The sequence below is a fragment of the Amblyomma maculatum genome, chromosome 3 (genome assembly GCF_055883805.1).
Source record: "Amblyomma maculatum isolate TAMU_Amacu chromosome 3, ASM5588380v1, whole genome shotgun sequence".
Lineage (NCBI taxonomy): Eukaryota > Metazoa > Arthropoda > Arachnida > Ixodida > Ixodidae > Amblyomma > Amblyomma maculatum.
The window spans coordinates 148,649,535-148,721,408 of NC_139346.1; the positions used below are offsets into that span (position 1 = coordinate 148,649,535).

Sequence of the window (71,874 nt, forward strand, 5' to 3'; positions counted from 1 at the left end):
CTCGTCCGCCCATCTAACGTTCTACTTTCCTTTCCTTGGAATCCAATTTGTACCCTAAGTGACGATCCTTTATCCTCTCTTTAGTATAAGCCCTGCCCATGCCCATTTCTTCTTCTTTTCGACTAGAATGTCATTAACTCAAGTTATTTTTTTTACCCACTAAGCGTGCATCGTATCTCTCAACGCTAAGCATTGCGTAGCATTCTTTTTGCCCTCAACTTACGTAAAACCTACTTCGTTAGCCGCCACATTTCTGCATCACAGGTAAGGTACAACAGTTATATTCTTTCCTGCTCAGGGAGAGAGGCAAGCTGCTAGTCATAACCGGCGAGTACTTAGCAAATGCGCACAATCCTAATCTTTTTCTTCTAGTTATTATCTTATCATGGTCAGGATTCGCGGTCACTACCACACAAACTAGACATATTCGCCTAACATTCCTAGTGCTATTGTAAGCTGCTGTTCTATCCCCAGAAAACAACCCAAAATTTTCCAAATTCAGGTGTTATTCGGCGGTCACTTAAATGAATCTAGGAACCACAAAGCTCTTTCATACAGCGAGCAACGTTTGCAGTAGCGAAAGCTGAAGGTTGAGAAGTAGGCGCGAGCCAAAATAAGCTTTCAGATCGGTCCCTGTAATATTGTAAAAGATGAAATGGGTATCAATATGATATTTTTTTTCGGCGCAAGGCATGTTTATTTTCTACCGAACACCGTTTACACTGATATTTTAGATTTCTGCAACTACTTGACTACTTCCTTTATTTCTATTTCGAAGTGGTTCCAAAACTTATTCCAGAAATTTTCTTTCTTGCTTGTTCAATCAGACAGCGAGTGCGAGAGGCAGCATTTACACACTACGTTTATAAGATGAATTTGTTAATTTCGAAAGAAAGAAAGAAAGAAAGAAAGAAAGAAAGAAAGAAAGAAAGAAAGAAAGAAAGAAAGAAAGAAAGAAAGAAAGAAAGAAAGAAAGAAAGAAAGAAAGAAAGAAAGAAAGAAAGAAAGAAAGAAAGAAAGAAAGAAAGAAAGAAAGAAAGAAAGAAAACACGGTGCCCAACTGCCTCGTTCGCTACTGAAGTGGCGCCGAGTTAAATTGCCAAACTGTAACTAGAAATCAGTGCGCAACGAAGTAGAAAGCCGGAATCAATAAGTGTCAAGTAAAAGAAAATTTTACAATGCACAAAAGCAGGTTGCCTTGAACAACAAACTTTCGAAGCATTTGGCAGTGCACTTCGATCGATGCATGCGCGTTCCCCTCGACTGCAAAGAAATGGACAGAAGGAGCGGGGAACGACTTGCGCTCACGTGGTAATCAGAAATGCATGGCGGGCTGTAGCTGACAGTGATTGGCAGATTAATGCGTGCTGTAGCTGCCTCATATTTTTGAAATGAATTTTTGTAAAACTATCGATGAGAGCAATTTAAGCACATTGGGGGGAAGCGATTGCGCACGGGGCTCTGCTCGCCAACGTAGCCAGATGGAGCCTAATTGGGGGAAGCCAGGTCAAGAGATGTGACTTGAAACAGTCAAAACAAGAGCGTTAAATACTCCTCGAGCTATTGCTGAATTTCGCGGAACACAGTCGAAAAGAAAAAAGTGAATAATATTTGCCCCTCTGCGAAGGTGCAATGGTCAGGGAGAGCGAGTGCTGAACCCAAGAAGGTGGGGTGGAATCGCTGCCGCGGCGGCTCTTTCTCGATCCAGACAAAAAGCAACGCATCCGTGTGCTCGATGATGTCAGCACACGTTAGAGAACCGCAGGTGGTGGAATTTTCGGAGCCATCCACTAAGGCCTGTATCGTTGCCTAAGTCGCTTTAGGACGGTAACCATAAACCAATCTGAACCTAACATTCAACATTACATTTTTCTAGTCACTTTTTAAAGCATTACCTACCTTGGAAATAGCGTATTAGTAGAATTCATCGTAGTGGTCTGGTGAGCAGAGAATTACAGCCGGTAAAAATGGGCAGTGTCAAGCCGCTTTAATAATTTTAGGCATGAAAAGAGAAAAAACAAAATACATATATTTAGTGGCTGTCATAAATGCACAATGCGGAAATATAGTGCAGAAGTTTTACCGAGGACTGGCTCATCATGGGACAAAACCAAAAACATACATGTCAATAATGATTGCAAAAATGTTAAAACAAGAAAAGCAACACAAATGCAAATTGCGACCCCAATACCGATGAATGCTTGGTCTAGAGGCTCACGTACCTTTTAGGCTGATTAGATTTTGAAATTTTCATAGAGTCGTAATAAGGCCGTCAAAACATGAAAAAACGAGGCGTGTGTCAAATGAGTCCAATCAACGGCAGACATCTGCCCTCAAACAATTGAACATTACTGTGTTGGCAGAAGCAATAACTCTCAGCTCACTTCAGAACCTATAAGGTCCCCTCAAGTTGGGGCTCTAAAACTGAAATTAGGTTTCGTACAAGGTTAACCAAGTCGCACCTCGCTTCAGAAAATAATAGCGGTTAGGCTGCGTGCGGGAACCTTTGAGCGTGAAGAAATAAACACTGCAAAGCGTTTCGGCTGTATTCTAATTCTTCTGGTTGTGGCAAGGTTAGGGTGGGATATTTAATTGGATTTCGGAGCGCGTACGTACTCTCAACACGCCGGCGTAGCAGCGGAGACGAGCGGAATACCAAGGCCATAAAAATTCTTGCCGCTTTCCCCTTTCAGCAGAATTTTTCCTGCAGCCGCTTCCACTAGCACTGAAGTATCGGCCGTCGTTTTATATAAAAAGGTCCTCGTACCAAGCTCAGTCAGCAGTCGGCTCAGCAGCAGCTCACAGTCACCATGGTAAGCAACGGAAGAGTTATATTTGTTACCAAAAATATTGAGAGGTAATAATGATATTATTGATGCTAGAAGCAGCGGCCTTTCTATAAAAGATCACTTCGAATATGTTTCAGCCTTCGTCCGCATTGATAGCTGCAGAAACGCATTATATACTTCAGTGCTCTAGACGAAATATTGTACTATGCCTTCCTCATCAGCAACAAACACCAGATATAAAAAGAAATACTGCCATCTTTATATATTGGTACAAATGATATAATGCAAATACAAGTTTTTAAGAGCCACAGGTCACCTAGTAATCATTTTGGTGCCACTGAGTGAATATAATTTTAGCATCTTACAAGCGGTGCTATGATTAGGACTGTATTATTACTAATAGCTGCGTAGCATGAGAGGTGTTCTGTCTTGCGGCGTTTCTGTTTGATTTTCATGTATTTTTCCTGATTTACCTAGTGCTTTTTTGCAGTCTAATTATTTCTCCATTGATTGTTTATTCACTGTGTGGGCGTGACTTTCTCTGCTGTGAAATGCCGTCATATGCAGGGACAGCCGCCCCGTCAAGTTTCTCTTCGAAGCAACTTTTTAGCGGCTGCTCGTTTCCTTTCCTTGTAGTAAAGGAAAAAATAAAGTATTATTATTGTTATTATTATTATTATATTATATGTTAACAAGTGATAAAATCCCCGTAATTCTACTCACAGATCCGTGCTTGCATCGTCTTGGCTCTTGCCACCAGCGCTCTCGCTGGCTACACCGGCTACGGCCTTGGCTACGGCCTCGGCTACGGAGGATACGGTTACGGCCTGGGCTACACTGGCTTCGCCCCATCAGTGGCCACCGTTGCCCACGCCCCAGCTGTCGCCACTGTTGCCCACGCTGCCCCAGCCGTCGCCACCTACCACGCTGCCCCAGCTGTCACCACCGTCGCCCACGCTGCTCCAGCTGTTGCTAGCTACGCTTACGCTCCAGCTGTGACTCGCGTTGCCGCTTACCACGCCGCCCCAGCTGTCGCTACCTATGCTGCTGCTCCAGTTGTTGCCGCTGCTCCAGCCGTGACCAAGGTTGCCACCTCTTACGCTGCTGCTCCAGCCTTCACCACTGTGGCCCACGCTGCTCCAGCCGTCGCCACCTACGCTGCTCCAGCGGTTGCCACCGTCGCCCACGCAGCTCCAGTCGCCGCATACGCTGCTGCTCCAGTCGCCACCTACGCCGCTGCCCCAGTCGCCACCTACGCCGCTGCCCCAGCTGTCACCACCACCACCGTCCACCACGCCCCAGCTGTTGCCACCGTTGCCCACGCTGCCCCAGCTGTCGCTGCCTACCACGCCACCCCGGTCTACGGTTATGGTGTCGGCACCCTCGGCTATGGTGCTGGCCACTACGGTTTCGGCCACGGTCTCCTCGGCTATGGCCTGAACTACGGCTACGGCCTTGGCAGCCCCTTCCACTACGACGCTCTTCTCCGCAAGAAGAAGTGTGAGTATATCCCTAATTTCGTGTATTTAAAACAGTGTACGCAATATTTCGGTGCCTGCAGTGGGCTAGAAACTCTGTGTGGTACACAGATAGAATTTTTCATTACAGTGGAAGATTTATCCTTTACAATCGGAGGGAGCGTGTGTACTCTTTTTATAGGCCCATTGAACGCAAAATTGATATCTTATATTTATGAATGTTTTTTATATTCTGAATAGTCTGATTTCAGCTTAATATGATTACAGATTGCGGCTTATCTCTTGGTCTGAATTTAGTGTTCATTATTCATACATTCTTGAAATAATTTGCATTAGCACTGTGCTTGAAATCGCCGTTTTGATCTCCTCTTCAGAGATGTTTCATCTGCAAGTCACTGGAATAAGAAGAAACCAAGTCACGGCTGCCAATTCCTTTCGTGTGTTAGCGCCCTGCCCTACGCTGAAGGAGAAATAAATACACTGTCTAAAAAAATACACTGACCCTTTGCCCAAAATTTCTTCGATTATATATGTATTGCACATCCATTTTCAAAGTTAATTTTCACGCAACTGTTATTAAACTTCTTCCTTTCCTTGTAGTGGTCTTCTCACCACTTTCAGGAACGCTTGTTATCGGGTACAACTATAGGTCGGTGAATCTGTCAGTCTGGAGTGCGGTTGTCCCAGTTATTATTCTCTCGTTTACACTTGCAATAGGTGCAAAGCCATGAAGGAAATTGAATACTTGCAGAATAAACTATTCTTCTTATTCTTAAAAATCAAATTTTCTTTCATGAACAATGAAAATTTCAGGCAGAGAGAAGATTTGCCAGAATAGGTCTGGATGTTGCTGAGGTCTTGGAACATTTTTCTAAATTATGCTTCATAGCGGTTAGACGCGACGAAGATAAACATGGGATTGTCTACCTACACGACAAGTGCGAAAATCACAACACAGAATGGAATATATTTCAAGGAGAAAGGAAAGACATGTGTGGTTTTTGCTAGCAATTTGAGCTCCTTGTGTCGTCTGCTTCGAATTCATACGCAAGCGTACTCGCAATGTTAGTGATACCACAGTTGTTGTGAAAACAAATTCGGCAGAATATCTAAATAAATTCAGAAAACATCTTTAGCAAAGAGTTGTTTAAAGATTTCATAATGTCGGGAATGAAATCGCCGGAATTAAGTTCATGTAAAGATGATGTGTGAAAGTAAATGTACGCGTTGCAACATCTCTTAGTCGATGAAAACGTGTGCAAAATGTTAATTCTAGGAGCGGTGGGTGCATCTGCGCATCATTCCAAGTATATTACCGGTGATATCCAACTTAGATCGTCGAATTATCAGTTGCCATGAAAGTTCTTATGCAGGAACATCTAAAAATAAGATCGATATACTTAATGCATCATTTACATGCTGCTTTGATGGTCGCTTAATATATAGAAGGCATTTTCTCCTGAAACAGACACATCTGCGCCGTTGATGTATGCGTGGGTCATCAAATTTGAAACATTTGAAAAGTGCGTAGCTGGACTGTTTTTGCAGTCCAGCAACGGCCGAGGTTTGCACGTGTAAGCGTGGCCTCTAATTTAATATATTCTCCTCTTCCAGAAGCTAGTGATGTCAGTTCCCAAACAAAACTTGTCTTCAAGAAATATACTGTCCTAAATTATTTCACAATTCGAGCCTCAGCGAGAGCATATTTTAACCAAAGTTCAGCGGAATGGAAGCGCATCACAAAGGTTAAATAAAATGAATTTAAACGGTAAGAGCGTATGTTTTCTAATGCAGTTCAGTAGCACGGCAGGTATTAGAGAAAGCACTGGGTCGCCTTGTACTCACCGTTTTTTCTTAGATGCTTTTAAGGCGAAAGTCTTTAATGGCTGATATTGTCGTCCGTTCGCGAGAAGTTTAACACTTCTTCGCGAAATACCGCGGAATATCGCAAGATTGGGGCGTTATGGCCTGGGGACGTTATTAGTCTTGTCAACCATGAGGAAGATAGTGAAAGTAAAAAAACAATTGTTGTGGTATAACTCTGGTTAACCCTAGTTGAATTGCGATAGCAACGACGGAAGCTTTTTTTGTCGCTACATTACTCGCCTATCACGCCCTATCCGTATAAGGTGCTACATAATTGGGGACACTAAGCTCATCCTTTACAGTATGACGTCAGAGCGTAAGCTACCAGTCCAGATAAAAATGAGAAGGGTTCAATGCGTCTGAACCGAATGTGGAGCGGAAGCATTAGCTGCCGGTGACCGAGCGTTCTTCTTTTTCTCCTTCTTTTTCTTCTTCATTTTCTTCCTCTTTTGCTTGTTTTTTCTCCCTCTTTTTCTTTTCCTTCTTCTTTTCCCTCTTCTTTTTCTTCTTTTCTTTCCTCTTCTCCTTCTTCTTCTCTTTCTTCTTCTTCTTCTCTTCCTTCATCTTCTCTTTCTTCTTCTCCGTCTTCTTCTATTCTTCTTTTACTTCTTCGCGGCTTTTCAAGGTCAAACATGGCCCTTCCCGGGATGAGGCGACGGGCTGAAACCTGGCGCAGTATCGCTATCGCAATAATAAACCTTGTCCCCCCCCCCCCTTCGGAAATCGAACCAGCTCCTTAGTGCTTTAACAAGCTACGCTATACACCGGACTTTTTTTTTTTCAGACGCGGTAATTTCTACACGCTGTTATGTACAGAAAGGGCTACGTACACAGACTATTTACAAAGCACTCAGAAACAGAAAACACAACTAAAAGGCAGTCAACAAATAAAGTGTCACCAGCGGAAACCAGTCAGGTTGGAAGTCATTTTCTTGATTTTGGCCTTCAGTTTCAGTATCATTTTGCCAAAATGGATTCTAGGTGGAACAACATGTTCAGTGTTGTGATAAAATATGCGTGTCTTCCACAAGCTATGAAGTTGAATAAGGAAAACATGTCATATAGTTCTTAATGAGATTGTGTAACAGCAAGAAACAGCCACACTGTATAAATTAGAACAAAGACTTCGTTTAGAGTTCTTTACAGCACGTCCCAAAAGCGAATTGCATCTTTTCAATTAATAAAACAGTGCTGAATTGTTTCAGGCACATCAAATAGACGGTAGTTTACAAAAGATGCAAAATATTGTTCGTATGGTGCCATGTGTTAACAGGTTGACCTTCGATGTGTGATTTAAAGGAAAACTTTTTCATGCAAGAAGAAATCGGCATTTTTCTTTGGCACACTAAGAAAATTAAGACCAAAGTATAAAGAACGATACAATGGCGGCGGAAAAAGCATTGTTATCAATTCCTTATATAAGCTCTTGCGCGAAACGAAATAAAAGTACTCATTCGAAAACCTACTGTCAAAAATCGCACCGAAGCACGAACTTCCTGCATAAATCCTAGTAAATGTGGCCGGTCAGTAAACTATGAAGAAACCACTAACATTGAAAACAAAATCATGAAATTATTGCAGGAATATTTTATTAATCGGATGTAAACAATCACAAAAAAAGGAAAAACGGGCAACTAACTGCCTCACATGCAGGTGCACTAAGCCGAGCCCGCCTGCACAAACAGGTCTGAATAGGTTATTACGTCGAATCGGTTCGAAATTTGATGGCCAAATAGACTTCGCAAATATTCAGTGAATACGCTGATAAGGGTACCCCAAGCTTCTCTACTTGTAATATTTTGTCCTATCCCTGAAGATTGTGGGCACTCCCAAATTATGTGATCGAGGGCCCCTCTCGCCCCACAGTGTTTGCATATATCATTGTCTCAAAGGTCTGGTAGCGTGTGAAACGCCCAGACCGGGTTCATGAACGTATTAGTTTGTAGCCGCCTCCACGCGACAGTTTCTCTATTATTCAGACTAACATCTGGCGGGGGTACCAGTCTACGTCCCTATTTATAATGGTCAATTTTGCAGACGCTCGTCCTATGTCCAGTGTTCAGGGGGGCTAGACGGCTACCCGGAAGTAGAGAGCTCTGGCTAGCTGGTGAACCGCCTCGTTGCCAGGGACGGCAGCGTGAGCGAGTTTCCAAATTAACTGAATTTTCCTATTCAGCGTTCTTTGGGCGAGGATTTTGGCTGCTTCCGGCGATGCCCTCCACTTTCCTAAATTTTGGATGGCAGTGGCTGAGCTACAGATCCAGTAGCAGACCCGAGAATTTTCTTTTCCTTCTTCCTATAGCCACAACAACAACCTCGAACGCCGCACCACAAAGCAAACAGAAGGAGACCCAGATGTCTAAGAGGGATTTGTACAGCAGGCATCGGCGGCGTTTCAAATTGATTTAAAGGATAGAAAGGCGCAGTATCTGTCACAATTCTCCGCGGACACATGTACCGCACCGTAAAGGAAAGGAGGAAGGTGGAAGTGAACGAAGAGAGGGAGATGGAGGTGCTGTAGTGCAGGGCTACGATCCACCGAGCTATAATGTGTCTCATCTCATCGCACTTCACTGGTCCAAAGCGCCCTCTAGAATTTTTTATTCGGTTCTGTTAGGTTTAGGGTGCACTGATCGGGAGCTCAAAGTTTTCAGTGCCGAATTCTCAGCTAGCCCGCCAATCGCAAGGCGATTCAAGTTCGATACAAATTCACCAGAAACACTTTGCACAATTTCATTGCGCGGACAGCCTTTCTTAAACATTTCAACTTTTATAACGCAAAAGATTTATTCTCCTTAATTAATCGAAAATCTTTCAAAGGAAAATTCCAGTAAGCTTACTTCTTACCAATGAGCATACATAAGTGTAAAATTCACTAAACTGTTTCCTCAATAATATGTTTTTTTTCTTTGTTAAAGGAATTTGCACTCGGAGTAGGGTTGTTGTCCACATTATTCCAACTGATCAGACATACCACATAATGAAAATTCTCCAACTACACGTAAAGGGCCCATGAAAGCTATTTTCTAGAAGTATAAAACGCACACTAGCAATAGGTATCCCATCAATCCTATCGGCAACGCAAGAATATTTACGCTAGAATCATCAGCACTAAAGATAAGGACGATTAAAAATGATTTTCGTCTTCTCCTCCCTCTCCTCCCCCTCAGCTCAACCAACGCGGGCGCGCAGGGAAAAAAAAAAACAAGCCGCGATGGCGCCTCACCACACCCCATTCTGCTCGCCTAACTTGGGAGCGTGCGATGAGCTGGCGCGCGCATTAAAATAATCATCACGGGCGAGCTTTTCTTGTTCAGTCCGGAAGAAAAGTTTTACAGAGTATAAGTTGAATTTTGGATATCCAAAGTGATGCCGAAAAATAAAGCAGCCAGTCAAAAGTTTCAGCTACGCCTGGAAATAACCGAACCTTTGCTAATTCGGTCGTTTCTTAGAGGTCACCAAAATGAGCCCAGCAACCGCACAGCTGTTCGTGTCATACAGCGAGCAATTTCGTCAGTAGCGAAAGCTTGTGGTTGAGATGTAGCGCGAGTCAAAATAAGCTTTCCGATCAGCCCCTGTAATTTCAATCTTTATTCTACGTCAGGTGCTCTTGTTTTACACCGATCACTGTTTGCACTCATATTTTGTCTTCTGTAACTGCTTTCCTGATTTGTGTTTGCAGCGGTTCCAACAACTTGTTTCAGGTTCCTTCTTTTTTGTTTGTTCATTCAAAAATCGAATGCGGGGGGCAGCATTTACACACCGCCTTTATACTATCGATTCATTAGTCTGTTCAGGATTTTATTTCTCTTTTTTGAACTGGAACTGGAAGCCTCACTGATGCAAAAAATTCGCCATTCGCTGTCCTCTATAGCATCGCCGATTACCTGTCTCGGAGATTCCCGTTTGTTGGCCTCGGAGCGTAACGCCACGCCTCTGGAAAGACAGAGGCGAACGGCTGCTGTGCGGCTCAACGGATGTGCAGGAACGTAGGAACGTGTGCAGAATGGTATCAAGGCGCCGACGAGGATCCCCTATGCGGTGGCATTGACACGCGCAATAGAATTAAACGCAGAACTAGTTTTTTTATCCTTGCTTTCTCAAGGGGTCTCCTTACACTTAAGCAGTCGACTCGCCCTACACAGCTGTAGTTTAAAGCATCACGGTACTGTGCCTATGAGTGCATCGTTTTGACCATGCATACTCAGTGCACTAGGCAGGCATCACTCAACACAGTAGGCCGTCATTTATACTATAAGCAAAATATTGGCTGACAAAGCAGAATGTTTTTAAAGCTTCCCCTTGAAAGGTATGAGGCTCCAGCGGTAACGGCTCTGAGTTGCTTGCTCGCCGTGCATATCATCGTTCAAGTCCATTCCGTTTGCTACTCGCTTGGCTACTAATCTTTTATTTGTGCTTCTAATGCCGCACCTACTCATCATCACACCAGCAGTGCTATACACGTTACAGAATCTAGGTAACCGATTATAATTACTCCTTCTAAATTTTAACTGAATACCTTGGCCAATTACTGCCCCTTATAAGATTACTATTATATTACGATTTAAGAAATTTTATTTCCATAATACAAAACTTGCTCTAGCATAATCAACTAGTGCGGCATGCACGAAATTTTAAAGCGTTGTTAATATTCAACAGTTGTGTTCTAAAGTTGTCGTTGATTAGGAATGCTGCGCCGTGAAGGCATCAGCTGCTACCTTGAACACACTTTCATTAGAGTTTTACTAAAATAATGTTATATTTACCAATCATAGACAGGCCACCTACCTCTTACGTCGAACTGCTACTAAATCAATAAAGATATATAGAGCACCTTATAACGCAGAAAGATAGGCTAACTTGAATAATGATTTTAATAACCAAAGATAGGATTCACTGATTTTGGTATTGTATTTAGAGCATTGAATAACGGATTGTTAGTTTCATTGCCTTGGACCTGCTTTAGGTAGTTAAGAAGTTTGCTATAGTCACAATAGTTAAGATTCAATTACTGATTTGTTTTTCTAAATGTTTCAGTAAAAGAAAATGCCGAATCCTAAATAACGACCGGTACTTCTGATCAAGAAGCTGTTACTGATGAATACAATCTTTGATCGTTGAGATACCGTCACTTTCTTTCCTGATGGTTTCTCAGGCACACGATGAACCGCATGTTGATAATGCTTCAGATTTATTATGAGCCATGTAAATATACAATGGCTATGTCAGTGACTTGCGCCTATATTTCAAAGGTTTCGTTTATCACTGCATCGAACGCCCTGCTTCGTAATTCTGCTGAAAGCTTTTCAAGCTATAGCCCGAGGATACCAAGAGAGAAATTGCGCATAGAACAAAAATTAAAAATATAAAAAAAAGATTAAGATTAGAAAACTATTCCCACGAATCATTGATGGAAATTTTGACAACTGTAGTAGCAGGTTGCCCAAGACAGGAATAAGCTTTTGTGTTCAGCTCTCCTTCATTAAAACATCTTAAAATTCTCGAGCCACATGACCTCAGATAGGGAGCAAGTCAGCCTAATAAAGAGTTGATTTCAGTGCGATTACGCCAGTCTTCTCTTTGCTGCCTACGGCTTTGTCACCACCACGTGGCACTATGATACATTTAAAGAAAAATACGGTGATACGATGAGCTTGCGTGATGATGCTTTGGTCTGCACTGTGTTTTCTTGCTTTTTGTAAGTGCACAGTATTTGCGTAGGATACAGACTTTTTTTCATTACTATTCCACGTATTTTCCCTAAATACCAGATGCTGTGATTTCCGATGGAGGTGTTTTCAATGTATTGTTGAAGCTGGAAACATTTTTTTAACCAGATCACATTCCCAGTGCTTTTATGAAGGGTTATACAGAGGGATGTTCCAAGTAGTTGTGCAACTTGTTTAACAATTAATTAAGCGAAGGCTCATTGCCGGATGACAGGGGAAATAACATCTCATAATACTGACCCCTACAGCGCGCAAAGATTTAGCACACATTACTTATAGCAGCTCACTAGATTTTAGAGAAAAAAAAAAAAAACAAGACAAATTTCTAACCAATTGAGAGCACTACTCTAGTCGAGGATTTTCCACCGCCACCCAGCCAGTACAAATTATACGGTTTACTCAGGCAATCAATGAAGGAAAGTAGACTGACGCTATATTTATGGACTTCAAAAAAATGTCGCATAACAAGGTTCGTCATAAACTAGGAAATTAAATAAAGTATGGCATATTACTCGCATAGAATACAGATTACTTAAAGAACTCACTGCTCTCCGGCGCTCACTGCTCTATTAGGAAGGCGAGATTGAATCCAGGCAACGGCGGCAGCTTTTTGATGGATGTGAAAGCAAGGTACCCGTGTACTGCTGTACGATATCAGTGCACGTTAAAGAGCTCCGGTGGTCTAAATTTCTGGAGCCCTCGGCTTCCCTCAAGCCTGAGTCTCTTTGAGATGTTAGGCCTAACAGACCAAATCAAACCAGTCTGCTCACAAGCTGAATATGACAACGACTTGTAGGAAGTATATGCGCAACACGTTCACAATAAACATTGCTGAAGGTTCAGCGCTACCATTGTCGTCTCGTCCTTTTCTTGTCTCTTTTGCGCTGCCATTATTTTAAAACTGGGAGAATCTTACTCATGACGCAGCAAGAAAAACTTCACTAGAAATGTTTAGAAAACAACTTATTTTCTTACACCTTTTCCACCGCTACATATCTATGTTTTGCTTGAACATTCGCAATTGTGTTCTATACATTTAATATATTCCTTTCATGTACTTCTGTAACGTGTGAGCACCCTGTTAAGGTCTTGTAGTAGAGCGCGGTATCAATATATTAATAAATAGAGTACGAACACTTAATGGCACCCGCTAATATTTGGCCATAACTTCATGCCAATGTTGGCCGCTCAAATGCTTAACAAATCAATGAGGCTGTCTTTTAGCGTTTTTGCTTTCAAAACCAGAGTTGTAACTTTTATTTATTTTTTTCTGTTCACGCGAATAAATTTTCTGTCACAGACACACTAGATACATTAGTACAAATTGGCGTGGACTCTTTGATTTTGCGAGAGTCAACCTCATCCCTCTGCAGTGGGCAATGAAAATCCTTTATTCAGATGAAGACCCCCCGAAACAGCCTTCATAAATGTTTTGAACAGGAGGTAAATAATATTTGGGAAGAACCGCTAATGATTTGTGTTCTAAACAAAGTGTCACACACAAATGATTTGTGTTTTAAACAAAGAACTGTGTTCAGATAATCATTTCGAATATTATGTCACCAATGGCAGAGCAGAGTTAAACAAAAAGGCTAGACTAGGGACGCTCCATCCGATATTAGTGAAACACCTTCCAGATGGGGAAATAATTCGATGCTTACAGGTTTGGTCAGGGTGGGTGGATCGACCTCCCGCTTTTAGTAGATGACTTGAAAGTTGACTTTAGTGCATCTATAAATTAAATCGGGGCTTAATATTGATTTATGTGGTCTTAAATACAATGTGGTATATAGTGATTCTTTTTTAATGAGCATAGATAGCGACAAACAAAAACCTATTTTCAAACGATTGTTCTCAGACAACCAATTTGAGATTTGGTCTAACTACTCTACATTGGTTAACATTTTAAGCCTGGATGGACAGCTTCGGGAGGTCCATGGTCAACGATAATTGTTTGAAGGATTTTGTGCCGTAGGGCAGGGGCAGTTGGCAGAGAATACAGAGGCGGCACGGACATGTTGAGCACACTAAGCAATTTTTATGTTTACTGGACATACCTATGCTTGTTCTGAACTCTTTTTCTATCTCGAGAGCGATACAGGCGCTCTTTTGTCTGACACATGGGGAACAGGACAGGGTCGGGGTATGGAAAAAAAATCAGAAATCTGTCAATATATTAACGCTGTTAACGCAGGCAAGCTTGAGAGCGCATGTCCTTAGCTTGTCGGCTCATTGTTTTGCTTTTTGTTTAGAAGCTGATGAAGACGACGACATCGAATGCACGCCTCGGGAGAGAGGCAGTAGAACACAGTGGGAGCGGAGCGGATTCGAACCCAAGAATTTCACGTGGGTAGCCATACGGAACCTCTTATTTTTGAAAACAGCAAGCCACCCTACGTTGTTCTGAATGCGTGACCCAAGGTACTGTTCTAAATACGTCTTTTCGTCACCGTCGCAAGAAAGCTCTGACACCCGCCATTTCCTCTTCGTCTCGTCGTCGGCTATGCCTCCGGCGTCGTTCACTGTGCACTTCATGCTCCAGAATTTCCAACCGTATTACAATTCCTCTATTCACTATTATTAACCACTGTTCCCAGCTTGTAATAACTGAAAATGACAATACTTCACTTATTCTACAACTGGCTTCATTACGCAAGATGCAACCCGTAAAGAGCAAACAGCAGCGATTTGGCACATGCATTCACGCAGAACTGGCTATTGATAACAAATGCTTAGACAGCCCTCAACGCTTCCTCGGCCTATGCCAAAGCCCCACTAAATTTGAACGTGTATAACAAGAACAGCTGAGCATCTTTTTTTTTTTCATTTATATGCAACCGGGTGTAACTTCGAGTTTTTTTTATCTTTTTTTCTCCTCCCAACTATTGCATGTGTGTAAAAACTGAATGTTCTTTCATGTGCTCTACTCTTTCGCTGTCCTGGCGTTGCATTTGCCTCTGCGATAGCACGCCGGTGCTGTTTGGTTTTCTTTTTCTACAAAGGATTACGTTTTTTTCCGTCAGCAGAGAACTCTTCGAATTACACTCATCGTATCTCTTTTTTTTTGTGTGTGTGAATGCAATACTACGCCATATCTAAGATCTCGTCACTGTGTGCCGTGTCCGCGTACGTGTACGTATCTGTGATCCCCTGGCAGGAGCTGCCAACTTGATTCTCTCGTTTCACATGGGACAGTTATGTCAGAATCAGGCTGCCAGGACCGTGGCATTCACGTTACCCTATCGGTTACCAAGAAACGTTCATAAGGCTTGGTTAAAGCGGGGCTTTATATGTGGGCAGAGGAACAAGAAGAAGAACGCTCGGTCACCCACAGTTCGCTCCATATTCGGTTCAGCAGCATTGAACCCTTCTAGTTTGCTTTCTCTCACTCTACCACATTCTGTGATGGAAAATAATGACAGTAGTCTCTTCTGCTGACACTACAGATGACCTCACATCGCGCGATGCGTGGGCCGGGATGTTGCTGTATAGAAAAAAAAGGTCTTGGAAAATCGCCCATGGCAAATCCTACAAGAGGAGAGGTTCGTAGCTGCAAGGGAGTCGTTGGTGTGTGGCAGTCGCTAGTTCATCGGATCCTTCCTTACCCTGGATGCTGCAACGGCTGGGAACCCCCTGTGCGTGGACGACGCGACGTTTGGTGGTATCTGCGGGCATGTACATGTTACAGCAGACAGATTTAGCAAGCACAGGTGGTTCAGGGCGGCAAACGAATCACTGAGAATAGCACATCTAAGCGTTGACAGAGCAAGTGTGGCCAGTAGGTTCAGACCCAGCGTAGGCCCAACACTCTACTGTGGTACATGAGCCGAGGAAATTTGAAGTGTATGCTTTCAGTGCAGATAACTGAAGGGGATGGTAGCTATCGCTGACAGCGAGAAGCGTTAGCTGGCTGCAGGGCCGTCACTTTAGCATCAGCAGGTGACGGCTCCGGCTAGCTACAGCACAGCACAGTGCTGAGTGCATTGTTCGGAAGCCTGTTCGACGATACGTGACCATATGGCCAAGTTGGCAGCAGCTGCCAATCTCTGTTAGCTCCCGCAAAATGGGAAGGTGAGATAGGAAGTAAACATGGGATCTTTGAATCCACAGTCAGCTAGACATGCTGCGCCCCAAGAGTACGCAGCCAATATTTTGAGGCTTTGCCAAAGGGGAGCGATATATTTACGTGCAGTGGTCTTGCATCGAATGTGGTAGCTTATGAACGCTTGATTGGTAAACAAGGCGCAATTTAGGGTTTAGTTTTCAGACCAGTCAAAAGCGCATATGTGCGAAAGATAAGCAAGGTATCAGGAATAAAAGAGCCATTAACGCCTGTTATTGCCAAGGAGGTAGAGGTTTAACATCCTGCAAATTCTCTACTCCCCTATTGTGCCCCGTAAAGCACTCTTTGTTGACCAGATGAACTGGACTGTCAACTAGATCCCGATGGAATGTGATGATCTCAGCAAAGAAGCGCACAACCACACTATTCACAAGTGGTTCATGGCGAGGGCTTAAAGCTATGTTAAGCGCGCCACGAATGCTTTGTGTTTCACCTATAAGTGTGTACCTTGCATTGCTGAGGCTTTTCTCCGGCCTTCATCGTGTGGCGATGAATAAAACAAATCTTTTATATCCACAGAAAAAGCGGTTAGAGCGTTGTTGTCGCATGACCTAAGGTAATCTATTAATACAGCAGAGTCCCTCGTCGCAAACGGGTCGTCCACGTCAAGCCTTTTAAGATTCAATTGCAAGAAGTCAGCAACGCACTTCTGCCACGTACCCGATTCGGACACGATCACGCGAAAAGGGCATTCCACGTTATGAGTCTTAGCTGAGAAAAACATTTGAAGAGAGTCATAATCGCTGCTCTCAATCTTCTTAACGACGCTCAACAGGTTGAGCTGTTCGCACAGCTTCTTGGCACGCGACTTTACTCTTTTCAAAGAAACATTTGAGGGTAGAGGGTTTTCTCCGGCCACTGTTCGTAAGTCATCAGGCCGATAAATCATCATCATCATCATCATCAGCCTGATTATACCCACTGCAGGGCGAAGGAATCTCCCATATTTCTCCACTTAACCCGGTTCTGTGCTAGCTGCACCCACTTGACCCCTGCGAACTTCTTAATCTCATCCGCCCACCTAACTTTCTGCCGCCTCCTGCTACGCTTTCCTTCCCTTGGAATCCAGTTTGTTACCCTCAGCGACCATCGGTTATCCTCTCTTCGCACTACATGTCCTGCCCATGTCCATTTCTTCTTCTTAATTTCCACTAGAATGTCGTTAACTTGGGTTATTTCTCTGACTCACTCTGCACGCTTTCTATCTCTTAATGTTACCCTTACCATTTTTCGTTCCATAGCCCTCTGGGTTGTCCTCAACTTAAGTAGAACTCTCTTGGTTAGCCTCCACGTTTCAGCCCCATAGGTGAGTACAGGCAAGATGCAGCTGTTGTATACTTTCCTCTTGAGCGATACCGGTAAGCTGCTAGTCATAATCTGCGAGTGCTTGCCAAATGCGCTCCATCCCAATCTTATTCTTCTTGTTATTTCCTTTTCATGGTCCGGATCAGCTTACTACCTGTCCTAAGTAGATATATTCGCCTACTACTTCCAGTATTTCGCTACCTAATGTAAACTCCTGTTCCTTCCCGAGGCTGTTGAACATTACCTTAGTCTTCTGCATATTGATTTTCAAGCCTACCTTTCTACTTTTCCTGTCTAGGTCATCAATCATTATTTGCAGTTCATCTCCCGAGTTGCTTAGCATCATCAGCAATGTCATCAGCAAATCGCAGATTACTGAGGTATTCTCCATCTACCCTTATCCCTAACTGCTCCCATTCCAAGTCTCTGAATACTTCCTCTAAACAAGCTGTGAATAGTACTGGGGAGATTGTGTCTCCTTTGCACTCAGATATAAATATCTGAGTGCAAAGTACTGGATCAAAGGGCAATTGTGTTTCTTCATGTTCTAGGCTGCGGCTTGCAGATTCAAATCTCTGTCAAGCCGGATGCATGCTAATATATATCGAATTAGCTAAGATACCTAAGACTAATTCTTAATTGTTAGAGACATACTTGTTGCAGCTTTTCATGCTTTGTATCAAGAGGTTGATCCTTGCAAGCTTTAAATTCAGTTCGGTAAAGAATTGCGGCGATTCTGTTTATCAATGACCGAAGCATGCGCTTGTTGTTACCAGCCTCTCTCCGTTCTTCAGCTCTTTCTAAACGCATGCTACTCAGAACAAAGATTTCCTTTTAAAAGCCTTCCAGTGTCTTTACCTCTATCACTGCGATCATCACTATGTGAAAGATCACTCCGTGTAGATACTAATCGGTAGGTTCCTGAAGAAATATATTGATATTGGGCACAAATAGGTCAAGGAATGTTGCATAAGCGCAATGCCTTTTGCTCATATTACAATATCTGATTCAACGGTATTGCAACCACATACATGACATTGACCAACCTCTCCACTGAATCGCACTAAAAGATCCCTCGTCGTGAAAGTAGCCACAACAAAATGACCAAAATGAAACATTCAAGATAGTCAAAAGCAGACCGCAACAGAAATATATCTTTCAATAGTGAGGAGCTATAAAAGAATGAGCGAAAATTCAAGAAAAAGAAAAGAAGCGACCGCCCACCACGAGGAAAATCAGATCCATACTTCAACTGTAATTCTACAAGTGGGTAAAATAAGTACATCAGCACAAATTCAATCTCTACACTAATTGCGAAAGAGAGCTTGTTCGAGATGCTCTCTTGCATACCAGAGGATTTAAGTAAAATTGAGATACACCTCTCTCTGACATGCGCCAGTATCAACCTAAGGACAAGGTATCCCATTACAGTTCTGAGCGCGTACGGCGTCTCAGCGTGCGACCGTAGTAGCGGAGACGCACAGAATATAAATATCCTCGAAATGAATACTAAATTTTAATTCTAGTTTGCTGCAGCCATTTACTTGCGCAGAGTGGGATGGGCACCTTTTCGTATAAAAGGGCCTGCAAACCGGGATATGTCAGCAGTCGGCTCAACAGCAGCTTGCAGTCAATATGGTAAGCACCTGATAATTTTACCCATGATCAAGAAAAGTCCGAAATCAATTCGAACAGACGACTAAAGCAGAGATCTCTAGACCTTCAAAAAATTATGTACTTGTGGGATGGCGCTGAAGAGCATATTGTGCTTTATTCATCCAAACTACTGGTTGAATATGTACGTTTCTTCTTCGCTTCCGATGATAGAGAGATGAAGACTAAGACCTTGTGATACTCTTATTCTATCACGCTACAAATCGACTTAGCTCGTAGCCGCGGCAGTTTGCATTAGTTAAAGTAAGCAATAATGTAGCATTTTATGCGTAAACCTCAGTGAAAAAAAGTACCCTAAAAACCACAGTCTTGTTCAGGAATTTAAAAAAAAAAAAAACTCCGGATATACTCACATAGCCATTTTAGTAAAAGCACGAGCTCTCATTCTGTTGCTTCATATCACGAGCCTGGCTAAAGCACTGGCCATGGCAGCTTCGGTTACTGCAGTGGTTTTAAAGCGATGTCTAAACCTTATTTAAATCAGAGTCCCAATCATTGACAGCAATAACCAGTGATAACTTTTCTTTATTCAGATCTGTGGCTCACATATTATTGCCTTGTCCGTGAATGCAAAAACAAGCATACGTGGAAGGCCAAAATACAATTTTCTTAATAATTGTTAATTTCAGAGAAGAATAAAAGAACAGCTGCTTCTTATCTAAAGAGGCCCGAAGCTGCGTGTAGTGTGGGGCAATGTATAATTCAGTTAGGGCAAAACACTTAACTTCATAAAAACGTATTGGCTGCGCAAATATCATTGCTTTCAAGCAAAAGGCTTGCAGGAAACCGTAAAATCAAATCAATGTCTCTTTTTTTAGATCCGTGCTTGCGTCCTTTTGGCTCTTGCCACCAGCGCTATCGCTGGCTACACCGGCCTCGGCTACGGCGGCCTCGGCTACGGCCTTGGTTACGGTGGTCTAGGCTATGGTCTCGGCTACGGCAGATACGGCTACGGCCTTGGCTACACTGGTTTCGCCCCATCTGTGGCCACCGTCGCCCAAGCCCCAGCTGTCGCCACTGTTGCCCACGCTGCCCCAGCCGTCACCACCGTCGCCCACGCTGCTCCAGCGGTCGCTAGCTACGCTTACGCCCCAGCTGTGACCCGCGTTGCCGCTTACCACGCCGCCCCAGCTGTTGCTACCTACGCTGCTGCTCCAGTTGTTGCCGCTGCTCCAGCCGTGACCAAGGTTGCCACCACCTACGCTGCTGCTCCAGCAGTCACCACTGTTGCCCACGCAGCCCCAGCTGTCGCCAGCTACGCCGTCGCCCCAGCTGTGACCCGTGTTGCTGCCTACCACGCTGCTCCAGCTGTCGCCACCTACGCTGCTGCCCCAGCTGTTGCCACCGTTGCTCACGCTGCTCCAATCACCACCTACGCCGCTGCCCCAGCTGTTGCCACCGTTGCTCACGCTGCTCCAGTCGCCGCCTACACCACTGCCGTCCACCACGCCCCAGCTGTGGCTACCGTAGCCCACGCTGCCCCAGCCATCGCTTCCTACCACGCTGCCCCAGTCTACGGCTACGGTGTTGGCACCCTCGGCTACGGCGTCGGTCACTACGGTTACGGCCATGGCCTTCTTGGATACGGCCTGAACTACGGTTACGGTCTCGGTAGCCCCTTCCAGTATGGTGCCCTTCTCCGCAAGAGGAAGTGTAAGTATATCCCGAATTGGTGCCAAATGTATTTAGGTGCTTTTCCACAAACTAATACATCAAAAGCTTTTGCTTAATATGAAAGTCGCACATTCGCATGACCAAGCTCTAGATGAATGCCGTAAATCTAAGAACGTAGCCATAGCTGGGTAGGTTGACCCCATGCCTTTCTCGGTTTCTTTAAAGATACATGAAACCAGAATTGAAGCTTCGCTGAAGGGCTGGATTTAGGTGTAGCAAAGTTAGGCATTCTCTATATATCGTAGTCTGTGTTATGTAATATATTGATTCTTATTTTGGATTTCTTTTCAGAGGTTTCCCAACTCCAGGTGATTGGAATAATAAACACACAAGTCAAGGCTGTCCATTCAACATCATGCGCAATGCAGATGTAAAAATAAAGCTTGTCTTTACGACACCACATTCCTTAGTGCATACTTTAGTGCATGTCGTGGGATCTGCGTTTTACTAGCTTTCTTTAGAGCCTTTGTTCTGGCAGTCATATATCCTCCTTTGAGACGGTCGTCTCTTGTTGCCTCTTTGGAGATGAAACCATCTATTCTTCTATCTTGCTGCCGGCGTTGTCAAAACTGGCATCATTTGACATCTCCAGTCTCAAGACAGCGACGACTTCCACACTCTACTCACAACTTGGTGGTTCATATCCTTCCTTTCCGAACGTAAATTATATAGGCCAAGGCTATCTACTTCTTAATTATGGCGGTGGAATTTTATTGCCGCCAATGATTACTCATCTTTTAGCCTTACATTACACTGGCCAGTTCTCTGAACGGTTTCGTGCATACGAGCACTATATGATAAGGGAGGACGGAAATCACATACAATGTGGGACAATCAAGAGACGATGACATGTCGCTAGCGACAATCGCGGTTAAGAGTGCAGTGGCGATTTGTTATTTAGTTTTTAAATGCTACAGGCGACAGTGCTTCCCTTCTCATCAACTGGTATCCTTTCACTCACCCTAGCGCAGAGTTGTGAAAATTCAGCCGAGACCTGCGAACCACTTCTGGGTTATCACTTACAAAAATGGTCGTGAACAGTCTTTAGAATCTGTATTAACACCTTATTGACTCTATCAATATTGTACGTACTTTTAATCTGTATGAACATGCGTAAATACGAAGTTCATACACGGTTACTTTTGTGTATTTAAATCAGTTCATATAAAGTTTGTACATAGCAAGTTGTCAGGCGAATATACTTCTCTGTATATACTCCTATCAATATACAGCAGGGGCGTAGCCAGTGCTCTGTTTCGATGTCAGAAACCCTTCCGAAAGTTTTTGAACTCCTTCTTTCGGCCTTTTTGCAATTTTTTTTATCGATGCCGTATAACGCCCTCGAAAATTATTTCTGGTTATGCCACTCATACACAGCTATTAAAATATATTGAAGCAATTTGGCATGTCAGAAAAAATGTTCAGATCGAAAGTATATAGTATTAACTGACCGAGTGCATGCTATTCATTGCAACTCATATTTTAATTACATTTTTTATTATGAATAGCATCTGTTAAAAAAGAAATGGAGACGGAAAATTGATACGATCAATTTGCATGAATTATAGATAAAAACGTATAAGGTTATATTTTGAAAATTTAACTGGTTACAATTTCGCTCTTTCTTCATCGCGCATTTCTTAGTCAAGCGTCCGCTCTTGTTGAGGACGCACTGAGTCCTTTTATCGAGCTCGCTCGCACAATTAAATACAAAAACATCACAAATGGAAGGTAAACGCACCGCGCCGACGACTTTACAGTGGAGAATGCGCGCTGTAGGTGTTGTCGGGTTACATCACGCGATGCTCAGACGCACGCCCTGGACTCTCGGATCCCCGTAGCTCATCCCTCAGAAGCTATATGGGCGAAACATTAGGATTATATACTGGCATACACACAATGATTGGGTATATGCACATTTACAGTAAGCTACCGAACGAGCCCCCCCCCCCCCCCTCCTCCGCTTTCCTTCTCACGCGCCGAAATTACTGGAAAATGGATGGTGCATTTCCCTGGCAAGGACCAAATTTTCATCCGAAAAAAAAAATGAATTTGCATTTTTTTCCTTTATCGACCCGATCGTGTTTAGAAGTCTGCTCCCAGACGCATCCGAGCCACCCCGCTGTGCATACGCCCCTGTCCACCACTTATGAAAACAAATCGGCGCCCGCCGCCGACATTTTCTCTCGCCGCGCTCAGTAGGTTAGCGACACTTCTGCGCCGCCGCTCCCGTCAAGGCAGCGGCAATATCTTAGCCCATCTGTTCCTGACCGCGCGCATCGTATGTTTCGCTCGCGGAGGTTATCCGACACCACCCAGCAGCCTTTGGACATGTGCGTCAACCGAGCGAGCGCTCTACAGGTTCTGCTTTTGTTTGTTATGTTTTTGCTGGAGGTGGTGTCTGGGTGAGGTGCGAGCTTAGGGCAAGGGTAGGGTAAGGAAGCGCGCTAATGGTAAGGGAAGAGGGGGGGGGGGAAGAGAAGGCGCGGCGGCTGGGGAGGGGGGGCGGCGGCGAACTAACACACATAACGGCACAAAATGCGCCAGCAGAAACACGCATATTCGCTCGCAGCCTTCGCATAGCGTTCATGCAGCCTCGTGAACTATATCAGCGCGCAACCTGCGGTCCGCGGCACCGACCTCTGCAAATAAATTAAGCGCCCTTACGGCACAATTAACACGCACTTGACCCGAACCACGGAATATCGACCAGCTGTAGCTGAACATATTCATCCTACCGCTGTGATCCATTGGGAACGTTATGCTAGTTCTAGTCGCAACCACCCTCTCGAGAGATTGGCTACAAGCTGTCCTTCAAATTCAATGCGCGGGAAGGATGCAAGGAGGCGCTTGGCCATCAGAGCGCGGCTTCGAGCTGGAGGAGGGGGGGCGTCTAGCCGCCCTGCGAGCAAAGCACACAGCAGTGCGCACGCACGCACGCACGCACGCATTCTTGTTTTTTTCCCTAGAAGTGCGGGAGGTATGAAAGGAGAAGCGGGCAGGCTAGCCAACGTAGACAGCGCGCGGTATCAAACCTATGACGGCTTCCTTTATGCGCCCTTCAATCAATAAATCAATCAATCAATCAATTTTTTGTTTTCAAATCCAGAGGACGGGGGGGGGGGGGGGGAGCTAGTTTACATGGAACACATTACAGGCATAAACACAGGCACAAACATTGCAGACATTACAGAGATGAACAGCAGCAAAAGCAAAAAAGGGAAAGAAAAGGAAAACAGATATGTGTTCACCGAATAACAGCGCAATTTCATGGTATTACCGCAGTGATGTCATCAATACAGCGAAAAGGATGGGTTTAAAGTTTCACAAAATATTCACAGAGCAAAGTTGTCTCCGAGTAACAGTAACGAAATCAGCAATCAGTTATTCGTGTTTATTTAGCACAAATGTATGATGCTCTCAGTCTTGAGAGCTATTTCTTTTTCGCCTCTGCAAAGCTGCATGTGTGTGAGCGCGCGTGCGTGCAAATAACTCATGCGCAGGCATTCAATATGTGCGGCTCCGCATACGGTAAGAACTCAAGTTTTCATTACAATGAAGGAAGCAAACACACGATCGCTGAAGTGGGCTCGCCACTCCGAGTCTCTGCGTCGCCTCGAATACCAGCCACCCCACAAAACGACCGGAAGAAAAAGAACGAAAGCCCAAGATAGCGAACGTACAGAACTGACGCTCGCTCGGCGTTCCACTAATCCCGCCTTTCGTCTGAGCAGCGCGGCGCGACAGCGCGACTGAAAAAAAAAAAAAAAAAAAGAAAGCGAACTCCACAAGACACGTGATGGAGCAGCGCGGCGTGGCAGCGCGACTGGAAAAAAAAAAGAAAGAAAGAAAGAGAACTCCACAAAACACGTGATGCAACTTCATGTGTCGCGTGATTGCGCACCGAAGATCTGCAAAAACTCCCATGACTGAGAGGCGGCGTTTGGCTGTTTGGCGACGTCGAGCGTGGAAAATAGTTCTTTCTGCCAGAAATCTTCAATGTAAGTTGACAAACTTTGTCATTCCTTTCTTATAAACGCTTTGCGCATACTCGCGGAAAATTTTGTGTTTCAGAAGTGAGCAGTTTTTACATTACAAGCGTTTACCCATTTTTTACTTTGCTGCATACTGCACGACCAATGCTCTAGGAAGATTTTTCATTGTTTAGCGTTTTTATCACCTAGTTAAGTTTTAAAAAGTGATCCTCGATTGTCCGCGGCCTCTTTCCGATCATTTTGCAACATAGTTCAGATCTTTAAGGCGTTTTTTTGCGGAGTTATTACTAATTCTTCAAAGGTAAACAACCGCTTGGCCTCGCAGCCATAACCGTCAAATTTCAAATATTGAGAGTGGCCTTGTACTGCGTAAAAGCTATGTAGACGTATAAAACCTGTCATTTTTAAATTCCGTCAGATGTGTGCGATCGCTCGCTACCTATCTGTTTTATTTATTGCGTTTCTTCGTTGAGCTATTTGCACATGGAGCCGGTAATTCGAGGTTAAAGCGCTAACCGCATGAGGCGACAATTCGCGGCGACATGCCGCGCGACGCCGTCGCGCGACGGGCTGAGGGCCGCCAAAGCATTGCCGCTCGTCGCCGTCGCTCGGTTTCTGGGTTTTTAGAAAATTTCGCGTGTCGCCCGGAAGCAGCTCGCGAGGCAGCCAATCGCAGAGGGCTTTAGGGTGCTCAACTTCCGTTCTGGCTATCTTTTTCTTTTTATTGCGTGTGAAGTTAGTTTTCCTAGTCCGGTTTGGGCGAAGAACCTGGTGCCTTCACGCGCTCACTTCGTCTGATCCGTGTATATATATGAGTGCATCGAGATAATTCAGTAAAAGCTTGGATGGGTAATACAAGAAAGAAAAAGGTTAGCGTGGCTTGATATTGTTAATTTCCGAAAGGAGCAGGAGAAAGTCGCTGCTTGCAATGCAAGCCGGCATCGCAGTGTATAGTAACGCACCGCTGCGCTGTGACCCTTTAAAATACGATGTGTTACAAGAAATTTCATCAGTGTTTTATCGTACTTCATGTTAAAAATGGGATATAGCATGATTGCATTCCCCTTGACCGAATGACGAGGCAGCGGTAACAGAGCAACGCTGAAAACGCGCCTCTGTCGCTGAGCGCCGTCGCTCCGTGCGGTATGCACCAGCGACAACGACAGGCGTTGGCGGCGGCGTCGCGCGACGGATCGCTAGGGGTTGTCGCCTCATGCGGTTACCGCTTTATTGGAACAGTCCATAAGCAACGACTTTCCGCGTAAAATTAGGTTTTTAAGCTTTCCTTTAGAGTAAGCACAGATTGGGGGGGGGGGGTGATATATAATTTTATTTATAACAATTCGCGGACTTCAACACAGCAATAGTTATATTTATATCCTTGTAGGTCAGCACGTATTATTTTAGTACAGGCCCAGTGTTCTTTTTCTTTTTTTTTTTAACGGAGGCGTGGCAAGTTATGTGGGTCAAGCTAACAATTGGCTGTGAATTAAGCGATTAGAGCTTTCAAACTTAGTCTTCTGTTTTGTTTAATTTCTAAGAACCTTTAAGCTTCACAGAGAAACAGCATATTTTGAAAAGTGAATTTCAACTATGGATGTTCTTCGTTTATTAATGTTTGAAATTGGTGACAATTGGGTCAGAATTGAAACAGATGATAGGATCGAGTTTTTTGGTAACTTATGGCATGTGACCTAGAGCTGCCAGGAATTCATTTTTTGAGACAGCTTTTCTTTAGGAGTGTAGGGAAAGTAATGGTATGTTATGGGTTTTGAGAAGCATGGATTTAATGAAGTCTTTCTTTTACTGCATTTACGGCTTGTTTGGCAATAATGCTTGCAGTCCAGCTGATGCATTTGTATTGTCACACTGCTTTTGCAGCAGATTTCATCTGCCATCGAGGGAGTGCTGCCTGAATATGAAGCAGACAGCGTCATGAATCTGTTGAGGCAGTTTATTCTATCAGCCATGGGTGCCCTGCCCTAAAGCATCCTTCCTGTAAAGGAGACATTGAATTGGTAGGTATCACATGCTGATGTTTTTTGCATTCATGTGTTTGCTTTATAACTGTAAAATTTTTACTGGTTCATGCTTTGCATTTATTTTTTTCTTTTGAGAGTATAAAGCGCGGATGTGTAACAGGCTTCATTAAAGCAAAGCTTGAAACCAGCTCGGTGTTGTTATATGATTCTTGCTGTGTTTTTAGCGCAAGACTGACATGTTGGTGAATCTTGCTCATAGTCTGCACTAAAGAAAATTTTTCATGGCCTCTTCAGAGCTTTAAAACAGGAGATATACTTAGCTGTTTTATTGCAGTAGTACCTACTATTTCTAGTTGAGGCAAAATTGAGTAAACCTGTGTTTTAATAGCTCAGTGACAAACATGGTTTCATAATCAAGCTGACTGCACTGTGCATATGTGTGCATGTTCATGCTGACATTCAGTTACTGTTTATTTAGACTGCCTCAGCATATGTACACATACAGTGATGTTTCACTTGAACAAAGTTCAAGGGACCTTATGAAAAAGTTTGTTGAAATGAAAGTTCATTGGACTGAAATAAATGCGTGGAAGATTGTTTCCATTAGCTTCAAGAAATATTCAGTTCAGTCGTTCAGTCATGTCCGACTCTTCGTGACCCTATGGACCATGTCACGCCACGCTTTCCGGTCTCTCACTATCTTCCTAACATCACATAACTTCATCTGCAGTGCCTCGAGGATACCATCTAACCATTGCGTTCGCTGCCTACCCCTTCTCAAGCAACCCTCAACCTTTCCCAACATCAAATCTTTGTCCAGCAACTCCTCTCTTCTCATCAGATGACCAAAGTAGCTGAGCTTTAACTTTAGAATTTTACCCTCCAATGAGCAGTCAGGGTTTATGGTCGACAATATCGACTGATTTGATCTTCTGGCAGTCCAAGGAACTCTCAAGAGTCTTCGCCAGCACCACAATTCAAACGCGTCAATTCTTCGGCGGTCAGCCTTTTTCACAGTCCAACTCTCTCATCCATACATCACAACTGGAAAGACCATAGCACGAGTTATACGGATCTTGGTTGGCAGACTAATGTCTGCTCTTTACTAGGCGGTCAAGGCTAACCATTGCTCTCTTTCCCAGAAGCAGGCGTCTCCTAATTTCACGGCTACAGTCTCCTTCCGAGGTAATCTTGGAGCCCAAGAAGAGAAAATCTGTCGCAGATTTTTAGGTTGTTCAAATCTTATCTGAGCCCATTTATTTGTCACTGCGCTGATTTGCAAGTGAAGAATGCGTAACCTTTTGCAGCACTTTTGAAAGGACTACAGTGGTTTTGAACTCGATTACTGTGCAAGCTCCTGGGAATCTTGCCTATCACAACGGCCTGCTGAGGAGACAAGGCTTTCATTTTCTCCAAGCAGATCATGGTTAACCAAAATGCGCACATTTGCAATTTTTGGAGCTAAAGGGCCTGGTAGGGCTGAAGATCTGGCTTTGACTGGCTATGACTGTACAGCTAATTAAGCGTGCAGACAGCTATGGATTCATCTGGTTACAAGCTAGTTTAGACAGCCAATTCACTTTAAAGCTAAATAACGGCCACTTTTCTTCACACGATAATGACGAGTGGTTCTTAACATAACAATATGCTACAAAGAGTGCGGACTGTGCTTTTTTAAGCGCTCAGTATGACTTTGAAGACACAGGATAGTACCGCAGAAAATGTTCGTTGAACTGAAATGAGCACTAACTGAAGTTTGTTAAAATGAAGTGCGCTTGCATAGTGTTCAATAGAGCTTCAGTGGGGGGATGTAATAAAGTTTGTACAACTGAATACATTGTCGAAGTGACGTTCGCTCAAGTGGTATGTTTTTCTGTGACTAAACGAGAACATTTACTTTGCTCAAAGCAACATATACACAAATATTTACTTTCTTGCTAGTCACCAAGATTTGCAATTAACTTCCGAACTCATTTTATTCACAACCTAAATAAATGCATCGTTAACCCTAGAACCAAATAGTTACTAGCAATAACAAAAGTAATATGTTGATATTTATCTGTTGGAGAACAATTTCTGTTTAATTGTTTTGTGTGTTTTTGAGTTCTGCAAACATGAGGGGGCTTGTTACAGAAGGGGTGGGCTGCAAGACGGGAAGTATCAGTGTGGCGGCCCTTTTGTGTTTATCAAATAATAATGCATTCTAGCATGTAAAACGATTGCCTTTACAACCTGCTAAAAATCTTCTTTTTAAATTGCATGTTTGAATTCTGCCTGGATAAACATAGATGGCAGAGAGAGATCTTTCTGCCATGGGGTGTGAACTGTATTTTGTGCAGAAAGCCAGAGGCTGTCGAACATGTGTTTATAGATTGTTGTGATTGGGTTTTTTGGGGGCAATATCCTACAGAGAACTTTGCTCAAAGATGTCCCTTTAAACCCCCATGGAATTTGGTTCTCAGGTGTTGAAAATTACAACAGTGTTCTGTAAGATATGATAAGGCTATTAAGCTTGCGTAGCGCATGGAAGCGCCGAATGGCTGTTCGCCATGCTGATCTTTGTTATCAGACCTATTCAAGAGTATAATGAGGGTTTTGTCCAACAGATGATGTTTTGAAAGCTCAGCCATGTGTACCTGTGTTTATCAATGTATTTGAAAAAGTGATCAGTTTGAATGCGATAATTAGAGGTATTGTATCTAAACTAGCTCTCGGCCAGCCTGTAGTGCTTGTGAAAAGGCAACAGTGACAAGAAGGGTGTTTTGCTAGAGCTTTTAAAGCTCTTAAATCTGTGCAGCTCTGCTTTAGTACATGCATTGTCTCGTGTACATGGCTAGTTAAATGATTTCTGTTCATTTTATTACAAAAAGTCATTCTAAATCTTTAGATAAGCTTGCTCACCTCTATTGTTTGTTTGCATTGTGTTCACGCATGCTATAGCTGGAAATGATGCAGTATTAGTTACAAGTAAATAAATAAAAGGAGCAGCAACTACATTTCCTTCGTCCGCACATTTTTAAGAGAAACATACATGGGCTCATTAGATTTTAGTGTTATTTGCAGCTGTGTTTGATAGTGAAAGATCTTCCTGTCATTGCATAGAAATCTTTCAGAAACTTCTGAAATAGTTTGATACCTGGTGATGTGGAGGTTGACTTCCCAGATAGTAATGTATTCCTATAGTTCATACTGCACCAGCCAAAAGATGAGACACAGCAAAGAGGAGGACAGGGCAAGGCTGGACTATCAACTGAATGTTATTGATAAGAAGAAAACAACGAAGACTCCTTCCGAAAAGCTCGCGCACAACCCAACCGGTGGAATGGCAGGAAATTGGGAAGAAGATGATGAAGAAGAAAATTCAAAGCCAATTCCAAGTCAAGGCCTAATTAACGACTTTTCTAATAGATGAAATTCCTTACAATGAAGGCTAGCCGACGCCTTAGCCACACACTTGTCCTCGGCTTTAGCAATGTAAAATGCTTCAACCAACTCTGCAGAGTTGATTACCATTGCTGTAAACTACACCCGTATTATTGAAGTCAGGTGCACAAAGGGACGGGTCATGCTCCGACTTACACTCTCGGGATTGCACATGTAGCGCAAGATTAGAACTCGTCTTCCCTCCCAGAGAATTGGAGTGCTCCGTCAGGTGCACATTTAGACATCTGCCTGTCTGCCCGTTGTATTTACAGCGAGAAACAAGATAGGAGCCTTGTGCGCTAGAGTTAGAAATGGGCTCGACAGTGTACCCCGTGATAGTTTTCGTTGTGCAGTGTCACATAAGAAAAAGTTCACCACCTGCAGAAAGAATGTGGTCTACCACGTTCCGCTGAATTGTGGCCGGTGCTACTACGGGCAGACAGGCAGATGTCTAAATGTGCGCCTGACGGAGCACTCCAATTCTCTGGGAGGGAAGGCGAGTTCTAATCTTGCGCTACATGTGCAATCCCGAGAGTGTAAGTTGGAGCATGACCCGTCCCTTTGTGCGCCTGACTTAATAATACGGGTGTAGTTTACAGCAATGGTAATCAACTCTGCAGAGAGTTCGTTGAAGCATTTTACATTGCTAAAGCCGAGGACAAGTGTGTGGCTAAGGCGTCTGTTAGCCTTCATTGTAAGGAACTTCATCTATTAGAAAAGTCGTTAGTTAGGCCTTGACTTGGAATTGGCTTTGAATTTTCTTATTCATCTTCTTCCCAATTTCCTGCCATTCCACCGGTTGGGTTGTGCGCGAGCTTTTCGGAAGGAGTCTTCGTTGTTTTCTTCTTATCAATAACATTCAGTTGATAGTTCAGCCTTGTCCTGTCCTCCTCTTTGCTGTGTCTCGTCTTTTTGCTGGTGCAGTATGAACCCATACCAACGTGCCCAGTCGTCAACCTTTTTGTATTCCTATAGTACCGTATGCATGCACAATAGATAAACGTAACCCCTTGCATATATCACTGAATCTTCCACTCTAGAAGAGAATTTTGTGCACAAGCATTTTACTGTAGTTTGCCTCTGTGGAGCATTGTATTTCTAATTCTGTGCTGTGCTTCTCTTTTTATGCTGTTACTCAGCAACATATGAAGTATTCCTTGTTTGTTTCTGTTACTTGTGCATTTGACTTTTCCTTTTTTTATTATTCGAATTAACTTTCTTCCTGCTGTTCTGACTAGTGTTTTCGTATGCATGTGCAGTCCTCTTGATGCTTCATTGAGCCATATCTGGAGACTCCCTGTTGCCGTGGTCTGTGCCGACAAGTAAAAACTAGGCAACCTGACTTCCTGGACAAGTAGCAGTGGGACGTAGCTGCATGGTTTCTTCAGCATCCATGTGGATTTCTTATAAAAGACAGGTATTTCTCCTATATTTGACTTTCATATGTGATCAAGATTTTACCTTGGTGACAAGCTCTTGAAGGAAAGGATGGACATTTATCGCACTTTCTTAATTTCTTACTCTCGGGAATACACTATTACGACTTGTTAACTGCATATGTAGCAAAAAGTATGTGTGACTGCATATTCCAGCAGTAAGCTGCATGATTTTTTAAGGACGAAATAATTTAGCTCCTATTGTCGGTAGCCTACTATTGACGAACCAAAGCAGGCAATATTAGGTACCAAAAAGTGATTATGCGGGGCCGGATGGGTTTTAATGAGACAAGCTCTCCACGTTTTAAGCCTTTGTACAGGGCCAACGTGTCTCCCTGAATGTGTCTGGGACACATGCAAGTCTTGTATCCTCAAAAGGATCTTGTCTAAATTTAAATAAAAGTAGCGCCAACCTTTTTTGAGTACGACCAGTTCAGCAGTAAGCTCAAAATTGAAGCAAAAAGGCATTCATGTCCTGTGCGATGTCAGTGCACGTTAAAGAGCCCCAGCTCGTCAAACGCTCTGAAGTCCTCTCCTACAGCTTCTCTCATAGCCTGGGTTGCTTTGGGATGTTAAACCACATAAACCAAACCAGTCATTTTTTACCACCCCATCTGACTTGTCTTTTCACTTATCTCCAAAAGATAGTGCCTACATAAGACTTGCCACTATTCCTGAGATTACCTAGATTATTATGTATTTATGTATTTTATGATTATGTAATTTTCCTCAGTGGAGCATTGCGTTTTCAATTCTGGGCTTTTCATGCTGTCACTCAGCAACCATATGAAATACTCCTCCTATGTTTCTTTTACTTGTGCATTTGACTTTTCCTTTATTATTCAAAAAATCTTTCTTCCTGCTGTTCTGATTAGTGTTCTCATATGTACATGCAGTCCTCTTGTTGCTTCATTCGACCATATCTGGAGACACCCTGTTGCCGTGGTCTGTGACGACAAGTAACAAGGCAACCTGACTTCCTGGACAAGTAGCAGTGGGACGTAGCAGCATCCATGTGGACTTCTTATGAAAGAAAAGTATTCTAAATTTTGCTTTCATATGTGATAAAGATTTTACCTTGGTAACAAGCTCTTGAAAGGAAAAGATGGGCATGAGTGGCACTTTTTTATTTTCTTACTCCCTGGGAATACACTATTGAGACTTGTTACCTGCATATGTAGCAAAAAGTATGTGACTGCATATTGTAGGCTAACTATAATATACTTCATCATTCCCTGTTATCGCTCTTGTATTCCCCTAGGTGCTTGGTGTAGCTGGTCTCCTTCAGTAATTACTTATGTGTGTGTGTCATCTGCTATGGCAAACATAGCCATCACTCAGGAAAAATGGGAGCAAACAGGCATAGTGGCATCACTTGCTGGTAGCATGCACCAAAATGTATGTATACATACTGATACGTTACCGCTCAACATGTGTATTTGCTTGATGTAGCAAATGGCAGAGGAGAGAGTTTGTCTGATGACCAAGGATACTGGCGTGTAAATTCCACTCCTTTGTTTCCTGGGCCCCTATTGTGATTAACTAATGTCGAATGATATAGAGGATCAAAAGGAATACAACTAAACACAGCAATAGTCTCTATCTCCTGAGGGTGTATTGCAGGTACTAGTTTGTACAGAAAGTGGTTGGAAACCAGTTAGCATATTTTGAGGAAAAACATGCACCTGAGTGAAGAGAGATGAGTGTGATGATGCCACAAAGCGTGCGAAATTGGCAGAAAAATTTTGAGCATGTATATTTCTTTTCTAGGTGACACCATGATAAATTTTGATATGGCTGGTACATCAAACACACAATGTCGTTGCCGTCGGAAACCAAGTGTTTCTGTGTCAAGGGTTTGTGCAATAAATGGAGGTATGAATTTGCATCTGTTTCTTTCGCCACTCTCACTTTTCACGAAATATTACATGCATGTGAATAGTGAGTAAAATACACATTATTGGACACTTGAAATATAGTTAGCATAACACAAGGTATTAATACTTCGTATGAACACGATTCTTTAAAATAACGGTGGCCAATTATCGGAACAAAGTCGTTACAGTGTGCATATACGCTATCAATAGGCTAATCATAGGAGATATAAATACGTTCTATGTAAATACATTCTATTCAATCACGGTGGCCAATTGTCGGAAGGGAGATCATACATAGATCATACGTGTTCTAAAGACTTTCTTTTGATGGTCGATAGCTTCTATGATCATATTGTCTAAAGACATCGCATAAAGTGATCATAGACATTTTTGTAAGGGATGTCCGGTGTCTTGCATGCTTCCTCAGATTACCCTTAGTGATAAAGGTTTGAAGTTTACGCGAGCTTTCTTTTTACCGCGTTATCGCTAGTTGTTGAACATCGGCAAAAACTCTTGTGTGTTGTCCTAAGCTTCCCAGAGCCATAGGCTAGTGCTGGCCGGTGGCAGAGTGAAGACAGTGTGAAAAAAAAAGGCAAACCTTCTTCCAGGACGATAAACGAGAGGCGGGAAGTTGGCTGCCAGGTAAAGAATGCTGAGAACTCATGCAGTGGACGGAGGATGTTCTTACGCGGGCGCAGAAGTAATAGTAGCGGCCAGGGGAACAAGGCGTTTGTGTGGTAGTGTGCTTCAATGTCCCCTGGCAGAGGTAGAGCGGTAGGCACAAGCTGCAGACCAGTCTTCAGTTAAAAGGTCGATGTGCGAGCTTTCTTTCGTGGAACAAATGCGCGGTGCGGAGATTGTGAGTGGGTTTTACAAAAGAGCACCTTTAACTAGCCCTGTACAAAGCACTGTAAAAATTTTGCTGGGCCCATGTGATACACCTTAGCGACAGCTGGGACGTCATTCTCTCGACGAGAATACAAATCGGAACATGTAGGTGTAATCAAATACTAGTCTAAATCTCCACTAAAATATAAAGGAATGTGTGCGGTACGTCCTGTTATTGAAAGGGCAATAAAGGAAGAGAAAGACAAAAATGCTATTAAATAGGAAGAACGATTATAAACCGGTAATAAAATCCTTTCATTTTCTACCGTAGGTGGGAAAGGGGCATTAGGTGAGAATTATCGAGGAGGGAAGTGTCCGAAATAATAAAAGTTAACTATAAAACTAGAATAAATGTTACGATGGATTCTGATGTGACATCGCCTAGTGCCGTTCGCTATATGTTTGCATTGGAATATGCTACATATACGTTGTGACGAAGTTCAATGTACAGATTGTACAATAAGAACAACTTGATCTAAATAACCGAAGCAGATTTATAGCACGTTTCTGCTGTCCGTTACAGGCTAAACTACTTAACAGAGAGTCGAGTGTCAGAGGCATTTGAGTGATTAGCTTCATTAGACTTTCAAAATGTGGACTTCGTTCAGCATGTGTGGGGAATCGATGCCAGGTATGCTGTACTCAGTGGACAATGCCTCTGCTGTCGCAAAGTGGAGTACTCACTTCGCTTCAACAGAAGTTTGAGAGATTTGTGAAAGCCCTGTTTAGACGAAGTCGTTGATGACTATCTTCCAAGTAGAGAGGAAGTTTGTGGTAGCAGTCTTAATGCTAGGTGTGTGTGGATGGAGCACAAAAAATGATAATATTTTGTTCGCTAGCTCCGAAGATGACTTTTTCTTGGCGAGTGGTTTTTACTGATTAGCACGTCTGGCCGCACTCACGGATTTCACTGCTGGCGGTCTCATGCATGCACTCTATGTCTATTTCTGTCTTTCTGTTTCCTTGTCTCAGTCTCTCTCTCTCGCCATATATGTCACATGGGTCACTCGTAGGATACGTAGTGCTCCCCACAGAGAGCAGAAAGGCAGCGGCATCCGAGCAAGTGCGGGCGCCGGAATGAAGAGGAGGAGAATGGTAGTTTTTCTCAGAGCGCAAGCGCTCGCCGCCGTGCAGAGTTTTGCTGAGATTTCGGATGCGGCAGACCTACAAAATCAGCATTTCAATCAGCATGTAATTTCAAATCTCAAGGCATATTTGGACTATTTGAGTGGCTTTTTCGTAGTTTGGGTTTCTAGTCGTCAACTAACGGGATGGTCTGAGACCATAACAATCAACAATGCACGCGGAATAATTTACTTTAAATGAGGTTCCCTAGGAAAGTGGTTAGAGGTCATGCACGTTAATGAGAATATCTAGGAACTTGCACGAACGCTTCGCAAAAGCACACAGCCCTGCGAAGCTGATGAGCTGTTGGTACTGCAGTCGACGGCTTCCCTCGATAAATTAACGTTGTTTTCACGCTACAGTGTTAACAAGAGCGCATGCAACGCGTTTGGTAGAAAAGGCGTCCTTGATGCCGTAACAAGAATTGTGTAAAACGTGTCAGAAGAAGTACTCAAGTGATATCGCATCAAACGTTTTATGCATCGATTATTTGTGCAGCATTGAGAATGGTGGGATACCATTCGCTTCTCATTTACCATATGCTTAGTTGTCAAGTTGGAGGCAAATTTGAGACATGGATACGAAGTGACGATATATTGACACGTGCATTAGAGGTAGGTGAAGAAGGAGCGCAATCGGACGCAGTAGACAACGTTAAGTGTGGGCCCCGTTCCTGGTACCCTCGTTCGCTAGTTCAACTGTCTCTGTGCCCTCGCTCTGCGGCCACAGTAGCCTTTCTGTGTAAGAACTGTTACATATCTGGTGGGGGTGGTGGGTGTATACGCTTCCCGACCTACGTACGCCTACGAAATAAGACCATGGAGCTCACACCGGTCCATCAGCACCCAAGCCGCCGCCTCCGCAGCCAGTCACCTGAATTCGGACCTCTTGCCACCCCTACGAAGACGACGCAGCCTCGACCGACGGTCTCACCGGAAATGGCCACAGATAGTAGGTCCCCGGCGCCCGTCCTCTACCACACGCCGCGAACACCGCCATCTTTTCACGGCGACGTATGCGAAGATGCGGAGGACTGGCTGGACACCTTTGAGCGGGTCGCCCTCCACAACGACTGGAGCGACGACCGTAAGCTCCATAACGTGTTTTTTGCGCTTGGAGACTCCACTAGAACATGATTCGAGAACAATGAGAACAATTTGTCCACTTGGGAGACATTTCGCCGAAATCTACCATCTACATTTCCCAACATAGACCGCCGGGAGAAAGCGGAAGCTGCGCTCCACTCCCGCAACCAGCGGACTAACGAAAGCGTCCGCATGTATATGTACCTCTAACTGTATGCCGTTACCTTTAGGTGTGAGTGTCTAGGGAGAAGTGAGACAAGTATTCCGCCGTTGCTTCCACAAAACGAAAGCCAAGCAAAACGTTTTAACGCATTGCCAGGCTCTAAGGCCGTCTCTAAAAGCCGAACCGCCAACCAAGACTTTGCCAAATCGTCAACTCAGGGCTCTGGCATGTCGTAATCGGCTTACGTAGAGCAAAAACCTTGGCTAATAATACGCATTGCCGAGACTTGGCATCGCGCCAACATTTGCCTGACATGTGGGAGAAATACGTATGAAATCGCGTGAACACAAGAACCTGATCTTTCGATCCGTGCACATGCGTGAAAATGACACTCTTCTGCTTGCATTACACTAGTAGGGAAGGAAACACTGCAGGAAAGACTTGAGAGCACTTCACGAAGACTCAGAAGGCTCGCTGCTGTTCTTACTGTTATGGCCCGTGCACATGCTTGAAAAGGACACTCTTCTGCTTGAATTACACTAGTAAGGAAGGAAACACTGCAGGAAAGACTTGAGAGCACTTCACGAAGACTCAGAAGGCTCGCTGCTGTTCTTGCCGTTATGGCCCGTGCACATGCTTGAAAAGGACACTCTTCTGCTTGAATTACACTAGTAAGGAAGGAAACACTGCAGGAAAGACTTGAGAGCACTTCACGAAGACTCAGAAGGCTCGCTGCTGTTCTTGCCGTTATGGCCCGTGCACATGCTTGAAAAGGACACTCTTCTGCTTGAATTACACTAGTAAGGAAGGAAACACTGCAGGAAAGACTTGAGAGCACTTCACGAATACTCAGAAGGCTCGCTGCTGTTCTTGCCGTTATGGCCCGTGCACATGCTTGAAAAGGACACTCTTCTGCTTGAATTACACTAGTAAGGAAGGAAACATTGCAGTAAAGACTTGAGAGCACTTGACGAAGACTCAGAAGGGTCGCTGCTGTTCTTGCCGTTATGGCCTGTGCACATGCTTGAAAAGGACACTCTTCTGCTTGAGTTATACTAGTAAGGAAGGAAACACTGCAGGAAAGACTTGAGAGCACTTCACGAATACTCAGAAGGCTCGCTGCTATTCTTGCCGTTATGGCCCGTGCATATGCTTGAAAAGGACACTCTTCTGCTTGAATTACACTACTAAGGAAGGAAACACTGCAGGAAAGACTTGAGAGCACTTCACGAAGACTCAGAAGGCTCGCTGCTGTTCTTGCCGTTATGGCCCGTGCACATGCTTGAAAAGGACACTCGTCTGCTTGAATTACACTAGTAAGGAAGGAAACACTGCAGGAAAGACTTGAGAGCACTTCACGAAGACTCAGAAGGCTCGCTGCTGTTCTTGCCGTTATGGCCCGTGCACATGCTTGAAAAGGACACTCTTCTGCTTGAATTACACTAGTAAGGAAGGAAACACTGCAGGAAAGACTTGAGAGCACTTCACGAAGACTCAGAAGGCTCGCTGCTGTTCTTGCCGTTATGGCCCGTGCACATGCTTGAAACGGACACTCTTCTGCTTGAATTACACTAGTAAGGAAGGAAACACTGCAGGAAAGACTTGAGAGCACTTCACGAAGACTCAGAAGGCTCGCTGCTGTTCTTGCCGTTATGGCCCGTGCACATGCTTGAAAAGGACACTCTTCTGCTTGAATTACACTAGTAAGGAAGGAAACATTGCAGTAAAGACTTGAGAGCACTGGACGAAGACTCAGAAGGGTCGCTGCTGTTCTTGCCGTTATGGCCTGTGCACATGCTTGAAAAGGACACTCTTCTGCTTGAGTTATACTAGTAAGGAAGGAAACACTGCAGGAAAGACTTGAGAGCACTTCACGAATACTCAGAAGGCTCGCTGCTATTCTTGCCGTTATGGCCCGTGCATATGCTTGAAAAGGACACTCTTCTGCTTGAATTACACTACTAAGGAAGGAAACACTGCAGGAAAGACTTGAGAGCACTTCACGAAGACTCAGAAGGCTCGCTGCTGTTCTTGCCGTTATGGCCCGTGCACATGCTTGAAAAGGACACTCGTCTGCTTGAATTACACTAGTAAGGAAGGAAACACTGCAGGAAAGACTTGAGAGCACTTCACGAAGACTCAGAAGGCTCGCTGCTGTTCTTGCCGTTATGGCCCGTGCACATGCTTGAAAAGGACACTCTTCTGCTTGAATTACACTAGTAAGGAAGGAAACACTGCAGGAAAGACTTGAGAGCACTTCACGAAGACTCAGAAGGCTCGCTGCTGTTCTTGCCGTTATGGCCCGTGCACATGCTTGAAACGGACACTCTTCTGCTTGAATTACACTAGTAAGGAAGGAAACACTGCAGGAAAGACTTGAGAGCACTTCACGAAGACTCAGAAGGCTCGCTGCTGTTCTTGCCGTTATGGCCCGTGCTCCGTGAACCATCCGTTTGGTCTATCACGTGTTGTCGAACTCGATGCATCGCAGGCATCCCTGCGTGCTGAAGCTTCAAATTTACATGGACGGTCTATCATTTATCTTTTTCATAAACGTTTCTCACAAAACACTTGCAAACATTTCACCGAGCAAATTATTTGGGCTACAGCACCCCTGAAACCTATGTCATGGAAACCGCAAAAGAGTTTACCTCAGAGCATACCCAACCCAATCTCATCTATACACCAAGACAGCAAGCGACCGGGAAGCAATTTTAGTTCGTCCGCCGAGCAAACGAATTTACGAGAGTCTGAAGAAAACTATCTCGAACATTATTTTCATGTTTCCGGATGCTGAACGCAAGAAATCGGACCCCATCATTGGATAGCATTGTTCGCCTCGCCATTCCTGAGACAAGCCTGGAGGCCCTATTTCAGCTCACGCAGGGCAGGACACCCGATAAATTCTTGAAGGAATGCCGCTGAACTTCACCGATGAGGACAACCTCGACGTGGCTGCCTACCTTCGCCATGAAAATAAGCCCGATGGCTGCATGATCGCTGGTCAAAACCAAAAGCGCACCGATCGACGCAGCACGCAAATTACAAGATAGGAGGCGAAGTATGGGTTTGAAGCTGTTTCGCCACTTGACCAAAGTGAAATTTTTTAACGCGATGGCGTTAAAGACCCCGCTCTGCAGGAAATCCTGTGTCGGCTTCCTCGGCGTTGTCTGCGAAAACATTAGCAGGATGGCAAAACTTCCCCTCAAGTGTAGACATGATGGCACTCTTAACCCCGCCCTTCCATTCCACGTTTTCTTATTAATTTTTCTTCTTCAAAATTTTCAAAACTTTTTGATAAATATATATTTTACTATAGAAATATTATTTAAAATACGTTTAATTATTTTTAATTTTACATTGCACTCTAATTATAGTAAACAATCACAATACAAACCTAGAACACACGTCAGTAAGTCGTACTCACCACAACGTTTCCACTAGGTGCCCCTGTAGACACAGGTGGTACGAACGGCCCTGCCTGGTCTGTGCATTACGTGCCTGCCTGAGATGCACAGACCTGAGTTCTAACTCCAATGATGATAAATTTATTTATTTATCGCGTATTGCTTCAGACCCGTTTTTCTCGATTTTGAATTAAGGACACGGCTTTTCGGCTCATCGAGCCCAATGCGCTATCGCACAAAATTACGAGCAAGCCACTGGAAGCTGTAATCCACCCATGGCAGGCCTGGCACAGTTTCTTCGGTGGGTTGTGTCACATCATGAGATCACCTGACAGGCCACTTTGGCGGGGGTGGTCAACTCTCCGGCGAGATAGGAGGATTCGACAGGAATTGAATCCGGGACCCTTGTATCCTTGTCAGACATGCTACCCAATGATCACGCCGTCATGTTCGAAAGGCTGGGTTAAAGCGGGGCTTGATATCAACGTTGATTGGTGGTGTATAGAATGCACTACCTTAAAATTGCATGATAATGGTGTTCTGGTGACAAGAGAGGTGCTAATAATGTAATTGTAATTGGGGGACAGAAAAAGTGTGCATGTCCTGAAGGGCGATCCACAATGAAAGCTGCAAACGTGAGAATAATGCTATATATTGCACCTTGCACTTTTAAAAACCAAGCTTAAGTCTTTCCAAATTTTTAGGCCACTATTTTACGCGTGCAAGTTGCTTTGTCGAGTTGGCAAACTAGGCTATGAAATAGTGTTTAACAGGTTTCTAGCATTCGAGCTGCCACTACGACCACGAGTGGTCCGTGCCGTATGTCAGCCTAAAGCAATGGTATGCGTGCAAGTATACGCTTTGTGCTTGCATTTTGGCTCCATTTTTTGTAATTTCCCTGCTCATTTCTGGTCACACATTCTTCAAAATCATCAGAGCGGTTCTTCATTAAGAGGGTAGGATTTAAAAAAAAAAAGGCTTGCGGCGTATTTTCATCTTTTATGCTGCCGGCACGCGGATTTCGAGCCTTGTTTGTGACCAATGGTAAGGCCAGATTTATCACGAACGATCTATGCTACACGCTAGTGCTTTTTCCTTGCTCGAGCGTCTGTGGTTGCTTTTCCGCGTTGTGGAAATAAATGTTTCCATGATTTAAACTTAGCTAGAACGAGCGAAATGGTGACTGTGTTCCTCTTCGGTTGTCGCCTAAGGAGGTTGCTATCGCCATCACAGCCATCTTTTAGCTCTTCATGCACGCAACTTAGCATTAATAGTTTCCTTCAAACCCTTTCCGCTGTCATTTTCCTGCACGATTGCAGTCATATTACGCCTGTTAAAAATATTTGGTCTGTCGCAAGAAGAAACCCATCTGCTCAACGCCAAATATGCCTTGTTATGTTAAATAACACCTCTTCATTTACTGATATCAAAATTTCGCCTTCACTATTCCATTCCCCAAAGTCCGTTCGATTGGCCCGCCTGTCCTGGTGATCGCTATCGAAAATAAAGAAGCATTTAGAGCGAAGATGGATGAGTTTGTTGGAAATAACTCTGTTCTCCTGTAGAGCCCCTCGCGCCATGCTATGTCTAGCAGGAAGTGGGCACGAGGCGCAGATAAAGTAGCGTAAGTTCTAACCTGAATGCTCTCAAAATTGGCCCTTATTGGCTGTAGCACCGACAGGTTTGGTGATCACGGTTGGTGGGGACAACACAGTAGGATGAGGATACAAATCCACCTAAACAAACTCTCGGAGCTCTTGAGTCCGGGCGGCATATTCGACCAGTTGGATGATAGCAAGCTGCGTTGGCAGGTCCATGCTAAGCATAAGAGCCTCCCAGGAGGGCGCTGCTCCTTCTTCCTGTTGTGTTTTCGTTATGTCTGGGCATGTCCACATGATCTGAATTATGTCGTGTGTGTTTTAGCAACTTTTGCATGTATTTCTGTATTGTGTCGGATACCAGTTGCTCAGAGCAGAGGGAAGGAATATGTTCTTGTCTGTAGGATTCGCCAAACATTCTGTTGGTTTTTTCTTAGTGATCTGTCTTGCGGAATGTATAGTGCTCGAATGTATACTACTATTCAGCGTCGTGTTATGTCTTTATATCTAAGTAATAGGTCCGGCCACTATCAGGATATGGGCTCGGGCAGGCCCCGAAAGTTACATTTCGTGCGAGCTCCTCAACCCCTTCATTTCCCTGTAGCCAAGAGTGGGCTGGTGCCCATATTATTTTATTGCCTCTTTTTCAGTAGCGAAGATTTAATATACTGTTTCTGTTTTTGACAGTCTCCATTTGACACAAATGACGGGCGCCGACTTGAAATAACTGGATATAAATTTTGCCTCAGTTCATGTTATTGCAAATGCTATGACCGAGAGCAATAACTGAAGAATTCAAGACGACGATCAATAATATTTTTTTTGTAATGCAAAAAAGACAACTAGTGCCAGGGCGCTATGAGGAAAAAGCGAATATTTCAGCAATCAGTGAAGAAATGCGCAAAACAAATAAATCAAAACCAATGCGATTCAGGAGTGCTTGATCTTGGAACTCTCTTGAATACGAGTGCATTTCAGCATTGAGATACTTCTTTTTCAGGCTTGCGTCCTTGTCAAGGTTAGCACTTGGTATTCATTGCCGTTCAGAGCGCGTACGCTTCTCAGCATGCAGCCGCGGCAGCGGCGACGACTTGAATAAAGAGTAGATCAAAATTCCTAATGTCTTTTTATTTCAGTTTACATCAGGCGCTTTCTTTGAGTGAGCAGGACTTGCCACCCAGTTGTATAAAAGAGCACGTAAATTAAACTCAGTCAGCAGTCGGCTTAACAGCAGCTCAAAGTCACCATGGTAAGCCACTGATCTCTTTCCTTGGTCATGAAAAAAAAGGGTAGAGTCGAATATCCAACTCCTTCGCCCATGAGGACAGTCCGCTAATATCGAAAACTTCGCCTTCTTCGGAAGTTGCAGAAGGTGTTAATATTATTTATCCTTGCTGAACTCTCGTACATAATTCACATAGCTCTGTTTTACAATACAACCCTGGACACATTCTGAAACTCTTTTTATATACCAATACTAGATATCTGTTTACATACAACACAATACTAATCTATTTGGCTCAACAGCAGCTCAAAGTCACCATGGTAAGCCACTGATCTCTTTCATTGCTCATGAAAAAAGAGGGAAGAGTCGAATATCAAACTCCTTCGCCCATGAGAACAGTCCGCTAATATCGAAAACTTCGCCTTCTTCGGAAGTTGCAGAAGGTCTTATTATTATTTATCCTTGCTGAGCTCTCGTACATATCTCACATAGCCCTGTTTTACAATACAACTCTGGACACATTCTGATACTCTTTTTATATACCAATACTAGATAGATACCTGTTTACATACAGCACAATACTTATCTATTCAGCTCGTCTTCTGGGCAGTTTCTTTTGACAATGCAGAAAATACAGCAACATTTTGTACCAAACGTCAAAAAAACTAAAGTACCGCTCACAATAGACGCTTGGTTTTGAATTTTAACGGAAACCTTGACAAATGTATAACATGCACAATTTTTTGCATATCTATTATTTTATTATTTCCTGCCAGCTGTGCTGTAGATTTCTCTACCCTTCTAAGGCATTTCTCGTGGAAAGCTCGATTGCGGCTTTGACATCAAAGCGAAATCTGAAGCATATATAAATCGACAACCCTGCGATTCATAACCGAAATGTGTAATAGATTATTGCTATCCAGATAAGTCTTTTTTCTGTCGAATTGACGGTGACAACTAGCTGAAATGAAAGCTCATATACAAATTTTCTTATTGTTGGCACCATAAGGATATCAATAAAAAAAGACGACTCTCGTTCGAAGATGTCTATAGACGTGTATAGTGTTGCTGACGCTACAGATGTTGTTGACACGACAATCCTCACATCTTAAACCCAAACCACTGCATACAGCATAAGAAATAGGTAGGCGAATAGGAACAGCTAAAATCAAATCTGTTTCTTTTTCAGATCCGCGCTTGCGTCCTCCTGGCTCTTGCCACCAGCGCTCTTGCTGGCTACACCGGCCTTGGTTACGGCGGCCTCGGCTACGGTCTCGGTTATGGTGGCCTCGGCTACGGCCTTGGCTACGGTGGTTTCGGTTACGGTCTTGGACACGCTGGTTTCGCTCCATCTGTGGCTACCGTTTCCCACGCTACCCCAGCTGTCGCCACTGTCACCCATGCTGCTCCAGCTGTCGCCAGCTACGCCGTTGCACCAGCTGTGACTCGCGTTGCTGCCTACCACGCTGCCCCAGCTATTGCCACCTACGCTGCTGCTCCCGTTGTTGCCGCTGCTCCAGCCGTGACCAAGGTTGCCACCACCTACGCCGCTGCTCCAGCCGTCACCACTGTCGCCCACGCTGCCCCAGCTGTTGCCAGCTACGCCGTCGCCCCAGCTGTGACTCGCGTTGCTGCTTACCACGCTGCTCCCGCTGTCGCCACCTACGCTGCTGCCCCAGCTGTCGCCACCGTTGCCCACGCTGCCCCAGCTGTTGCCAGCTATGCCGTCGCCCCAGCTGTGACTCGCGTTGCCGCTTACCACGCTGCTCCCGCTGTCGCCACCTACGCTGCTGCCCCAGCTGTCGCCACCGTTGCCCACGCTGCTCCAGCTGTCGCGTCCTACCACGCTGCCCCAGTCTACGGCTACGGTGTTGGCACCCTCGGCTACGGAGCTGGCCACTACGGATATGGTCACGGTCTCCTCGGCTACGGCCTGAACTACGGCTATGGCCTCGGTTCTCCATTCCACTACGGCGCTCTTCTCCGCAAGAGGAAGTGTGAGTATCTGTATAATTAATGTATTATGTCTTTGAAAACTTGTGCGCAAGTTGATACATGAACGCCCTCAGCGAATTGCGAAAGCATTCATTTGCATGAGGAAGATGTAGACAAAAAGTGCAAGTTCAAGACCATAGGCCGAGCTGGCTAGTTTAGCCTTCATGACTTATTTTGTCCGGTATCATTAAGTACATGTAGCGAAAATTGCAGCTGCGCTTAAAAGATTTCCACTGAGTCTAAGAAGTTAGGAATTTTACAATTGCCGTTATGTGTTGTCTTATAATTGGTTTTCATTTTGCCTTTGTTTTCAGAGATTTTCCAACTACAAGTGATTGGAATAACGAGCACGCAAGCCATGACTGCCACCAGAAACTCTTTCGCAGAGAAAATGTAGAAATGAAGTTTATTTTTATGCCACATTCCACAAACAAGCGCTGCCCTTCTCGTCTACTGGCCTCCTTTTTCACACCCTAGTGCAGAAATGTTGAGAGACAAGCAAGCCGCTTCTTGGTGGTTTCCGGCGACTTACATGCTCGCTCATGTTACCTTCAGTGACGAAAGTTTTCTATGCGAGCGAGCTTTCTTTTAACTTGTTACCAGTAGGAAAACATTTTTAGTGTTGTCAGAAGCTTTCGAGAGCCACCGGATCCTTCTGGCAGGTGGCAAGGTGCAGAGAGGATAAACCAAAGACAGCAAACTTCCTTACCTTCTTGCAGGAAAGATGAACGAGAGGCGGCACGGTGACAGCCACGTATAGAATCGAGAGGGTTGATACCGTGGACGAAGGATGGTCTTACTCGGGTGCAGGACTGATAGCTCTTACCAGGGGAAAACGCGTCTATTTGGTGCCGTGAAATATGTTAAAGGTCAGGAAGAAAGAGACCAAAAAGGGAAAGCAGAGGTAGAGCGGAACGTTTAAGCCGAAGGCCAATCTTTCATTAAAGCGATCATGTGCGAGCTTTCTTCGTCGGTGTAACTCCTCAGGACGGCGTTTGTGAGTGGGTCTCGTTAGAAGTAGAATGTTTAATTAGAAGAGTACAAAGCATACACCATGTGCACCACCCAGATAAGTGGCAAAACCATTCGAGTTCGCATTGGAGATAGAGCGGATATCTTTCTCTTGAGAAGACCACATATAGAAGACTACAAGTGCAAGGAGCGGATGTGAATTAGAAGACTAAATGTGTGCTAAAATATAAGAGAAAAAAGAGTGCGGTGGGTCGTGTCGTACAAAAGGGGACGAAAGTAGAGTGAAAGATGCAATATAATGGAATGACCAAGACATTAGCCAGCTTTTGAATCCTCTTAGTTGCTACTCTGCATATATGACAGCGTTTTCTGAGAAACGTGGAAGGAGAAGGTGTCCGAAATAGTTTAAGCTAAAACAGAGATAAAACGTTTACAGGACTGTGCTTAATTCTGATTAAGAGCGGAAATGGAAAAAGCACTATGCAGGACTGTTTTCACAAACTGTTACAGGGCTGCGCTAAATTCTGATTAAGAGCGGAAATGACGAAAGCAACTTCGAAGGACTGTTTTCACAAACTAAATCATCTTTGTCATCCCTACTATCTTCATCATCGCTATCGCTACGATCACCATTAAAGGCTAAATGCACAATCATGGTAGACGCTCCTACCATCATCACTAACTGAAGCAGCGTTATCACCGTTATAACTAACTACATCTTCACTATCATGGCTACTATTATCCTCACACTAGACAAGGAGAAATTCGATCTGCTACTGACAGTCCCGACGTGGAGTAGTGGTTCGCGCGCTCGGCTGGGGATTAGAGGGATACAGCTTGGAATACTGGTCAAGAGAGCTTTTGTTTCTTTAGGTCTTTTGGCACGCGGAAATTTTCTTCGGAAACTTCCTATCTACACCACCCATGAGCGAAGAAAGGCTTTCGTCTTATGTATAGGTTGAAACGCGGCACTAGACTTTGATGTGATATCTACCAATCGGTATACTATTCGATGATGTATATTGCACTACGAATGTGCTGAGAAAGTTCACTCTACCGAATCCAAGCGTGACCCTTTCAAGCAGTGGCAAATCATTCTTACATTTAATGATAATAGAACGATGGCCTACCTTCATAACCTGGCAATCGTCTTCAAGAACCTGAGCGGAGCCTGACCGTGGACACCAGGGAGCACTGAATACCGCGGCTTTTCGCGTCGCAGTAAGTGTGCAGCCGAACGCCTTTGTATTTTTACGTTCTTTTCTCATTGAGATAGGACCTTCAAGTCGTCGCAAGAGCAAGCACGCATCACAGAAAAACTCTAGTAATACTCACACTGAAAAAAAAAAACGGCGAACAACGAAGAGTCGACTCAGACAAGTCCTCGAATCGCTGTGTCCATTGCCTTGTATATCAATGCAACGGTACGGCTCCTCATCGCAGGAGACCGTGCCATCTGTCAATTGTTACACCTACAGGCCCCGTACAAAACCTCCGCATCGTTTTCGTTTCCCTTTTCATGGAGATCGCTGTTCTTCTCTGCCAGGCTGACTGCTTAAGCAAGTAATAGATGGCCGGGCTGTGTGACTTCACGGGACCACATAACAAGGCAGGAGCTGATAACGCGAACAGCTCCGTGGAGTTCGGAATCGAATTCATCCTTAGGCAGTGACACACAAGTGTAACCACCAGAATGCTAGCTTACAGGAACAACTCAGAGAATAAATATTGCTTCACATTACATTTGCAGCTGTAGTATTCTCAGAACGACCTTCAAAAACCTTCACGTCGACCGTATTATATTATAAAAAAAACATAATGTAAGGTGCCCACCTAAAAGAAAAAAATTATAAGAGGAAGAAGCACGTGTCATTAGCCTACCGTCTTAATATGACTATAAATGTGGAGTCTTGTCACTGCCTTTACCAACGCACTCAAACTAAGCACCCTACATTGTTTGGACAAGCAATTAAATAAATAATGAGACGATAAAATTCGTCCAAATTAGCTTAGCATCGGCTTCTCACCAAATCGATCCTTCAAGGATTTTGTCATCAAAAATGACCAGGACCTCTCCGTAATAAGATAATCTTATCATCTTAATTATGCTTTTACAAATTTTACAATCGAGCGCAAAATTCCTGCTGTAATGCAATGTATAATGATGAAACTGAGTTCTTATCGATAAAAAAGAACAATATAGACAAGATAGTAAAAGCCCCAAAGCAATGCTTGTCATCGGTATATATCTGATCAAACGAAGTCATCACGATCGTAATACACACATACTATGACCATGAAAAATGGTGGGAAACACTTAAGCTCAGCCTTTAAGGGTACGACGCGATAGCCTATGCTAGCACCCACCACACAAACCCTCACCTCATCCAAGCCGTAAGAACTTCCTAGCACCATGCTTCACATTCAAGAGAACTGGGAGAATAATTGCTATTCCAGCTTCCCACCTCCACTAAGGAAACGAGTTTGGCAGCTCCACCAAACTCTCTTGGATCATGCGGTCTCGTTACAACGTACAAACCATCGAAGACTAAGTGCTCGGCCATGTCAGCTGCCAGTACCACCTGCCACCTGCCAGCTGCTACCTGCCAGTGCCATAGTCGGAGTTTTTTCTGACAACGCTGACGACGACAACAACAACGCCGGATTTTCTTGTGACTGGGTCTTTTAACGTTATCGCGCTGAATTTCCGATACAGAATTATTAGCGCAGCAATGTCAAATAATTAAATCTTAGAAAATAACAAAATATCCCACTTTCTAGATATTATTGACTAATTCCTAGACAACTATGTGACTTGCAGTGTATTGTCTGCACCACGATAGCGCAACACAAGTCAGAAAAAAGGAAACGTGCCATGTTAGAGAAGCTTGCTGCATTAGTTGCACTATACGACGCCAAATTGCTTTGAAAAGCAAAGAACCGACCCCATCTCATTAGGCTTGTGAACCACGTGGGCGCTCTTCTGAGCCATATTTCACGCCTGCTTATTACGCATTAGAGCGTGTTCTGTGCGACAACTCTACCGTGTCTCCGCCACGTACTCCCCTCCTCTATTTTCCACTTTAAGATTCCACTTTTCATCAAATTTCAACTGCAGCCCGCCTCCCTCGCAAGCTGTATCCCCCTGCTCCGCCTTTTATTCTCGGCTATCCGTGCCGGTCTGCCCTGCGAGAAAACGGCAATCATCGACTGCCGTCGTGTAGTCCGTCACGTGACTATTTATTTATTGAACATATCCAAAATCGCCGAAGCATTGTATAAGTGAGTGAGTTACACCGGTGACAAAATAAGATGAATATGCGGTGACATCTGCTAAAACAGTGATATTTTGAAACAGAGCACTTCAGATAAATCAGTATTAATAACAAAACCACAGCAATGCCTCAATAAAAAATAACGGATCATTATAAAAGACGTAATATTAGCAACAAATCCCTAAGAATGAAACCAAAACTTCTAGATAACATGCACAGCTCGAACAGGCTATTTAACACGTACAAAATGCAGGATTGTACACAGTCAATGGAAAAAGAAAAAAAAACAGAAATACAACCACATAAGGAGATTGTTTTATGGCACAGAACTAGTAGCAAGAACTAAACATGATCTCTTTGATGCAAACGTATAAACACACTGAAAAATGCGCTTCACCGATTAGTCTGCGGCCTTGACGAACATAAAAGCGGATAAAGCTTACCTGTAAAGGGCGTAATCATTGATGCTTAAAATATCAGGGAAAGCTAAAAGCAGTGGCAATATTCCGAGTTTCCCAGCTATCATGTGCCTCTGGCTATACAAGCTTCGTATTTGAGAACAGGATGCAATAGCGCAAATAGGTTCCCCATGACACCTACGCTGCCGTGAACTAATCTGTCCGAGTCGTCAATGTTGCATACGACCTTTGAAGGTTGCCGAAGGCTGAGCAGAATCTTATGCCTGAGGTTGACCTTCGCCACTTACAATAGGGTAGCCCCCCGGGGCACAATATCAAGATTACACTTAACCTTCAGCGTTACGTGCATGATCGATAGTGTTGAGGAATCACACGGGATCCAAACCTTTCCTTTCTCGACAGCTTCAGAGAGATTTATGCTCCGGATCACAATGGCGAATTGCAAACGGCGGAGCAGAATTGTGCTCCCCAAGTTGATGAGTGCCAACTGCTATAGGGCCTGGGCCACCCTAGAGCTGCCTACTTCTAGCGCAGACGTCGCTCAAGCCAGGAACGGGCGCCTAAAAGATGTGCTCTCAAAAATAAGCTGGAGTTCAAACCTTTAGGAATCATGTCATAGAATAAGTTCTCACACCTTTGCATTTAAAATGCATCAAAGGCAAATTCGATTCGTACTTTGGCAAGCAAATAATCAAAAATTCACAGGTGCAAAAAAAAAATGATGCAGGGATCTCTACTCCGGAAAGTCTACCCTGATGCAATGTAGATGATTATAGTACTATATGCAGCCCGTGCATTTAGTAGTCTAATAGTAATAAAATAATAGTAAAAAAATAAATGAAAATCACTATTCAACTAACACTTGCTACATGCGCTTGTGGAACGGCCTCTAGCGAACCTTAACATATTCTAAATAGCTTACGTGCAATGCACGTAAATCTACAAAGTGAAATTCAAAAATGTATCACCTATTAAAATGAGATAAAGCGTTCTCTTTCTAATGACTAGGTCGCTCTGGCCAAGAGGCAGCCAAAGCCCATGACCTATAGACAGGCCGTAGGTCTAGTTTCAAATAACCTTGAGAACGGCGGAATAGTGTCCTTCACGTCTTCTTGTCATTACATTATTATCGTCATATGAAGAAAAGAAGCGTATCGTTGAATAGTTTGGAAGCCTATAGTGAGCTCAATCGTTTTCAATAAAAGTGTTTTCATTTCAGAGATAGTGAGTAATTACAGTGCGTTTTCAGTATGCTTCCATATGGCTCATTTTATGTTTTCGTAAACATATTGGAAGCACATGGGTGTAAAATTTCAATTAAGTCATGCAGCTGAACTTCCATAATGGACCATTTTCGAGCCAACTATATAGAGCTAATATAACACTGAAAATTATCCCAGTTGCATTCCAAACCTGGTATACGTGATCTACATTTTATATGCTCTATAACTGGATCAAGAAAAATATCAACATATTAGTTATTCCACGTTTTCACTGCATGAAAACTATGGGATTGCTAGCACAGTTAGCGGACTGTAAGTGAGTCGACTTGGACAACGCATGTTGAAGCGGAAAACAACACATCAAGGAATAGTCCGCAAGCAAGTTATTTATTGAGATGTACCAATTATGCGCCGGCCTCCTACAGTTGTGCGGAGGCTGCGTGTTGCCACGGAAAGCGGGCTGATCCTCTCATTGTCAAGGCTGCTACACTATCGCTCTGCTTTTGTTACCATTCGAGTTCACTAGACTCTGCGAGCATCGTCGCCGCCGCAAAGGAAGCTGAGAGACGATAGGCAGGGCTGCTCTTGAGGTGTCTAGGCAACCGCGGGGTGCAAGGACGGCCTCTCGACCACCGTGGCCTCCACTGCTGCCACGATGTTGATCGCTAGCCGATGGATGCCTTAGTACAGAGCTCCGCAAATGTCAAGCTATTCTCACTGCGGCTCCCAATGTTCTCTTCGAGTGTTCCCGAAATTTTGTCCACTCGGAGTTCTTTAACGTTCACTAACCACGTGACTAGTCGGTGGAAAAGAATTTTCCTCCTAACTTGCCTAACATATTCTCTATTATAAGCCCATACTTCAAAGGAAAATGTTTTAAACGATTCGCACACCAACGGACTTGAGAGCGTCTGAGCGGAACTATCGCTAAAATGATTTCTGTGTATGTGGATGCTGAAAGCAAGGAACGGGACCCCATCATTGGCTAAGTGGTCTTCACCCTGCCGTTCATGACAGCCTTGCCAACCTCATTTCAGCTCACATACTGCAGGAAACTATGAAAACTTTCATAGTAATGTTGCTGGACTTCACCGACGAGGAACAACGTGACGTCGCCGCCTACCGGTACCACACCTACACAAAAGGACGAGGGCTTGTCTGTATACGGATCAAAGAAAGCGGCGCACCGAAGCCTCAAACTACCATGATTTCGAAGACACGGCTCAGAATATAAAATAGGAGAACGGGTCTTGGTTATGTGCTGTTTCGCCACTCCCGCTAAAATAAATCATTTAAATGCGAGAGCAATAAAGACTTCCTTGCACAGAATATTCTGTCGGCTTTCTGGGCGCTGTACACGAAAAAAATTGGCTGTTCAAATTGTAATAAGCTTCGCTTCGAGTGTAAGCGCGATAGCACCTTTGACAATATATTTTCATTCGACATTTATTAAATACTTTTTGTTTATTAGGTTCTCTATTTTTTTGTAAATTATCTTTATTGAAACATCAGTGCAAATCTCAATCAGACGTTTTAAAGTCACACGCGCCCCAACGATTTCATTAGGTGCCTCTGTAACACGTATGGTACATCAAGGAATTCCCACTACGCTTGCATGCTATTCGGTATTTAAGCATATATTCTGAGGATGGGGCTCCATTTTATGTGATTAGGCTTTTGGACCTATACTCTGTATTGCGCTTTGAAGTAGCAGGCTATGAATGTGACAGGAATGCAAGATCAGCCCGAATTTAGTTTTGACAGGCTAAGCATTGAAGCGGATGCAGAACCTCAAGGCTGGCTCTCGAGGGTAGACGCTTTATTGTCGTTGCGGGAGCTTTATTGACATGAATAAGGGCTGACACTGACTGATCATGCTGTTCCTGTATTTACATAGTGATGGGCTTTTGAAGTTTTGATTGTTTTTTTTTTGTGTGGAATATTGTGGGCCAAAGCCAGGCAATAAAAAAAATAAAAAAAAAACTCCTCGTAGGTTATGCGCGGTCTGCCAGCCTGGCATGCAGAGGGCTTGGATTCGAGCCCCAATGATGTATATCTATATGAATAAATTGCTTATTTTCTTCAAAATGATTTTCTCCATTCTTTATTACGGCGACGGCGGCAGCTTTTCGGCAAAAAGAGCTCAATGCGTGTAAAAAGCTGGCGTATCCAGGCACCGATTGCTTGATGTTTTGTCTGTCGTAATGAGACCAAACGACATGGACAAAATCGCTTGAGCCGCCAACACGGTGATAGGAGGAACCGAGGAGAATTCGAACCGGGACTCTTGGATCCTTAGTAATTCATGCAACAGTTAAATCACACCACAAGATTCGTACGATTGTTAAAGTGGGGCTTGATATCCATGTATACAGTAGTCTTCTTCAGTACGAACCATGGTGTAACGAAACATTACAATATGATAATGGGTGGTATGAGAAAAGATTAAATTCAGGAATTCTTAAAGCGAAAGCCTTTTTAGGCTCAAGGTGCGTCGACTGGACGTTACCGCCGGGCGCGCAATTACGAAATGTACGCCGTATGAAGGCAGATTAAAGGAATAATGATGGACAGTGCCAGTGATACTTAGTCATTAATAGAGGTTATAAAAGTATTTGGTAGAAGTTTTAATGACTAATAATGATTACTAATGACTTGTAATAAGCCATATGTCTAAAGACAAATTGTAACTACTACAATTATTTAAAATGACTAAAAAGGCTTAGTAAAGAGTAATAATGACAAAAATGACAAGCGAGTTGTAATGATTACTAAGGATTTTAATGTCCGCTATGTGTAATGACGTAAGGACTAAAATTCATTATATATGACTTATATGCTTAGTAATGAGTAGTAATAATTAAAATGACTACTATGAATATAATGACTACTAATGACAGCAAATGACTAATATGTCTAGCGACATCTTGCAACGTCTACTATTGATTAGAAATGACTAAAATACTTCGTAATGACTAAAATGATTACTAATGATTTGTAATGACTACATAAGACCAATATGTCTAACTATGACTAGTAAGAACTATAATTGATTACAAATTACTAAACATGCTTAGTAATGCCTAGTAGTTACTAAAATGAGAGGTCAAGAAAAAGGAGGAAAGATATATAGGTAAAGAGAATAGGCAAGAGAAAGCGGCAAATGATAAGAGGACGAAGAGTAGGCTTTCTCCGTTCACATTTTCAGAGAAATCTTAAAAGACCCCGCAATTTTTTTTATTTTGGCGATTAGAAAAGTGAACGTTCGTGAAGAAGGATCCGCTAGGGTAACCGAAGGCAAAGGTCATTAATGCTGCTGCCTCATGTCCTTAAAGGCGCAGCTTGATCATCCCCAAATTTTTAAACTATTATTTTGTCCCTATAAGATCCTTCGCCGAGTTGGTCGCGTTGGCTGTGAAATATACTCAAACGGCACGTGAGTATTTCAGCGGTGACTCGCGCGACGACAAATAGCTCATAAGCCCAAAGTAATAGTATGACCGCCTCTGGACGCTTATCGCTTGTATTTTCTTTGAATATTTTATATAGTCCCTGTTTTATTCCCGCTTGCACTTTCCCCTAAAGGGAGCAGACCAATGCTTTAGCAGCCTTTAGAAAAAAAAATTAGTTGTGATTTAACTGTGGTTAAACCTAGTTGAATTGCGATAGCAACTACGGAATCTTCTTTTGCCTGCTACATTATTCCCCTATCACACCCTATCAGTGTAATGTGCTGCATTATTGGGGACATTTAAGCTCATCTTTCATCTTTATTTTCACTGTGAGGTACATGTGTATGGATTATCAGTATTACAGAAGGAGGTCCCGAAGTATAAACTGTCCGGCGGACCTCCTATGACAGAATGGATAAGATTAGCAGAGTAAAACGCGAGAGCGTAAGTTATCAGTCTTCTTCTTCTTCTGCTCATCCTCCTTCTCCTCGAATGTTCAAGGTCAAGCGTAGCCTCCGCCGGGACCACACGACGGCTCGACATCTGGCGCAGTATTGCTATCGCAATAAAATGATTCGAAATAAATCTCGTACCAGTAGTCACAAATAAAGCTCTAAATCCGCAGGCCAGCACGACACGATATAGTATATGATCAAACACTACAAACATATTTTGTATTACTTCTACAAATAGAATATAAATACGAGATATGTTTTTACGTTTATATCGAAGTATCCACGTTACACGCTGGTGTTCATTCGTTGTTTCAGATATCTGTATTTGATTTCGTGGTTCGTTTGAATAAAGCTACTCGAGTCTTAAATTGAGCTCAACCTAGAAGAGCGACGGTTCTCTTGCTGTAGCCATTGCTGTTTTATTCAGCTCATTGCGAGCATGAGTGTGATCTATAAAGAGTTTGTTTTTAAAACTTTCCGCTGCCTTTCTGCCTGCATGACGGCCGTCGAACTACATTAATGAACACATTGAGTTAGGAATTCTCTATGAAGGAAGAAAAGCATTGACATCGGCGAAGAATGCGCCAAAAAACCTAAATATTCCCACCTCATTTTGCTGATATTAAAATTTGTTATTTCTTATTCAATGTTGCGAAGTTCGAGTGAACGCCTGACAACTCCTGCTTACCGCTGTCTTAAAGGGAGACCAAGAACCGGGGAAAAAGATAGCGAAAAGATTCAAGACGATCGTCAACAAAAATTTACCTTATAATGACAAGGCATTAGTTTTGTCGAATTCGAACGCAAAATGAGGAAAAGGCTAAATATTTCAACTATTAGTGTGAGAATGCGTAGTACAAAAATCGTTAAGAATGCAATACATATGCAGTGCTTGACGTGGAAGCTGTCTTGCATGCGAGGCCATCTTAGTACTAGGATATTCCTTTTTCATGCTTGCGTCCTTTTCAAGGTTAGCGCTTGGTATTCCATTGCTGTTCAGAGTGCGTACACCTCCAGCGGCGACCGGTGTAATAAAAAGATCATCGAAATTCCTCCCATCTTTTCATCCCAGTTTCCTGCAGTCGCTATCTTGGGCAGAGCAGAATTGTCCACCGATTTGTATAAAAGGGCCAGCAGACTAAGCTCAGTCAGCAGTCGGCTCAGCGGCAGCTCTAAGTCACCATGGTAAGATACAAGGTTTACTCAAGCACTTCACGTGAAAGGAGTTTGCTGATATTTAGTTATATCCTCTTCGGATTGTGGAGAAACCCATATTACGTTTTGTTCATCATGTGCTTTTACTAATATGTAAGATTTCTTTCTGCATTTCGGGTGGAAGATTATACAAGCGATCACTCGATAATCGTTTTATTTCTCGGTGTCACGTAGTTTCTTTAAAAATAATATTCTCCTGAACTCATCGGCTGGGCAGTTGTGCTGTACATAATGTCACACTACATTATGTTGAGTATAACGTCCATCAATAAAACTAATGTACGGCTATCAGCCGTGTTGCTTAGAAATTTAAAGTAGAGCTCAGAAAATGCCGAAATTCGAACAATGTTAGCAATTCTGTGCTTTTTGTGTATCCTGCCACCAGAGGCCCGTCTAAGGCGTTTTGCATAGAAGCCGTGACTACAGTTGTCGCTTCAAAGCAACCTCTAAAGCTTATCTAAATCACCATACACATGATTCAAAGCAGAATCTGTGATAAATTTACGTTATCCAGTGGTGAAGCTAACTCCATTCCTGTAGCTTTGAGCAGATAAACTGGCTCAAAGAAAAGCTTACACTTATATTTTCCTACCTCGTGGTATACTCTAGGAATAGCAATGAAACAAAACGGGTCTCTTGTGAAGAGACAGATTGTATTTGGATGGCACTGCTATATAATCACTAATGTTGAGACCAAAAAGCATACACCATCAAACCTCAACAATTCTAGACAGACCTAAAGCAAGAAAGTTAAAGCAGCCGGTCACCGCAAATAAGATCAACTCATTTGTTTTTTCAGTTCCGTGCTTGCGTCCTCCTCGCTCTCGCCACCAGCGCTCTCGCTGGCTACACCGGCCTTGGCTATGGTGGCCTCGGCTACGGTCTTGGTTACAGTGGCCTTGGCTACGGCCTTGGCTATGGTGGTCTCGGCTACGGACTTGGATATTCGGGCTTCGCTCCATCTGTGGCCACCGTTGCCCACGCCCCAGCTGTCGCCACTGTCGCCCACGCTGCCCCAGCTGTCACCACCGTCGCCCATGCTGCTCCAGCTGTCGCCAGCTACGCCGTTGCCCCAGCTGTAACTCGCGTTGCTGCCTACCACGCTGCCCCAGCTGTGGCCACTTACGCTGCTGCCCCAGCTGTCACTTACGCTGCTGCCCCAGCCGTGACCAAGGTCGCCACCACCTACGCCGCTGCTCCAGCAGTGACCACCGTCGCCCACGCTGCCCCTGCTGTTGCCAGCTACGCTGTCGCCCCAGCAGTGACTCGCGTTGCCGCCTACCACGCTGCCCCAGCTGTCGCCACCTATGCTGCTGCCCCAGCTGTCGCCACCGTTGCTCACGCCGCTCCAGTGGCCGCCTACGCCGCTGCCCCAGCTTTCGCTGCCGTCCATGCCGCCCCAGCTGTTTCCACCACCACCTTCCACCACGCCCCAGCTGTGGCTACCGTTGCCCACGCTGCCCCAGTCTACGGCTACGGTGTTGGCACCCTCGGCTACGGTGCTGGACACTACGGATACGGTCACGGTCTCCTCGGCTATGGTCTGAACTACGGCTATGGCCTCGGTTCTCCAGTCCACTACGGCGCTCTTCTCCGCAAGAAGAAGTGTGAGTACATTTGCATATAGTTTAGTGCAATATAATTTATTGCTACTGAACAAGAGACGTCATTGCCCATTAGGAACGCTTATCTTGCGCATGACGAAGTTTTAGGCGAATCCGGCAATTTCAATATCATATAACAAGCTGGCTATAGTTAAGACTGCACGACATTGTTTGCATAGAGGCCTTGTAGCACAAGATGCCTAGTGATTGCTCCCCTGAATGATTAGAATGTAAAAAAGTTGAGGCTTCCTGAACTGCAGCAGCCGTATTTGTACTGTGTGCCTAATTATTGGCCTTTTATTTTCTCTTCGTTTTCAGAGGTTTTCTTCCTGCAGTTGATTGGAACAGCCAGCACACAAGTCTTTACTGCCCATTGAGCCTCGTGCGCAATGAAAATGTAAAAATAAAGTTTGTTTGTACAACACTATTTGTTGCTTTAAAAGCTATTTTTCAGTATTTCACCAGCACTTTTCCAGCCGTTTAGGACCTCTGTTTTGGCAGTCTTATTTCATGTTTTTCATACGTTTGCCAATTATTGCCAACTTAGTGTTGAAAAAAGACCATTTCTTTATGCTATAGTCTGCATCCTTATGAGCGACATTTACCAAATTCTTCTATTTCAAGCACAAATGACAACCTAAATACTTACAGCTAGCTTGTTCGTACGGTTTGTGTCCGAGCTAGAGAAATATCAAAGATGACAATTACCTTGTTCGTCAAGTCGTTGGATACTGGTAGGCCAGCGATAGCGTATCTGACAGATTTACCCTGTGTCTCTCAGCTCGCTCAGAGTTTTCGCCTATATCGGCACAGTATGACCAGACAAGACGAACGATATAGAAACTGCCTGACTGCAATCAAGAACAGCAGGAACAAAATTGCGCTCATGATGCAATATTTAAGAGGCTGCAATATGTGAGCATGGAGATCATTGTTTTTTATTTATTTTTGAATACTCCAGGCAGCTTTGATGTTCTTTTATTGCGAAAGCAATACTAGGGCAGCCAAAGTGAGACCTCGGGTGGCCGTAGCTATGTCGTGAAGAGGCGTGAAGAAGCCTTGTTCATGGCGTACCTATGACGTGACGAGGTGCAGCTATGGTCTCCACTAGGGTTCAGCTGTGCTTAACCCTAGCCGAATTGCAAAAGCAACGGTGGAAACTTCTTGTGCCTGCTACTATATTTCCCTACCACGCCCTATCAGTGTAAGGAGCGACATTATTGGGGACACTTAAGCTCATCCTTTAACAATATGACGCGAAAGAGTATGCTACCAGCTCACATATAAAGTCACGCTTGAACCAAGCCATATAGACGTGCCTGCGTGTCGTAGGCGTAACGAGAATGCAAATGGTTCTGGCAGGCTGAGTCTAATATCACTCTCCCGTATGAAAGAAGCGACACGAGTTGGGAGTTCCTGCAAGTGGCACCGGGGTACAGTGAATTGAAATATTATGGCAGTCTGACCGTAGCTACGCCGCTTCACGGCGTAACTGCGGCCACCCGAGGTCTTGCTTTGGATGTCGGAGTATTGATTTCGCAATGAAAACAAGGGAACAGATTTATTGTCCCTTCGTTTCGTTAACGCTCACTGGTACGGCACACAAAGCACACACTGCACCAAAGGGTCCGTGTCATCGGCAGTACAGTCTACTCGATCCCTCTCACCATCCCCTCTCCCACCAGATGTCCGAGACCGGAGCAGCCAAGTAACTTGATTGCGGCGCCGCAGGGAAGCAGAGTCCCCCTGTAGAGTATAAGGCGGGAGCCCGGAGAGGGTCTCCGCGCCTTCCGTCCGTGGACCAAAACTGCATGGCGTTTTGGCAAGACGGATCAGTAGAAGCGCCCTTGGTGCCGGGTTTTTTATCAGGAACCTGTCCCAGTTCTTGAAGCTGGCTTCTATACTTCTTGCTAATGAGAAAACGACTGTGCTAACTAAACCTTTATTGATAAATCTGCTTACTTTACGCACTTCATTACAAATATTTTATTGGGAATGATGAGCAGCAGGCTGACAGTTTAGTCCTCAAAAGGTTTTGTTTTTAATTTAAAGCTTCGCATTTGTACTAGTTTTTCGAACAATTCTCTGGGTGGTCGATCTGTAGCCAATTTAATGTGTAAACAGCAGTCAGAGAAAGATATTCAGATAATGTAACATATGTCTGCTGTTCATAAAGCACATATGAAAAAACAAATAACATCCCGCATAGATTGCACTGCTATCGTGATCCGACGTCCGACGCTAGAACTAATCATTCATCTAATGTCTTGCATTAATGAAGATTTTCTTTGGAATCATACCGTAATATAGCACCATCAGAGCGAACCAATTTTAAAGGAAAAATTAAAACAAAGGTGAAACTTTAAAACCCCTAATTAAAATTGTAGCTGGAAACGTTGTTTTGTTTTTAGTTCATTTGTTAGCGTGGTAGCTTTAGCGCTTATTTGTGTAAATCAAAACATGTCACCTTAACGTTTTTCTCGTGCTGGTCTAATCGCCGGTCACTCATTATAAAACCTTTGCACTGATTTGTATAAACAAGTGAGCCCAATCAGAGGCCACGACAGAAGCAACAGACAGTCTACTATATGAAACTTTAGTTCTTATTGTAGGATAAAAGAGGAAAAATGCTCAGTACTAAAAAATGGAGTAAAAGAAACAACTGTAAGCTTTTTTCTCTGAACCATTTCGAACCCGATTGAAGTGGTCAGATAAGTGTCGAATCGGTTCGAAACAGTTCGAAGCGGCATGCAAAATGTGTTTGGAGCCAGAAGCAAATCCGAGCCCGTCTCGGCTGCGGGAGGTGGTCAGTTCGAAACCCGCCGCCGGACACGCACCGGTAAAATTGGGTACAAGCGTCCCCCGGCCCGGCGCCCGGCTCTTTCAGGGGTGTGCGTTTGGGAGAGGCTCTGCTAACCCTGCTGTGCTCCTTCGGGGGCTTAGTTTCGAACAACCATGGTCTGCAAAGGCCGTGCTGAAAAAAAAAAGGGCCACATAATGGGCTTTTGCCGCGCGAGGCGGGCTTATTGTTGTCCGATGGCGGAACGGATCACTGCCACATCGGCGCAACTATTTGGCCGTGACACAAAAAGGCCACAGGGCCCGACCCAGAACCGAACCCGAACAAACTCCATAGCGACGAGCCAGTGGCAGTACTAGCTGGACAGCAGATTTGTTTTTCTGCTCAGTCTTCGCTGCTCGACTATCTGCCCACATCGACGACGACGCCAGCGATGAAGAGAGGAACAAGGCAGGGCAGCCCTCCAAGTGTCTCGGCAGCCTTGCGGTGCCAGGGTGCCATTTCTCAGTGTTTTCAGCATGTTATCTGAAGTCAGAAAGGACGAAGTGTTCGAGATTATAGAGGAGAGAAGGGCCCGCCGCTATGGGTACTGCAGAGTTGTTTTGTTTCATGCGGGAGAGGGGAGTGGCGCATTCATAGAAAATGCATTGCGTTGTTTTCGGGTAGATACTTCAACCTGAAAAGCAGCGCTCCGCATTAATAAATGCAACACGATCCCAGATAAATATTGTTACGTGGTAGTGACAATACCGAAGGCCGCAAATGAATGCACTTGTGCCGTCCCTAAATTATTTATTTATTGAGCTGGCATGCACCCGCAATCGAAATAGGCAACTCGATGGCGGCAATAAAAGCAAGCGTGTGCTCGGTGGTCGTCACAGTACGAATATCCGTTGCAATCGACAAGGATCAATTTTAATTCGTCACAGAAACATCTACACATTGAAGTAAAATATGATTAGCTTAACCGAAAATATCGTATAAACAGACGCGCGTGGCTGGGACCATTCGAGATACATCTGGCGCATTTTGCACAACAAAGAAAATGGTAACCCCCGTCTCGGGGCAACCAGAGTGAACAAACAAAGAGTTCAAGATGGTTCCAAGTGATCAGGCCGTAGGCTAACGGCTGTTTAAAAGCAACAACCAAATATTTGAATGGTTCGCAGCAATAAGATAAAAATGTAATTTTTCTCTCAGTCGCGAAGAAAAGTATCCTGAAAGGGACACTGAGGACATGTGCATCCAAATAGGGGTCTTAGTAAAATTTGATTATGTGACAATTTCTGCATACTTGACGTTAGTCGCCAACCGGATATGTGTTTATGATCAGTAAATCTAGATACAAAGCTTATCGAAAGTTGATTCAGATTTTAGCGTCCTTACCGAAATCAGCGGGCTGTCGCTTATGAAATAATTCTATGTGGAACACCGCAACTGGGGTCAGTTCTAGAAGTCATTGTCATTACGTGGAATTTACACAGAAGATGGGCTATTGAATTTGTCACCAGTTCTTATTTTTTTGGACTCTTCAGCTTCAAAATCTCCGCACTTCCAACATTTTTTGGCGCCATATTGATTTGCGAGGCGATCATATGCTGTAATGTGCGACTTCATCGGAATGACGCTAAGTTAGGGTTCGTGCCAAATATTCGATTTTAAAATTTTTCTTGCGCCTACACCGAGTAGTTAAAAAAAAAAACCACAAATCAAACGTTATGCATTTTAAAAATATTAATAAAATCTAGCTGGTTGTTGTAAGACACTTTCATAAACAATTGAGAAAAGTGGTCTGAAGTTTAGACGCATACCAAAATTTCGGGTTGTGTTAAGGCCCGCAGTCAGAATGAGTAGTTAAACTGCTTAAAAGGACCAGTGAGATAAAGTGTTAGATAATGTTTGTGGCTGTTGTAAAATTCTGCATGATGGTTTTTGTTTTTTACGAACGTTTCGGCAGAAAAGGCCTACGCTTCAGATCGGCAGCAATTCTTCGCCGCTGAAATTCGCCTGTTCTCACAACGAGTAGTTAGGACTGCTTTATATAAACAATGAAATATTTTTAAAAGTTATAGCAAACAACTAGAAGCCTGGTTATATATGCGCGTATATATTGACTGTCATCTAAAACTAAAAATATTGTGCACGCTTCACATTCAGATTAACGGACGTACATTCGTCGTTAGTTGCGTTGTTTTAAGTGACTGCTCCCGTGACCTTATCCTCGGCATTGACTTTCTGTGGGAGTACGGAGCAGTTACTGACCTGCGAAATAGACTCGTCACATTTTCGATGGGACAATCTGCCGAACAAGATTAGCAGTCCTTGCGATGCCGCACTTCGTGTTTCCGCCAAGAGCGTCTCCGCTGCCGCCGCGAAGCAGTGCTCTTGTGGAAGTTACCTGTGACGATTTTCATACCGGTGATGCTGTAGCGGAGGCGAACCATTCACTCCTGCTTGCTCAAGGCATTTGCGCTGCTCGAAGTTTATTGTCGCTTCACAATGGCCGGGCTGCACTCCATGTCACAAATTTTTCTAATGACCACCGGCACTTGTTTCCGGGTACTGCTATCGCTTTTGCAGACCCTGTTACGCACGATCCGGTCTGTTTTTCATCCACGGCAGTAGAAACTAACGAGCCATCTCTTGACAACATGGACATTAACTTCCACTTGTCAAAGGAGAAATGGCGGGCCTTAGAGCAACTGCTGCTGGACTTCAAGCACTGTTTTGCTTCTTCCTCGAATGTTCGTCAAACGCCCATCACACAACATCGCATCATTACTTATGACGACGTTCGCCCTATACGACAGCAGCCTTATCGCGTGTCTGCCAAAGAACGGGAAATGATCCAGACGCAAGTTCAGGAGAGGCTTGAAGATGGCGTTATGCGGCCTTCGCAAAGTCCATGGTCTTCACCAGTAGTCCTGGTGCGAAGGCTGTAGAACACCATTACCCCGCACTTCCACCAGAAGGTCACGTATACGGTGACTAAGGATACCAATGATAGCAGGGGGTAGCCCAGACACAACGGCAAGAAGCAGCACAGACGCAAACGCACAAGCGACACTTCGTCCTCCTTTCACACCTCAGTCGTGCGCCACCTGACAAAGCTAGGTGGAAATATGAAAAAAAAATTGCATTAAGAGGACTCTAAGAGAATTCAAACCAGGACCCTCGGATCCCCAGTCATACATGCTACTCCTAGATCACGTCGCCAGGTTCGTACGACTTTAAAGCGGGGTTGATATCCACGTACAACGGTCTTGCACAGAACCTGCTACCTTACGAATCATACTGTAACGAAACGTTACAATATGATCATGAATGATGTGAGAAAACCGTAGAAATCAGGAATTCTTAAGGCGAAATTCTAGGCTCAATTAAGGCGCGTCGGCTGGACATTACCGCCGGACACGTCATCAGGAAATGTCCGCCGTATGAAGGCAGAATCAAAGAATAACGAGTGACAATGACAGCGATAATCAGTCAATAATAGAGGTTTAAAAGGGATTGGTAGTGGCTGTAATCACTAATAAGGAAGACTAATGACTTGTAATGAGCCATATTTCTAACGACGATTTATAACGACTGCAATTAATCGAAACAGCTAAAAAAACTAACAAATTATTGTTAAGATTACTAATGACCTGTAATGAACAATGCATCTAATGCAGTATGGACTAATATTCATTACATATGACTACAAATGCTTAGAATGAGTACTAAGGACTAAAATGATTATTATAACTTGTAATGACTACTAATGACTACATGACTGATATGTCTAACGACGACTTGTAACGACTTCTATGAATTAGAAATGACTGAAATGCTTTGTGATGATCAAATGACTACAAATGAATTGTAATGAATAATAACGATTTGAATGACAAATATATCTAAGGACGTAGGGACTACAAGTAATTAAATATGACTAAAAGGCTTAGTAATGAGTAGTAATAACTAATGTCACTACCTTGAATTGTAATGACTACTAATGACTACAACTATAAGTAACGACTTGTAACAACTATAATCAATTAAAACTGAATAAAAATGCATAGTAGTGACTATTAATTATTATAATTAAAGGTCAAGGAAAACAAAGAACGAGATACAGGCAAACAGAATAGGCAAAAGTAAGCGGCGAATGATAAAAGAGGAAGAGTCAGCTTTCGCCGTTAATATCTTAGGAGATATCTTAAAGACCCCGCAATTTTTTTATTCGGGCGATTAGCAAAGTGAACGGGCGTGGAAAAGGATCCTCTCAGGCAGCCCATGACGAGGGTCATTAATGTTGTGGTATGATGCTCTTAAAGGCGCAGCTTAACCCTCCCCAAAATTTAAAACAATATTTTGCCATACAAGATCCTTTATCGAGTTGGTCACGTTGACTATGAAAAAGCATTCCTGCGGCGACTTGTGCGACAACAAATGGCTTATCTCTTGAACCGAAAGTTATATGTATGCTCGCCTATGAACGCTTATTGCGTGTGTTTTGTTTGCGTATTTTGTACAGTCCCTGTTTTAGTTCAGGTTGCACTTTTTCCTGATCGGTTAGAGAGATGCTTTAGCAGCCTTCAGAGAAAAATATGATTCGAAATAAATCTCGCACCATTAGTAACAAACAAAGGTCTAAATCCACAGATTAGCACGGTAGTATATGAAACCACGCTACAAATATGTCTTGTATTACTATACAAATACAAGAAACGTTTGTATGGTTTCTTCATGTTCTATGCTGCCAGCTTGCGGATTTAGAGCTTTGCCTGCTACGAAAGGTAACCTCCACTTCACATCGAAGTGTCCACGCTACACGCTATTTTTGTATTTCCCCAGGTGGTCAAAATTTCCGAAGTCCTACCCTACGGCGTCCCTCATGGCCTGAGTCGCTTTGGGATGTTAAACCCTAAAACATAAAACAAGTTCTCTGTATTTGCATGCGTGATTTGTTTGAATAAAGCTACTCAAGACTTAAATTCAGCTCTGCCTAGAAGAGCGACGGTTCTCTTGCTGTCGCCATTGCGATTTTGTTCAGCTCATTGTTAACGTGAGTGTGGACCATATTGTAATTGCTTTTTAAACTTTCCGCTGTCTATCTATTGCATGACTGCTGTCGCAGAACATGAAAATATCACATCGTGTTAAGAATTTTCTACGTAGGAGGAAATGAATCGGCATCAGCAACGAATACGTCAAAAAACCTTAATTACTCCTATCTCATTTTGTTGATAATAAAATTTGTTATTTCGTCTTACATGCAATAAAGTTCGAGTAAATTCCCGACCACTTACGCGGACTGCTGGCAAAAATGCAAAACAGGAACCTGGAAAGAAGATGACAAAAACATTCAAGACAATCGTCAAAAAAATTTTCCCCTGTAATGGTACGGAAGTGTTTTTGTCCAATTCAAATAACAAAAACCAGTACCAGCGCACGATCAGAAAAAACTAAATATTTTAACTATTAGTGTTAGAATGCGTAGTCCAAAAATCGTTAAGAATGCAATACATATGTAGTGCTTGATCTCAAAGCTGTCTTGCATACGAGGACATTTCAGTACTGCTTTCTCTCTTGCTTATGATAAAAAAATGTGAGATGGGGTGGGATGCGAGATATATTCAAGCACTTCACCTAAGAGTAGTTTGCTGGGAAGTGAAGGTATATCCTCTGTTGATGGTGCAGAGTAGCATATTATATTTTGTTCATCCTGTGATTTTACTATGTAAGGTATTTTCTGCATTCTGGGTGAAACCTCAAAAACATCACGTGATAATAGTTTTATTTCATGTTGCCAGGTAGTTTGTTTAAAAATGAATGGCTGCTGACTTCAGTGACTGAGCAGTTTTCCTGTACATAGTATCAGCAGTACTGTACCATATTTTTTCTAACGTACGGATATAACTAACGTATACAAAAACGTATATACGTTTTTAACGCAACGTATATTGTAAAACCTGTATACTAACGTATACAGGTTTTACAATAAAGACACTAATGTTGAGACCAAAAAGCTTAACGCCATCAACCCTCAACTATCAAAGACAGACCTAGAGCAATGAAGGCAAAGAAAGTGGTCGCAGCAAATAACATCAAATCATTTCTTTTCAGTTCCGTGCTTGCGTCCTCCTGGCTCTCACCACCAGCGCTCTCGCTGGCTACACTGGCCTTGGCTATGGTGGCCTTGGCTACGGCCTCGGTCACAGTGGCCTCGGCTGCGGCCTTGGCTACGGTGGTCTGGGCTACGGCCTTGGATATACTGGCTTCGCTCCAGCTGTGGCCACAGTTGCCCACGCCTCAGCTGTCGCCACTGTCGCCCACGCTGCCCCAGCTGTCACCACCGTCGCCCACGCTGATCCAGCTGTCGCCAGCTACGCCGTTGCGCCAGCTGTGTCACGCACTGTTGCATACCACGCTGCCTCAGCTGTCGCCACTTACACTGCAGCCCCCGCCGTGACCAAGGTCGCCACCACCTACGCCGCTGCTCCAGCCGTCACCACTGTGGCCCACGCTGCCCCTGCTGACGCCAGCTACGCTGTCGCCCCAGCTGTGACTCGCGTTGCCGCCTATCACGCGGCCACAGCTGTCGCCACCTATGCAGCTGCCCCAGCTGTTGCCACCGTTGCTCACGCCGCTCCAGTGGCCGCCTACGCCACTGCCCCAGCTTTTGTTGCCATCCATGACGCCCCAGCTGTTTCCACCACCACCGTCCACCACGCCCCAGCTGTGCCTACTGTTGCCCATGCTGCCCCAGTCTACGGTTGCGGTGTTGGTAGCCTCGGCTACGGTGCTGCCACTACGGATACGGCCATGGTGTCCTCGGTTACGGTCTGAACTACGGCTATGGTCTCGGTTCTCCATTCAACTACGGTGCTCTTCTCCGGAAGAAGTGTGAGTATGTCTGCATATAATTTATTTCCATGTAACTAAATTCTACCAGACAAGAAACGTCATTGCACATTAGCAACACTCATCATGCGCATGACGAAGTTGTAGAGAAATTTGACAATTTCAGTACCTTATATCAAGTTGGCTAGTCAAGACTGCGCGTCTTTGTTTATCTAGAGGCCTTTAGAAGCACAAGATGACTAGTGATTACTCCACGGATTAGTAGAATTGATTGTAGTGGTTTTCGCAGCCGTCTTTTTGCTGTGTGTCTAATATTGGCTTTTTATTTTCTCTCCGTTTTTAGAGGTTTTCTTCCTGCAGTTGATTGGAATTGCCAGCACACAAGTCTTTACAGCAAATTGAGCCTCGTGCGCAGTGAAGATGTAAAACTAAAGTTTGTTTGCACAACACTACTTTTCTTGGCTTAAAAATTATTTTTCAGTAATTCACGTGCATTTTCGAGCCGTATCAGACCTTCTTTCTAGCAACGTTATTTCACCTTTGCATAGGTGCACCGCTAAGTGAGAACATAATGATGAAAAAGACCGTATCTCCATGCGACAGTCTACATCTTTATAACCTTAATGGATCGAAATCTCCTATCTCTAGCACTAACGACGACATCCATTCCTACAGCTTGTTTGTTCATACATTTTGTGTCGGAACTTCTGGGATATCGATGATGTCAATTAACATTTTTTTTTCAGATCGTTGGATATTAGTATGCCAGTGACTGCGTAACCGACAGATCTACCCTACGTTGCCCATATGGGAAAAGTATGACAAGACATGATGAGAAATAAAGAAAATCCTGGACTATGATCAGTTACAGTCAGAACAAACTTGCGCTGATTATGCAACGCTTATGAGGCTACACTATGCAGGCATGGAGTTCATTACTTTTTATTTATGAATTCCGCAGGGAGCAGTGATGACGTTCGTTTTCTCGCTGCTATCATTTCCCACCACCCCAGCGTGGAAAACGACCTCACCTGTGAGTAGAGGCCTGACCCTGGGTCTTTTAAGTGTTTTACGTGCTTCCGCGCAGGTCTGCAACATGCACGAGCTCTCGTTTGAACGCTTTAGAGACAGGGTTACTACCTCGACAGCTCGCCTGAAGCCTCCAAGAATCACCTCCCCAGGTAGGAAGGTGGAAATGTGGAAAGAGGAAAAACAGATAGCAAATCTCTTGCCTGCTTGCAGAAGAGAGATATAAGACATCCAACGTGAAGAATCGAGACAGTTTCAAAGCGAACACATGATATTAATACGGGAGTGCAGGAATCCGAGGTTTTCGTGTGAACAATAAAGCTGGTTGCTGCTGTGCAAGGGGGCAAGGTAGAAAAGGTGAGCCGGAAAGTTAGCAGAGGATTCGATGGAAGTGAGCTGGGTGCGCTTGCAGGATTCCACGCATCTATTAAATTGGTCCTGTGCGAGCCTTCCTTCATAGCATGCAATATTAAAGTACGGTTTTGTATGTGTTTCCCACTGTGCTGGGACTTGGAAGTTGCGACTTGATGTCAGGAGTCGAAGAAGTGGCTCCCCGAGGCGAACCGCAATGCTTTCGCAGTGCGCGTCAGCGAAACCATGGTAGATCCTGCCCTGCAGGCAAACGAAAGTAAATGGCTGCAAGTGCAAAGTACAAGTGTTGTTGATAAAGGCGCCATGCATTGTCGGGCCACGTATGGAAGGCACGCAGACCCTCTCCAGGCTCCCGCCCAGACTGTACAAGGGGCCTCCGCTGAGGTACTCGGCCGCTCCCGTCTGGGACATGAAATGGGAGAGGGAACGACACTAGACGGACCAAGTGGACTTTGCCGCCGCCGAAAAGGAATCGTTTGGGACAGAGTGTGTTTTCTATGCTGTGCGAGCGAGTGTTATTGAAACAAAAGGACAATAAATCTATTCCCTTACTTTTTTTTAACGACTGTGTCGACTACACAAGTAGCAATCAACGTACAATAAAGTGGTGCGGCGTGTCTCAGAATGGAAAATCAAAGTAGATGCGACACAATTACGTCATCCTCATCATCATCAGGTGGACTCTATGTAGTGAAGGGCGAAGGCCTCAGCCACACTACTCTATTACCCGGCTCAGTGCTATCCACATCCACTTGATGCCTCCCAACGTCTTAACCTCATGCGCCCACCTAACCCTTTGTCGCCCCCTCCTACGCTATCCAACCCTTGGAATCCAATTTGTTACCCTTAGCAACAATTGGTTATCCTCTCATGCACTACCTATTCTTCACATGCCCTTTCCTTGTTGAAATAAATTAGGATGTGACTACCTCGACTTATTTCTCTGACCCAGTGATACCTGTGATACCTAGCATTCTCTGTTCCCTAGATCTCTGCGTTGCCATCAACCTAAGCGGAACCCTTTTCGTTAGCCTTCACGTTTCAGCCCTACAGGTGAGTACAGGTAAGAAACTATTGTTACACATTTCCTGACTAGGGATAGCGGTAATCTCCTTGTCATAATCTGCAAGTACTCGCCAAATGCGCTCTATTCCACTCGTTTTCTTCTCGTTATTTCCTTCTCGCCGTCTAAATCTGTGGCTACAATAATTGTCCTAAGTAGGCTCATCCGCATAGCACTTCCATTGCTTCGCTAGCTACTCTGAACGTCTAGTTCTGTACAATAATATTTACGTCTACCTTCCTGCTTTTCCTTCCTAGGATAGTGATAATTGTTTGCAATTTGTTCCCAGAGTTATTTAGCATGTCAATGTCATCAGCGAATCGCATTTTTGTGACGTATTCTCCATGTACTCTTACCACTAACTGCTCCTATTCTAAATCTGATTAATTCTTCTAAGAAAGTTGTAAATAGTAATGGGGATGTCATGTCTTTTTACTGTTGTGAATGGGGCTCTGGCCAAAGTTTGGAGCAGATTATCCAGCAGCTGAAAAACGAAACGGGTCTAGCGCACTCCGGCGTGCGTTGAAGCGGCAGCGACGGCGGGGGAGTGACGCTTTGTTTCCGGCTGCGGCGACCACCCCTTCACGCCTTCCCTCCTTCGGCATAGAAACGAGCTGCCTTTCAGGTCTTATTCCCCTTACCGCCACGGTGGGTGGAGACAGCTGGAAACCCATCGTTGTGCTGAATCGGCCAGAGGTGGCTACCAAGCAGCCTTGACGGTTGACCCCGCTCGCCAAATTCTTGAAGAAGGCGGGTGAGCTCCTTGGAATTACGCGGGGAAAATGACCGCCGCGAGCGTGCGACTTCGCGGGATGTTTTGGCTATGTGCAGAATCTCCATCGCCCGCGTAAGATCACCACTGACATTGCAGAAGTTTGCCCTCGCCACCGAAAGATATGAGAGGAGTTTCGAGCACCACCCTCGGCAGTGGGCGACACTTCCAGTGGTCTCTTGTTCCCCAGTGATTGAACTTCACCGACTGAACATTGTTTCTCCAGCTAGAGAAGTGGGGATAACCCACCGTATTTAAGCGCAGCAAATTGTCTTCCCCGAGAGCTCCGATTTCCTCTCTTGACATGTAAATAAGCGTCATGTAAAAAGTTGCATAAACAGCTGTTCTTTTCCTCTCCTCCCTGGCTGCTTCTGCTCCTTCATCCCGGCTCCTCATAGTTAGGAGGCGGTGAAGCCTAGGCCCCCGAACCCCGTTTACATCATTGCCTAACAACATTTTTTATCGGCATTTATTGCATTCTTAATGTAGAAATATTGTTGCTGCGCAGCCTCTATAGATATAATCCAGTACATTCACGTATGGCTCATCTACGCCTTTTATTTCATGCCTGCATAACTACCGAGGTCTCTGATTAGTCAAATGCTTTTTAGTAATCAATAGATACTTTGTGTAGGAGCACTTATATTCGGAGCATTTTTTTGTCAACTGATAGATAGTATTTATTTTATACATAGCAGTGTACCCTTTCCGAAAACATGCTTCCTCATTTCGTTGATTGAAGTCTAAGGTTGGCCTGATTTGTTTAGCGATTACCATAGCAAATAGCTTGTACGTAACTGTTAGCAAGCTGAATTGTCTGTAAATATTGACGTCCTTAGCGCATCCTTTCTTATAAATTAAGATGTTGTTAGCGTTCTTCCATGATTCAGGTACCCTCAATATGAACAGAGATTTCTTATACACGGTTGCCAGTTTTGCTTTTTTAGCAGGATATCCTTCCTTTCCTTCAAGAAATCTGCAGTTACCTGATCCTCCCCAGCGGCTTTCCCCTTCTTACATCATCTTATGTATTATTGACCTCATCTTTTGTTACTAACGGAATGTATGCTTGTTGTGTACTGCCAATCGCATTATCATCTTGTCTACTTCGCTGACTGTGTTAGTCAGCATAGACCTCCTCGGCTACTTTGCCTATCTGGACCATATTGGCGATGACACTGCCCGCCTTGTACGTTAGCGCATAAATCTGATTTTTGGACGCGACCTAATTACCTCTGCACAGTTTTAAAGCTACCACCGTTTTTTGCATTATGCTCGATGTTCTCTTTAATATAGATAGTTATATATCGGTGCTGCCCATATTGTCTATTAACTTGTTATAACATCGCTGGTGTTGTATACGGAACTGCGCGTGGTCCTCGTGTCTCTTACCAAGGAGATCGCTGTTATCATAATCTGTTAGGGGAGTTGGACAGTATTCTGGAGGGAAAGTTTAACGTATTAATCAGCGTGGAACACAGGGGAGTTTTTCAACCACCGCTTCAGGGCACACGATCCTGAACTGCGCCTCCGCCTT

At 44.0% G+C, this 71,874-nt stretch overlaps 3 protein-coding genes, 1 long non-coding RNA gene and 1 pseudogene across 4 annotated transcripts; all 5 read left to right on the plus strand.

Moving 5' to 3' along the window:
* Nucleotides 1-2,792: 2,792 nt before the first annotated feature.
* LOC146196375 (uncharacterized) lies at nt 2,793-4,753 on the plus strand. Its single transcript, XM_084598177.1, has 3 exons — nt 2,793-2,813; nt 3,515-4,289; nt 4,642-4,753. Coding segments are annotated over exons 1-3 (780 nt in total). The 5' UTR covers nt 2,793-2,810; the 3' UTR covers nt 4,644-4,753.
* Nucleotides 4,754-18,908: 14,155 nt separating this feature from the next.
* On the plus strand, nt 18,909-21,040 carry LOC146196376 (uncharacterized). The gene is made up of 3 exons (XM_084598174.1): nt 18,909-18,928; nt 19,783-20,617; nt 20,930-21,040. Coding segments are annotated over exons 1-3 (840 nt in total). The 5' UTR covers nt 18,909-18,925; the 3' UTR covers nt 20,932-21,040.
* Nucleotides 21,041-24,565: 3,525 nt separating this feature from the next.
* LOC146196377 (uncharacterized) lies at nt 24,566-32,510 on the plus strand. The gene is made up of 4 exons (XR_014706104.1): nt 24,566-24,639; nt 26,515-26,651; nt 31,298-31,455; nt 32,371-32,510. It is a non-coding gene; the product is annotated as an uncharacterized LOC146196377 (long non-coding RNA).
* An 8,129-nt stretch (nt 32,511-40,639) lies between these two features.
* On the plus strand, nt 40,640-45,265 carry LOC146196378 (uncharacterized). The gene is made up of 3 exons (XM_084596984.1): nt 40,640-40,654; nt 43,999-44,839; nt 45,152-45,265. Coding segments are annotated over exons 1-3 (858 nt in total). The 3' UTR covers nt 45,154-45,265.
* A 10,527-nt stretch (nt 45,266-55,792) lies between these two features.
* LOC146196379 (uncharacterized) lies at nt 55,793-68,142 on the plus strand (annotated as a pseudogene).
* Nucleotides 68,143-71,874: the final 3,732 nt, after the last annotated feature.